Raw genomic sequence first — 72,089 nt, forward strand, 5'->3', positions numbered from 1 at the left:
AAACATTTCTCTTCTCTTCCCCTAATTCACTGGCTCGCTGTATCCATAGTGCAGTAGTCAGGCAGCTCATTCTCCTGCTCGTCCCCATTCCTGTCCACACAGGGAAAAATCCTCATAAAGAAGATTAGGCGCTCAGGTTCCCGCAACGTTACCCTGGATCCCTCTCCCTTCCTGATTCACAGCCACTCCCTCCATTTCGCTAAATTTTAGTTGGTTAGTCCAAGGAGTGTGACTGTCTCCTGTCACCAACATCAAGATCACTCTCCTTCCTGATGTGTTGCAATTTCAAAAGGTCAAACTCCAGCTCAACGACTCTGAGGCAGCAACCAACACTCGCCACAGAAATGTTAACTGGGAACCAGAATGGGGTCCACCAGCTCCCACATCATAAAAGAAGTAAAACATCACCTGACAGTCCATTCTTATTTTATTTAATTAGTTTTGTATTTGATTGTTTTTACATTTTCAACTGTTTTTGTATCACCACCTATGCAAGTTGTAATGAATAAATTAACAATATTCAGTGAACACTGAATCAAATTTAACAGACCTTCTATTAGCCACTCAAATCTCAGTACTACATTGTCAAACCTGCTCATTATTTTCTGAAAAGTTCTGACAGACTTGTCACGCAGGACCTCTACGTGACTAAGCCATGCAGATTCAGCCCTATTTTACCATGCACCTTCAAGGTATCTGAAATCTCAACGTTAATAATGGACTCAATACCCTAGTAATGACTGATGACAGGCTAACTGACCTGTAATTATTTGTTTCTTTTCCTTCCTTACCTACTCAGAGATTTTGCATTACCCATTTTCCAGTTCTTTGAGATTCTCCCAGGTGAGGTATTCCTGAAAATTCACGAAAACCTCTACAATCTCCTCCCATATATCCTTCAGAACTTTCTGTTGTCATCCTTCCAGTCTTTGTAATTTACCCATCTTTGAACATTCCAGCTTCCCCAGCACCTTCTTCTCAGTGCAGATCACCACACTCATCTCGAGCCTTGACTCTCTTGAGATTCTGAAATAAAACTGGTGTCTTCCATTCTGAAGACTGATGCAAAGTAGCTATTCAGTTCATCCACGAATTGTTCGCTCTACGTTTCTCCATAGACAGCCTCATGTTCTAGTAATCCAATATTCACTTTTGCCCCCTTCCTTTTATATAAGTTAACCAAAGTCCTGCAATCCCCGTTTCTGTCGTGAACTACCTTACATATTTCATATTCTCCATCTTATTGCTTTTTAATTGCCATCTGCTGCTTTGTAAAACGTTCCCAATCTTACGCAGACCGAACGAATGTGTTCCACTGAACTGACTGTCGAAAACAAGCATGAAACTAGACGAATCCTATTAACCATCTTGGGCTGACATGGTGACACAGCACTGCTGCCTCACAGCGCCATAGACCTGCTTGGATTTCCATTCCCAGGTGCCCGTCTGTGTGGAGTTCGTGCTTTCTTCCCGTGCCTGCATTCGAAGCATTAACTCATTTACTCTCTCCACAGTATGTCTTTGTATGTGTTTTAGGTTTCGGCCATTTGCAGTATTATTGCTTTTGGTCGATGGAGAAAGGCGGCAAATGCCACTCGTTTGTTGTAAAAGCGGTCCTGCTGCTCAGGCTGGCTTGGGCGTTTGGGAATCTTGCCCAGCCAATTACGTGAGTGCAGTGTCCATCGTCTCCCACTTCATCTCTCTCAGTCCCCCAGTAATTTCGTCACTGCATGCAGCTTTGTCTTGTGCCACTCTGAGGACTCCCCATAACCCATCACCTATCGCTGGATACTCCTTACTTTGGGCTGTGCACGAAAGTCACTGGTCACTTTCTGACCCGCTAGTGATGCTGGATAAAGATCCTGCCAGTGAAATGAACAGAATAGCTAAAATCTCATTGAACAGCAAAGCAGAGGAAACAGGCTGAATGGCATCCCTGCTCTGATATTTTCTGTTCTTCTGGATTAACTTCAGTTTTTTTTTGCCTCGTCCATCTGCAAATCAATATTAAATAGATATATCTTGTCAAACAGTTTTCGTGGACTTGATATAATCAGATCTTGTCCTCATTAAATGATTCAATGGAATCTTCTTTCATGGTTTTGAGGTCACATTTAATTTATATTATCAAATCTAACCATTGAAAAAAGGGGTCTTGGCAGAGTTATGCTTAATATATATATGGATTTGGGAGAGATTCGAATATGCCACATTGCAGTGAGGTTAAGAACAGGAGAGTGGTGCAGTTATATATATGGCAAAAGAGCTGGTAGACGAGGTAGTGCTTCCGATATGTGGATCAATGGGTCGGTAGCCCCAACACAAGAAGGACGAGATGCACCAGAACTGGCGCCAATCTCCTGGCAGGTAGGTTTGATATTGCCACTCAGGAAGGTTTAAACTTGTGTGATGGAGGAATGGGAACTAGATAAAAAAGCTAACAAGGGCAGTGGCTGAGGAAGTGTTGGAGACTAACACCAGTACAGATAAGACCAACAATAAACAGACAGAAGTTACTGATCGAAATGGTAGTGACAGTCTGAAGTGTACTTTTTTAAATGTAAGCTTCACGAGAATTGTCCCAGCAACGAAACGCCATACATATGAGGACTTTCAGGGTTTTGGGTTTGATGGATATTAGAAGAATGTGGGCGGATCTAATTGAAACTTGCAGAATCCCGAATGACCTGGACAGAGTAGATGTTGGCATGATGTTTACAAACAGACAGACAGACAGACAGACTAGGGTGAGAGGGCAAATCCTTTAAGAAAAGGGAGTCCTTTCCAAACGGAGATAATGAAAAATTATTCAGCAAGAGAGTGTCGAATCTGTGGAATTCGTTGTCACAGAAGGCTGTAGAGGCCATGTCATTGAGTGCATTTATGACTGAGAGAGATAAGGTTTTTGATTGCAAAGTGGATCAAGGGTTACGGGGAGAAAGCGGGAGAATGGGGTTCAGAAACTTAGAACATAGAACATAGAATAATACAGCATAGAAAAGGCCCTTCGGCCCTCGATGTTGCTCCGACCTGTGAACTATTCTCAGCTCGTCCCCCTACATTGTCTCAAAATCATCCATGTGCTCATCTAAGGATTGTTTTTATGCCCTCTCGTACAAGCTGACGTCATTATCCGAGGGAAAGGTCTTTCAATGTCTACCCTATCTCATCCTTTGATCATCTTGTATGTCTCTATCAAATGCCCCCTTAGCCTTCTACTTTCCAATGAGAACAGACCCAAGTCTCTCACCCTTTCCTCTTAAGATCTTCTCTCCAGACAAGGTAACATCCTAATAAATCTCCTCTACACCTTTTCCAATGCTTCCACATCCTTCCTGTAATGTGGCGACCAGAATTCTACACAGTATTCCAAGTGTGGCCTCACCAGCGTTTTGTATAGTTGCAGCATGATATAGCTGTTCCGCAACTCAATCACTGTACAAGTGAAACCTAACACACCGTATGCCTTCTTAACAGCACTATCCACCTGGGTGGCAGAGATCTATGCACATGCACTCCATGATCCCTCTGCACATCCACACTACTAAGAATCTTTCCATTGACCTAATACTCTGCTTTCCTGTTATTCCCCCCAAAGTGCATCACCTCACATTTAGCTGCATTGAACTCCGTTTGCCACCACTCAGCCCAATTCTGCAGTTTATTCAAGTCCCCCTGCAACCTGCAACATTCTTCAACATTGACCACTACACTGCCGACTTTAGTGTCGTCTGAAAATTTACTAATCTATCCACCCGTGCCTGCGCCTAAGTCATTTATAAAAATGACAAACAGCAATGATCCCAAAACAGGTCCTTGTGGCACACTACTAGTAACTGGACTCCGGACTGAATATTTTCCATTAACCACCACTCGCTGTGGTCCTTAGTGGCGTTTCAGGCTTGGATATCATTAGCATCGAGGATCCAAAATGCAGTTTGAAGTATTCAATGTGATTACTATCCCATCCTCGCTGCACTTGCTGCTCCTTGTGAGGCATTCTGCTTGCCGATTAAACCGGGTTGAACTGAATTTCTGGACATGCAATGTATATTTTGGAAAGTGAAATCTTCAGTGACATTCAAAAATTTCTTTCCTTTTAAATTATAACTATCAAGTTAATATTTCCAAATTACTAACTGATATGCGAGGAGGAACCAGACTGTTCTCAAACTCAAAAATCCTTTTTGGCCTGCACATATTTACATCTCCGTAACCTCCCCGCTCACCTATCCTGACCAGTACCACCATTATGATATCCCAGTCTCGTCCTCAGCCTCAGTGCAGCTCCTGAATAAATCATAATTTGTGCCTTTGTTAAATCGGGATTCAACTATTTCAAGTCGCGTTTACTCTGCACAGAATCTGAAAGATGAGAAGACTGTTTATGGTGCTCAAGTCATTGACTAATTATCTGGAGCCACAGAATAACAATCGGTTGATAGCTCATGAAAGAAATCGCTGGAATTTTAAAGCAACCATTATTATTTGTTATAAAAAAACCCTATTGGTTTCCTCATGTTCTTCAAAGAAGGAAATGGGTCATCCTTCCCTGGTCAGGTCTCCATGTGACTGCGAACCCAGCGCAACGTTTTTTATTCTTTACTGTCCTGAGGAACAGTTGAAACATCCACTTACTTCAAGATAGGCATAACATACTGGACTGACCAGGGCAGCACACGGCCTTGAAAGAAGAACAAAAGGAAAGATAGCTCCTTTCTTCTGCCTGTTTCTGTATTCTGACAACTCATCTCCATTCAGGTAGGTGATCATTCCCTCTTCTAGGCGTATTCTACCTCATTGAAATTCTTCCCGAGAGTGATGTTCATCTCCATAGGCAGCTCTGGTAATGGTATTATTGAAGCTGACATACAGATGGAAGGAACTTGCAAATTCCATGTCAGTAGTAGTGCATAGAGAAGGAATGGTTTTTCAAGCCATAAGAAAGAAACGGAGAGAGCTGGGGAGGGGAGGGGGCGGCGATAATCGTTATAATCAACCTTGAGAGTGTTGTTGATACAGTATTTGGGGTATTGTATACAAATTTTATCTCCTTTACAAGGAATGACCTCCTTTCCACAGAGAGACTGCAAAGGAGTATCAACAGACGAATCCCTGAGTTGATCGTACCATGAGGACGGACTGAAGATTAATTTGTAGCGTTGTGGGAGAATTAGATTTTATTGCATTGACCCTTGAGGGGGATCAACATTTGTTATATACAGGCAGCGAGAAGGTGATAAATTCCAAAGTTTTTTTAAAAAATCAGTTCACATGATTCTCGGTAGTTTAAGTGGCATCCACCCCAACTCCCCATGTCGATTGAGAGAGAGAGAGAGAGAGAGAGAGAGAGAGAGAGAGATCCAGTCTTTGATTAAACCGGTCCCACATTAATACAGTTCAGTTGGTGTATGATCCTGCACATGTTATTTACAACCAATAGCAGCCACATTACATTCATTCTAAAACAGTTAGATATCCCCCCCCCACCCCAGTTTCTTACCTCCATGCAGAACATGCGTCTGTCTTCTCGGAGATGGAAGATGTGTCCTTGAGACTTGACACAAAACATTTTGGCTTAACTCCTCACTGCCAGCAACCCATGTTAAATTATCATGTGTTGAATAAACAATGGAGCCACGATTAGCATCATGGATTCAGCTTTCAGTGCAGGCTCTGCTCCATTGGTTTGAACTGTTGGAGCATCAATGACATCCTCTTGTTCCTGTATCTGATCTTGAGTGTCTGAATACGCTCTTCCGGGTCCCCTTGGAACCGGTTGAGATGCCTGTTTGAGTTCTGCCTGTTCCTGATTCACAGTTCGATGCATTGACCACGTTCCTTCTCTTCCTGAGTAACAGTCAAGGGGTTTGAATGGGCAGTCACTGTTCCTGTTCAGTAGTTTCGATGGGTTAAATACTTTTCACATATCCGCGTGGAACCAACTTGAAATGCTGAATGAGCTCCAATTTTAACTGTGGAAATGTGCAGGGTCTGTCAGTGCTGTTACATGAATGTTACCAATATTTAAACAGCATAAGCCTGAATGTGTCCAGGTTTTGCTGCACATGGACAGATTGCTTCAGGAACTGAGGGTGTAAGATTGTTTGTTCAATTCTGAACATTGTGTGATCTTCAGTGACCATCTCCACTTCTGATTTCATGATGGGGCAAAAACATTGATGAAGCAGCCAAAGATGTTTCTGCTGAGGTAGCTACGCTAATGATCTCCCGAAGAGATGTCGTGGGACTGAAAAGGTTGATGTCCACCAACCACGAACATCATCCTTTGGGCGCTGGATGACCACAAACAGAGGAGAGATTGTGCCTGATTCCGATTAAATTTAATTTTGTCAGCGTTTCTTCATACCATCCTGAGTCAATTTTTGCCTTGATATCACGGTTTGTCACTCTTCCCTCAGACCCTGTATTCACCTCCTTTGAATATATCAATAGTTATGGTGTATGTTTGGTAGCGTTTTATTCCCACAGAGGGTAGTGATTGTCAGGAATTATCTGGTTGAGAGAGCTCGGAGAGTTCGACCAGAAAAAGTATTTAAAGAGGAGATCTATGGCTTTTTTTGCCCTGATATGTATTTACAGGGTGTGAAGAATTGAGAATTAAAGCAAAGTTGATCTCAACCGTAGATCATACATGATCTTATACGATTGCACGGCTTGCTTTACCGTCCGAATTACCTTATTCAGTTCCTTATGTTCTCATATTGTGTAATTAGAAAGTTAATGGTTGCAATATTTGTAAAAGTTCTATGACTGAAAGTTGCAGTCCGAGAGAGCAAAACATTTTGTGAATCATCTCTGGGTGATGTATGGGGGCTGTGTTCACAGTGAATCCGTGGGTGGCACGGTGGCACAGTGGCACAGTGGTTAGCACTGCTGCCTCACAGCGCCAGGGACCTGGGTTCAATTCCCGACTCAGGCGACTGACTGTGTGGAGTTTACGTGTTCTCCCTGTGTCTGCGTGGGTTTGCTCCGGTTTCCTCCCACAGTCCAAAGACATGCAGGTCAGGTGAATTGGCTATGCTAAATTGCCCGTATTGTTAGGTAAAGGAGTAAATGTAGGGGAATGTGTGCGTTGCGCTTCGGCGGGCCGGTGTGGACTTGTTGGGCCGAAGGGCCTGTTTCCACACTGTAAGTAATCTAATCTATGACATGATCAACGAATGAAGCACCAGTTGCAGAGAGGAGACACACTCTGCAAAGTGACGAGAAACATCTTTTGAACCGAGCCTGGATTTGAAATCACATTTTCCAACCCACAAAAGGCCATGTATTGCAGTCTTGCAGGATTGAATGATATCCTGTGTTACTGCATGCCAGGTATTTTGAGGAAGTGCCCTTCATCTGCTCCTGTAAAGACGCTTTGACAGGCTCAACAAAACAGAGTAACAATTGATGAGGAGCAGGAGTGGGTCATTTGCAACTTTCTCACAGTTCTACCAGGCACGACGATCGTGACTGATCTGGTTGTGGTCTCAGCAGGACGTTTCTGTAGGCATAAGGTTTCCTTCATTTAATTGCCTGCCAAATATTTAACAGACACAATATTGAATAAATGCAAACAACCAGGCACCTCAAAGTTAAGGAGAAGGGAATTCCCACCTGAACAGCCGTTTCAGAATTTTTCATTCGTGTTCTCACCAGTGTAGCTGGGTCCCTGGTGCCTTTTACAGCCCATGCCTCCACTGGTTACAACAAATTTCAAAGTTTAGTGAGAAGGCCAATGATATAAGTGCCAAGTTTGGTCACTTTCGCAGAGAATGTGAGATACACAAAAACACGCGCATCATAAGAGACAATAGAAAAAACAACAGCTTTAGAGAGTATTATATTCGTTGCACTCATAACATATGAAAAAAAGGAAAGAGTGTCACAAGTGTTATTCTGTAATGTGAAGTTATTCTGCTCAGACAAATTGCTGGCAATGTATTTTTTCTATACCAGAACAAATTGGAATTGGCCGAATTCCCTTTGCTTCATATAGAGCAAAGTTGTCAATTAATCTTTCATGTGGAATCTTCACGAGTGGTGAAGATAATTCAGGGTTTTTCTGTTGTCAGGCGGAACAAAGTACGAGACAAAGAGAGCAATAGGCTGCCCCTTCTCAGGGAGGTAACATTTTTCTCTCTGTGTATGTTGAAACATGCAATAATGTCCACTGAACAAAAAAATGAGCCATGTGCGCTCTTTGTGAACATTCTCTGGATTGGATGATAATGGACCGTACGCAGATGCATCATTGCTGTTGTATTACACAATACCTTTCATTGGCAAAAGGAATCCTGCTTTAAAATTTGATGACATGTTTTCACACATCTGTGTAATGCTTAAAAATCGTTTGATATCTTCCTAATATCTGAGTTAAATTCAATACAACTTCTTCTTAAACTTTATTCCATAATTTTAGTCTCGCTGACAAGAGAAAATATGTATCCATCTTATTATTCTCAAAATCGTGCATGCATCAAAAAGATTTCTTATCTGAGACCTAAACTGATAATGCTTCATTAGAAAAGGTCTTCTTTCCAGGAACGTGTAAACAGAATCTTCTGAAACAATTATATCTTTTCTTTAGTTTATGGGATCACAATTGCACATAATGTGTCAGATGTGCTCTGAGCAATGACTTTGTACAGATGCAAAGTCGAAAACATTGATGCCAGAAGTGCACAGCAGGTTAGGCAGCAAACGAGGAGCAGTAGAGTCGACGTTTCGTGCACGTTCCTGATGAAGGAGTTATGCCAGAAACGTCAACTCTCCTGCTCGTCGGATGCTACCTGACCTGCTGGGCTCTTGCAGTGGCACACTTTTCGATTCCAATCTCAAGCATATGCAGCCTCCCGACACAGATGGATTAAAAGATTCGCCTAATTAATCCTGATATCCATTGCCACAAACAACTTCATTCTCTTTATCTTCCAAATCACTTGTTGTATCTGCAGACTAACTACATATGATTCCTGAGCCAGGGTTATACAAAGCATCTGTATCACAGAATTATGCAATCTCTCTCCATTTAAATTGTTTACAAATATGTTATTCATCCTGCCACAATAGACAGCTCATGCTCTTCCTGTCGATGGTTTCCTCACTAACTGCATTTGTCTGGAATCCCAATGCAGACTCACGAACTGTATTGGACGACATATTGAGTAACCATTTTGGAGGAAGAGCTAATTGAGCTTCAATTCATTCCGTCGCTTCGTGTTGAACTTTGACACAGATTATTGATCATGGATGACACCATAGTGATCTGAGGCACTGCACAAGTTACAGCTTTGTAACCTGAAAATAAAGATTGATCTCTGCTCTCTATTTCCTGTTAGTGACAGCTTCCTGTGTAGCAGCTTGGGCTGGGTTGAATGTCCTCCTCCTTTCTTGTGTAATGTACTCAAAGAACCAAATTACTTCATTCGATATTTCTATGTAACTCCTTCAAGTGGCGGAATGTTCTCCTCTGGTCTCATGGTAACGATCCTGACTGGTTGAATGGGGTGGACCATGACCTCTGTAACAGTCTCAAGGGTGGATTGAGGGGAAAAACGCATGGAGGAGACGCAGCAGTTCGCCAATCCGTTGCACCATTCAGAATGTTCATGGAAGATCCGAGTGTGTCTGACCATTCGTCTCCTGTCTGTTCCCAATTAACGTTGACTCTCCTGCCCAGCAAATATCAGTCGAACTCATCCTTGGGTATTTTCACTCACCGAGTCTACACTGCTCCCTGAGGATGAGGACATCACAGACAGCATAACACTAAAGTGAAAGGGATATCCTTCATTCATTGTGGGACCCGTTACCTTAAGGCTGTGTTGACTGATCATCAAATCGTCACATCGTTTCAGATATAAGGACACAATAGTTAAGAATAAACATAAACCATTCAGCCCTCCAAACCTAGCCCATTTTACCACTGACTCTTTCCAATCAAATACGTGTCCAGTTAGCCCTACTCCTATCCCAGGAAGAGAATACCAGATATTTTGACAACACAGGGATTTAAAAAAAAGAGATTAATTCGACGATTCGGCCCATCAAGTCTGAAATGCCATTTCAAAATAGCTCAGAGGTTTCTCAACATAATTCTCCTGACTTCTCTATGTAATGCTTGAGAGCCTTATTTGTCAAAAGATTATCTACCTCCGTCTTAAAGACACGAGTGACTGTGCCTCTGTGTGTCTGTGCGCGTGCGTGTGTGCGTTTGTTCATGTGTTTGTGCGTCTGTGTACTTGTGTGTCTCCTTTTGTCCATCTGGTGTATAAACCTGTGTGTTTCGTGGTGTCGGGGTGGAGTGGGGGAAACGTACTCAGTGCCTCAGAATACAGTGACATTTATACTAATCAAGTGGGGAATGTTATTGTTGCTGTCCTGTATTGCTGGACATTTCTTCAGATCATCGAGGTGGCCCTCCCAGAATGTTTTGGGCAAGCCTGTCATTAACACTTACCAGACCATGGCCCTCAGATTCTACCAAGCCAGTTTGGGTGGAGCTCACAAATAGAAAAGAGAAGCAAACATTGGAAAGTTACTTATCGAAATCTAAAATGTCACACAAATGTTGTGCATATTATGCTCTGGAAACTAGTTGTGCAAGAACGAGGGGACTGCAATAATAATGGATGATCTCAAGTTGCAAGTAAACTGCGTTAATGAAGTGACTGCTAATGCTGTGAAAACTAATTTCAATCAGTGTTAATCATGCCAGAGAGCAGGTTCTTTCCCATTTCGTGTTAGGTGGTCAGAAGAGCTGATTAATAACCTTGTCATGAAACAGTTTTTGAGAAATAGTGACAAAAGACAGTATCTGCATACAATATAGAATTCATGAACAGTACGGTCAAACATCATGGTAGCCTAGAGGCTTAGGGGTCAAGTAAGTTGCAGTGAATAGGGAAAGTACAATACACAGTGTCGTGGTAGACAAGCAATAATTGTTACCTCTGTAATATTGCAACGTCTGACGGCTTCATATATTTCTCTTAGGTGCAAACAGCAACGTAAAGGGTGGTGACTGAACGATGGTTAACATCAAAACTTAAAGATTGGATTAAATCAAAGGAAGTAGCTTTAAAAAAATTCCAGTCCTGAATGAAACCTGCGAATTCTGAGAAATTTACAACACTGAAACGGAGGGTCTTAGAACTGACAATGACATGACGAAGAGGACGCAAAAGAATAGGAAACATAAAGACTGACAAATTTACCATCAATTTTTCAAAAAAAAGGCAAGGTCAATTGTGAAAGAAAAGCTGTGGGGGCAAGAAAAATTATTGTGGATAACGGAGAAATGGCAGAGAAACTAACCAGTAACCTTGCGTCTGTCTTCATTGACGAGGATCCAGAAAATCTCCCAGAAATACCAAATGATCATCTTAGACTTTTTGCAGTAAAGACATATCAGTAACAATACTTGAAAACTTAGCGAGAATACGCACTGCAAAGTCTGAAGGACAAGGTGTACTTCATATCAAAATGTCAGGAAAACATAACAATAGATGTATTAATTGTACTGTTTTATATTTCCTGAACGTTCTGCAGAGGCCGGAAGTACTTATGGATAACTGGAATTTAGTGTTATGAAGTTAACACTGAATCTGTGAAAGAGAGTGAAAGCTGAGAGTTTGCAGACACCTGTCATGTGACCGACTAGCAGTCTCAGATTGTACTGGAAAATCTAAATTATTTAACATTTGACTGTTAAACATTACCGGAGCGTTTTTGCTATGTTTTCACAACAGCTGGATTTTAACCAATCAGTTAAAATATGCCCCAGCATACTAAAACCCAAACGAATTTGAATTTTGTTTTTTCACAACCTTGAACCATTGAGACGATCCAATATTTGGGATATAAAGAAGTTAGCAATTGAGAGCCAGAGCGAGAGACGAACTGCCATCTTCATCGTGACTATCAGAAAATAATACCCTCTAACAAAGGTAACTTTCTGATTTGAAACAAATTTGCAGAAAAAAGATTGGAAGGTGACCCAGGGAAATCTCAGCCAGAGGAATGCAGACACAGGAGACGACAACTACTGTCCGGTTTTGAAAATTAAATGCGCATCATTTTAATAGGGGATTTTATTGATGCAATATTGTTATAGAGTGGAGGGTAGTTGACAAACCTGAGCCTTACATCTCATCCTAACATAAGTCTTCTTCTTCCTCTTGACCAGAGATTCCACTTCCTTTGTAAAACACGGCTCCCATGCTCTACAGCTTTCTCCCTGCCTGACAGGTACTTATGTCGGAACACACAGCAGCTTTTCCTCGAATATGCACCACATTTCTAATGTGCCTACCACCTGCAGTTTCCTTCCCCATCCTATGCTTCATAAATCTTGCCTAATCACATCATAATTGCCTTTCCCCCAGCTGTAACTCTGGCCCAGTGGTATGCAGCTATCCCTTTCTATTAATAAAGTAAATATAACAGAATTTGTGATCGCTTTCACCAAAGTGCTCACCTACATCAATGTCAAACAACTGGCCAGGCTCATTATCCAGTCTCAAATCTAATGTGGCTTCGCCCCTTGTTGGCCTGTCTACATACCGTTTCAGGAATTCGTCCTGCACACACAGGACAAAAACAGGCCCATTTATAGTTCTCATGCTATAGTATTCCCAGTCAATATTTGAAAAGTTGTAGTCCCCCATGACAAGTACCCTGTCTCTCTCACTTCTATCGAGAATCATCTTTGCTATCCTTTTCTCTACATCTCAGGAACGATTCAGAAGCCTACAGAAAACTCCCAGCAGGGTGACCTCTCCTTTCCTGTTTCGAACCTCAGCCCGTACTATCTGAGTTGACGAGTCCCCAAACATCCTTTCTGCAACTGTAATACTGTTCTTGACCAACAATGCCACACCTCCCACTCTTTTACCATCTTCTCTGTTCTTACTGAAATATCTATATCGTGGAACCTGCAGCAACCATTCCTGTCCCTGCTCTAACCATGTCTCTGAAATGGTCATAACATCGACGTCCCAGGTGCCAACCCGTGCTGCAAGTTCACAAACCTTATTCCGGACGCTCCTGCTATTGAAGTAGATATATTTCAAACGAACATTTTGCTTGCCGGTGCTATCTTACATCCCTGAAATTCGATTTTGGACCTCCATACTCTCAACCTTTTCTATACTCAAAATACAATTTTGGTTCCTATCCCGCTGCTCGACCAGTTTAAACCCACACCAATAGCCTTAGCAAATTTCTCCCCCAGGATATTGGTACCCCTCTGGTTCAGATGAAGACCATCCTGTTTGTTGAGGTTCACATACCCCAGAACGAGCCCTAATTATCCAAGAATCCAAAACCCTCCCTCCTGCAACATCCCTGTAGTCACGTGTTCAACTGCTCTCTCTCCCTATTCCTCGCCTCACTAGCACGTGGCCCGGGCAACAAACCCGAGACAACAATTCTGTTCGTCCTAGCTCTGAGCTTCCATCCCTGAATTTCTGCCTTAAATCCCCATCTCTCTTCCTACCCATGTCATTGGTGCCTATGTGGACCACGACTTGGGGCTGTTCCCCCTCCCTCTTAAGGATCCCAAAAGCACGATCAGAGACATGACGAACCCTGGCACCTGGGAGGCAACACACCAACCGTGAGTCTATCCCCTCCCCACAGAACCTCCTATCTTTGCCCCTAACTATGGAGTCCACAATGACTACTGCTCTTCTCCTCATCCCTTGCTCTTATGAGCAGCAGGAACAGACTCTGTGCCAGAGCCCTGTGCCCCACTGCGTTTCCCTGGTAAGTCGTTCCCCTCCTAAAACAGTATCCAAAATTCCATACATATTGTTGAGCAGAATGGCCATAAGGGATCTCTACACTGCCTGCCTGTTCCTTTTCTTTCCCCTGAATGTAACCCATTTGCCATTTTCTTGAACGTTAGGAGTGACTACCTCCTTGTAACTCCTCTCAATAACCCCCCTGCCTCCCGAATGATCCGACGTTCATCCAACTCCAGCTCCAGCTCCCGAACGCAGTTTTCCAGGAGCTGGAGTTGGGTGAAATTTCCGCACACGTACTCAGCAGACACACTTGTGGTGAACCTTACCTCCCACATGTAGCTGCTGAGCCACCATGAAACTGTTGCACAGTGTTGGTGAGACTGTGTTTGGTGTATTGCGTGCAGTGCTGGTATCCCGTTCTAAGGAAGAATATTGTGATCACAGAGTAAGTGCAATAAACATTCTCTGAGTAATCCCTCAAAATTATCTGATGAGGGGAGTATGATAAGTACATTTAAGTTTGCTCAAAGATTGTCCAGGTGGTTGGAAGTGAGGAGAAAGGTCTTCTGTTACAGGAAGATATAAATGGAACGGTCAAATGGGCAGATCAATGGCAGATGGAACGTAACCCTGATAAATATGGAGTGATTCACTTTGGAAGAAGGAACCTGAAGGGGAGAACGCCATGAATGGCAGCCACTAGGAATCACAGAGCATGCTTGTCCACAGATCCATGAATGCCACTGGGCACGATAATAGATGGCTAACGGAGGATTCTAGACATGCCTTTCATCATTGAGGTATCACTTGTAAGAGCTACGTAGCACTTCGATTAGGTCAAGCTGAAATCTCATGTGGATTTTGGTGTGCCACTTTACAGGAAAGATGTGATTGCACTGGAGCGCGTGCAGAGGCGATTCACCAGGATGATCCCAGCGATGGAGCATATCAGCTGTGAAGAGAGGTTGGATAAGATCGGCTGTTTGCTTTGAATCAGATACAGTTGAGTTCAGAAATGTAGGATTAACAGGATCATGGATAGGGTGGATGGACAGCAACTGTTCGTTTTCGTCAAAGGATCAAGGTAAAAGTGAAGGGTTTTTGGTTTAGAGAGGATTTGAGAATTGTTTTCCACCCAGCGGGTGTTGGGGTCCCGAGAGTGGAATTGTCATGTTAACCTCAACTGTTGAAACGTCCCTGGGCGAGCACCTGAAGTGTCATAACATTTATGGCTATGGGCCTGGCGAAAAAAGTGGGACTAATGGAGATCGTTGTTGTATTTATGATAATATAGAGCCTATGCTTCTGTGGAAAAATCTTGTGGCAATGAGGTATTTCTTAGAATGGGAGAGTTGACAGAAAACAGAGAGCAAAAATAAAATCACGTGTTTTTGGAGGGGAAGGTGCCCGGGAGGTTGCCGGAGTCAGTGCTTGGGCCACAGCAATTCATAATGCACATCAGATATTTGTCGAGGAAATGAAATGCAATATTTCCCAGCCTGCTGACAGCACTAAGTGACGACGGATTATGACGACGGAACTCTCCCATTGATTAGTCCGGACTTGTCCTACCTGCCTATCTTCTTTTCCACCTATCCACTCCACCCTCTTTTCCCTGACCTATCACCTTCATCACCTCCACTACTTTGCCCCAACCCCCCACCCTCCTCTAGCTTATTTCTCCACCCTTCAGGCTCACTGCCTTTATTCCTGATGAAGACATTTGCCCGAAACGTCGATGTCGCTGCTCCTTGGATGTGGCCTGAATTGCTGTGCTCTTCCAGCACAACTTATCCAGAATCTGGTTTCCAGCATCTGCAGTCATTGTTTTTACTACACAGAATAGTGTATTTACATACTGAGAAAGAGGATTGCAGATGCTGGAGAACAGAGTCCAAGAGTGTGGTGTTGAAAACGCACTTCTGAATATGCAGCATTGGAGGTGCACTAGAATTGAGGTTTAGAGTATCAGCCATTCGTCAGGAATGAGGCTCGCACTCCGCCAAGGATATGTAGGTCCTGGTCCTTCTCAATCCCTAATCACACGACATCTGGAGGAAGAATACCTCATCTTCCACCTTGGGACTCCAAAATGGGTCAGTGTGGATTTCATCAGTTTCCTCATTTGTCCGACCCGACCATATCGCAGTTCCAACCTTACAACTCGACACCACCCTCTTGACCTGACCTAGATGTCCATTTTCCTTTCCACCTATCTCTTCCACCCTCCTCTCCGAACTGTCAATTTCACCCCCACCTTTGCCTACCGATCACGTTACGAGCTAACCTTCCCCGGCCCCATCCCCCTCCCATCTTTTTCTCAGGTCCCTTGGCCCAAAAGCGTAAATTCTGATGGAGGGATTATGCCTGAACCGTCGATTATCCAACTCCTCAGATGCTACATGACCGTTTGTGCTTGGCCAGCACCACAGTATTCGACTGTGTACATAGATACACAAAGTGAGTAGGTAAAACATTGAAAAGGATTTTTGTATGCCAGTCATTAAAAACAATATTGCAGCAACAGAAAGCAATTGGGAAGATAAATGCTGCGTTGACCGAGATTTTGAGCGGATTGGAGTCCAGTAGTAATGGTGTCTTACTGCAGCTGGACAGGGCTTTAGTGAGATCTCATCTAAACATGGTGCGATATTGTATGCAGTTTTGACATCCTTACCGAATAAAGGACAACCCGAACATTGAGGTAGTGTGATGAAGGATGAACAGATTGATCGCTGATAAGACAGGATTGTTGTGGGAGCAGAGTTCGCGTCGATGTTGCCTGTACTCCATAGGGTTTTGGAGAATGAGTGGAGATTTATAGGACAAAGAACTTAGAAAAACTACAGCGTAGTGCCATCCCTTTGGCCCTCGATGTTGCGCCGATCCAAGCCAACCTAACCTGCACTATCCCACTATCCTCCATATGCCTATCCAATGCCCGTTTAAATGCCCATAAAGAGGGAGAATCCACCACTGCTACTGGCAGGGCATTCTATGAACTCACGACTCGCTGTGTAAAACATCTACCCCAAACATCTGTCCTATACCTACCACCCCTTAATTTAAAGCCATGCCCCCTCATAATAGCTGACTCCATACGTGTAAAAAGTTTCTCATGGTCAACCCTATCTAATCCCCTAATAATCTCGTACACCTCGATCAAGTCACCCCAAACCTTCTTTTCTCCAATGAAAACAGCCCCAAGTGGCGCAGCCTTTCCTCATACGATCTTCCTAGCATACAAGGCAACATCCTGGTAAACCTCTTATGCACCCGTTCCAGTGCCTCCACATCCTTCCGATAGTATGGCGAACAAAACTGCACACAATACTCCAGATACAGCCGCACCAGAGTCTTATATAACTGCAACATGACCTCAGAATTCCAGAACTCAATTCCTCTACCAATAAAAGCCAGAACACCATCTGCCTTCTTCACCGCACTATTTACCTGGGTGGCAACGTTCAGAGACCTGTGTACATGGACACCAAGTTCCCTCTGCTCATCCACGCTATCAAGTATCCGACCATTAGCCCAGTACCCCATCTTTTTGTTACTCTTAACAAAGTGAATCACATCACAATTACTCACATTGAACTGCACTTGCCACCTTTCTGCCCAGCTCTGCTGCTTATCTATATCCCGCTGTAACCTGACACATACTTCCTCACTGTCAACAACTCCACCGACTTTCGTATCATCCGCAAACTTGCTCACCCAACCTTCCAACCCCTTCTCCAGGTCATTTATAAAAATGACAAACAGCAATGGTCCCAAAACAGATCCTTGCGGAACACCGCTAGTAACTGCACTCCAAGATGAACCTTTTCCATCAACTACTATCCTCTGTCTTCTTCCAGCCAGCCAGTTCCTAATCCAATCCTCCAACTCACCCTCAATGCCACACCTCCGTATTTTTTGCAGTAGACGACCATGGGGAACCTTATCAAACGCCTTACTAAAATGTATGTACACCACATCTACCGCTTTACCCTCGTCCACCTCCTTGTCACCTCTCAAAGAATTCAATAAGGTTTGTGAGGCATGACTTGCCCTTCACAATACCATGCTGACTATCCTTGATCACATTATTCTTAACCAGATGATCATAAATACTATCCCTTTCAATTCTTTCAAAGACTTTGCCCACAACAGAAGTGAGGCTCACTGGCCTATAGTTACTAGGGTTATCTCTACTCCCCGTCTTGAACAAGGCAACCACCTTTGCTCTCCTCCAGTCTTCTGGCACTATTCCTGTAGACAACGAGGACAAAAAAATCAAGGCCAATGGCTCTGCAAGCTCCTCCCTTGCTTTCCAGAGATTCTTAGTATAAATGCCATCAAGCCGAGGGGACTTATCTATTTTCACCCTCTCCAGAATTTCCAACACCTCTTCGCTACATACCACAAATCCGTCCTTTCTGATTAATTGTGACTCAGTATTCAGATCGGCAACAATGTCCTGTTCCTGAGTGAATACTGATTAAACGTATTTATTCAGTGTCTCCCCAATCTCTTCAACCTCCACTCGCAACTTCCCACTACTATCCTTGACTTGACCTATTCCTACCCTAGTCATTCTTTTGTTCCTGGCATACTTATAGAATGCCTTTGGGATTTCCCTAATCCTACCAACTAAGGATTTTTCATGTCCCCTCCTTGCTGCTCTTAGCTCTCTCTTCAGATCCTTCCTGGCTACCTTATAACTCTCAATTGCCCCAATTGAACCTTCACACCTCATCTTTACATTGCCGCCCTCTTCCCTTTAAAAAGGGATTCCAATTCCTTATTAAACCACGCCTCCCTCACACGACCCTTTCCTCCCTGCCTGACAGGTACATACTTATCAAGGACACTCAATAGTTGTTCCTTGAACAAGCTCCACGTATCATTTGCGCCCTTGCCTTGAAGCCTACTTTTCCAAGCCACGCATCCTAAGTCGTGCCTCACCGCATCATAATTTCCATGCCCCCAGCTATAACTCTTGCCCTGCAATGCACACTTAACCCTCTCCATCACTAGAGTAAACGTCACCGAATTCTGCTCACTGTCCCCAAAGTGCTCACCTACCTCCAATTCTAACACCTGGCTTGGTTTGTTACCCAGAACCAAATCCAGTATGGCCTCACCTCTTATTGGCCTCCCTACATATTGTGTCAGGAAACCCTCCTGCACACATTGGACAAACACCGACCCATCGAAAGAACTCGAGCTATTGCTTTCCCAGTCAATATCAGGACAGTTACAGACCCCTTAACAACCACCCTATTACTTTCAAACTTCTCCTGAATCATCGTCACAATCCTTTCTTCTCCATCTCTAGGACTATTAGGTGGCCTGTAGAAAACTCCTAACATTGTGACCTCACCTTTCCTATTCCTAACCTCAGCCCAAACTACCTCAGATGGCGAGTCTTCATCCATCGTCCTTTCCACCGCTGTAATACTATCTTTGAGAAGCAATGACACACATCCCCCTCTTTTACCCCCACCTCTGACCCTACTGAAACATTTCAAACCTTGAACCTGCAACAGCCAATCCTGTCCCTGTTCTACCCATGTCTCTGTAATAGCCACAACATCGAAATCCCAAGTACCAATACACGCTGTAAGTTCACCTACCTTATTTCATATACTTCTTGCATTGAAGTATACACACTTCAAGCCACTTCATGTTTACAGGCACACTCCTTTGAGATTGGTGCCATGTTCCTAAACTCCCTGCACTCCAGGTCCTGCGCCCTAAAGCTACAGTCTAGGTTCCCAGGCCCCTGCAGATTTCGTTTAACCACCCCCCTCCCCAAGAGCACTAGCAAACCTCCCGCCAAGGATTCTGGTGCCCCTCAGGTTCAGGTGTAGACCATCCTGTTTATAGAGGTCCCACCTTCCCCAGTTATCCAGATACCGGAATCCCTCCCTCCTGCACCATCCCTGGAGCCACGCATTTAACTGTTCTCTCTCCCTATTCCTCGACTCTCTGTCATGTGGCACGGGTAAAAAACCAGAGACAACAACTCTGTTTGTTCTAACTCTGAGCTTCCAACCTAGCTCCCTGAAATCCGGCCTAACATCCACAGCCTTCCTTCCTTTGTCGTTGGTGCCAAGACAGATTAAAAGCAGGGATGATAATTCCCCTGGCTGGAATGTCTAAACCAAGGGGCCACAGTATTAGATACAAGAAGGTCACTCTACATTGAGATGAGGATAGATGTCTGCTCTCAGAGACGGGTGAACCTGGCGGAATCTCTATCACATAAGGCTGTGGAAACCAAAGCACAGAATATAAATAATGATTTCTAGAAACTGAAGGGATGGGGAGTTCAGGTGTATGGTGTCTCGATGGAAGGTCAGCCACATTTCAGGTTTTTCGCCAATAATAAGGTACCTGGTTTCCTGTGCAACACTACGTTGTAGAAAATCGAGCAATGTGGATTATGGAGCCTGTGGAAAAAAGCAGAGTAAAGGGCACTCCGCCAAAAACTTTAATAAAAAACAAAAATTAAAGTTAGTTTACCACACGCAATTGCAAGTCTAAGTACATTTTAAATCATATATATATATATATAGTAATGAAATAGTACAGTAAATATAACACTTTAAGACTACAGTCACTGACGACAGCACTGTGTCTTTCACGAATTTCTTCACGAGAACGCGCGTGACCTGACTGTCCACGTGACACCGACAAGGAATTTCACATCTCCACAAGATCCTCCCCCAGATTTGAAATACAGTTTCCTCTAAATCTAGATTACAAATCCCACTTTCAGCTGCGGTTCAAGGCTTGTGGAGATGATTACATTCCTGGTTTAGCTGAACACAATGCATGTGCATTTTACAGACGGAGGATCCTGAAGCTGGGTTTTGCAATTCAGCCGGTACCAGGATGGAATCGTGCAGCAGAGAACGTGAGCTCGTTTCATAAAAGTAAGATCCACAATTAGTAATCGTTTACAGCCACATCATGTTCAATAATCACGCTTTTTACGAGAATTATTTACATATTGAATGGTGGAGCAAAATAGATGGATCGAAAGAAGTTCTTGTCTTACAATTCGCGATGGTTAACCAAATAAAGATATACATACTATGCGTGTGGGGTGGGGTGGGGTAGTTCATTGAGGCATGAACGAGAATGGAGAAGGTTCAGTGTGTTGAATGGCCTACTCCTTTCCCAATGCTTTTGTGCAGTCAGGGGTTCTGTAAATGTTGCCACAAGCTCGTGTATTACTTTAGATTAGATTCCTTAGTTACATTGTGCATTGTGGAAACAGCCCCTTCAGCCCAACAAGTCCAGACCTATTCCCCTGCACCTAACATTACAGGCAATTTAGCATAGCGAATTCACCTAACCTACACATTTTTGGACTGTGGGAGGAAAGTGGAGCACCCGGAGGAAACCCACGCAGACACGGGGAGAATGTGCAAACTCCACACAGTCAGACACCTGAGGCGGGAGTTGAATCCAGGTCTCTAGCGCTATGAGGCAGCAGTGCTTACCACTGTGCCACCGTAAAACCCAGATATTAGGAGGGAGATCTGTATCAACAGGACTGTTGTTCCCATTCCTTTTCCAATACCGAGGATGGTACCGGGTGTTCTGTCTGGATTTGTCCTTTCAGACCTCGGCGAAGTTTGATACAATTGAGTGCCTTGCTTGGCAGTTTCAGAGAACATTGAAATGTATATCACATGTCTGTGTGTCTGGACTGACTCCTAAGCCGGACCAGGAAAACACAGGAGATTTGTTTCCTGAAAGTTGATAGCGGAAGGAAATTGGTGCTGACAATCGACATTCACTTTAGGGTCACTGCGACTGACACAAGATTTTAGATCTCGAAAACTTCCATCAGTTTCCAGAGCGTTCGGCCGGTGTGGATTAGCAATCTCGTGACATTTTCACTTTAGGACCAGATCAATGTGGGGGCCTACCTGAAGGCACATTGAGCATGCTATTTCCGTGCTGCGATGTCACGTGCAGCGAATCCAATTGTTTGAAGACTAGCATCTGTGATTCTGTGGGCAGCATGAATGAGGTGAGGTTGAATCATAAACTCAACACGACTGGCTGAGAATGTACTTGAGACTGCATCCTTTTCATTGATGTTCAGAGCTGTTCCAGTATTGAGGATGGGGTTATTTGTGGAGTCCTCTTATTTGTGGAATGAGCAGTTTAATCGTCCATCACCATTTTCAGGAACGATGTACCTGCACGCCTGGGTCTGACGGTTCAACCACATTCTCCAGAGCCCGACCATTAACTGTGTAAATTCTGCCATGGTTCATCTAATAAAATGATCTGTCATCCCTTAGCCCAGTGACCCAGTTGATCATGGTCTCATCGTCCTTTTAAATAATCTTCTTCACTGTCCACTATAAAACCAATTTTGACTCCGAAAACAGTCTTCACCTCTCTGCTTACTACATATTAATTCAAATATTTTGCAAATTAACGAACAACAGCAGACTGGTCCTTGCCGTAAATGGCAGGTCCCAGACCACCAGTTAGAACAATAAATCTCTCCCAGAAACCTCTGTCTCCTCCTGTCAAGGCAAATTTTGTCTCTAATTGGCTAGCTCTCCGTGATCTCCTGTGATCTAACCTTATTAACCAGACTACTATGTGGAACGTGTTTGGGCCTCACTAAGGTCTACCTAGAAAACACATGCTGTTTTAGCTTCATCAATCTTCTTGGTCACCTCTTGTAAAATTTTCATCAGGTTTGTGAGGCACGTTTTCACAGACACAAAGCCTTACTGACAGTCCAATATCAATCCTTGCCTTTGCGAATGCATGTAGATCCTACCTCTCAGAATTTGCTCCATAAACTATTTTTAAATTATTCGTACAGTGCGCAAGCAGACCATTCTGCCCAACAACTCCACACCGATACTCCAAACAGCATCCCATCCTTGCCCATTCCCCAATCCTATTACTCGACGCTTAACCCCTCACTAATGAACGTAACCTTCCCCTCCCTGAACACGATGGGTAATTCAGCATGACTAATGTAGTAAAGATGCACATCTTTGGAACATAGGACGAAACCGGCGCACCCGGAAGAAGTCCCCCGACAGACACGGGTAAAACAGATAAACTCCGTACAAGCTGTCGCCTGAGGTTGGGACCGAACCCAACACCCTGGTACAGTGAAGCTGCAGTGCTAACCACTGAGCCATCAAACAAAACACTCAGTGACTTATAGCTCCCTGGATTTTTCGTGCAGCCTTTTTCAAGATAATGCCATAATATTAACTGTCTTCCAACGTCCAGCACCCCACCCTTGGCTGTCAAAGATTTAATAAATATTGAACAAACTGTCGATTTCTGTAAAACAGAAACAATAACCTAAGGTGCTGGGAAAGCTCAGACGTCTGGCAGCATCAGGGAACAGAAATTAAAGTTAATGTTCCAGGTCTCCACCTTATTATTCGATGTTTATCCCCTGACAAATACAACTAACCTACACATCCCTGATTATTATGGGGCAATTTAGCATGGCCAATTCACCTAGCCTGCACATCTTTGGAAATTACATATCTGTCAGCTAGTGGCTCACAAATTCTTCCCCAGCTTCTTGCAATGCTCCAGGATACAGTGGAACATATCCTGGGTATGTATCAACGGTTATGCTCTTCGAGACCAGCAGGAATTCCGCTTCTGTAATGTGGGATCGTTACATATATTTAATTTCCTTGAGCTTCCATGTCTTTCACCACAGTAAATGTTGTCGTGATATATTTGTCGTGATATAGTACCTCACCCATCGAGCAGGAACTGGCTGTAAGGCAGCAGCGTGTGGAAGTTTGAGCCTGGTGAGAAGTGTGAACGCCACATGGCCCTATATTTAAGGACTGTGTCGTTGAATTCTTAACATTTATATTTTTTTTCCACTTTTACAGAAAGCGCTTTTTACAGGAAATTTGGTTTCGTTATTTTTTCCACATTTTACCAAGATTCTGTACCTATGGTGGTGGGTACATTTGTACTTAAGATTGTGTCACATGTGGCGACTTGTAAACGTTTCGCTGTCCTCGTGTAAATACACGTGACAATAAACCTAATAAACCTAATTCATACCCTGTGGTTCCACGCATAGAAGGCTCTTTTATTTTTAAGGGGCCCGAGTGTCACTCTATTTTTGTTTGCCCTTAATATATTTGCATAATGTTTTTCCATTCTTCATTACCTGATCAACCAAGGCTATCTCTCGCTCCCTCTTTGCCCTCCTCATTTCCCTGCTTAGTGTACTCCTACACTCTGTATGCTCGAGGGATTCACTTGATCCCAATTGCCAGAAGCTGGCATATACTTTCTTCTATTTTCTTGAGCAGTGTCTTAATATCTCCAGTCAAGTTCAGTTCCCTACTGATACTAGCACTGCCCTTCGCGCTAACAGAAATATGCTGTGCATGACTTGACGTTATGTCACTTTTGAAAGACTCCCATTTGCCAGATGTACCTCTACCTGCAAACAATTTTCCCCAAACATCTTTTAAATGTTCCTGCCTGATGCCATCAAAATTAGCCTTTCCCTAAAGTTTATTTTTATCTCTGGACCTGGCCCTTAATTTCCCAGAACAATTTTCAAACTAACAGAATTACGATCACTGGTCCCACTGGTCTAACTTCTCAGTCACTTCCCTTGCGTAATTTCCAAAGTGGAAATAAAGGTGAGGCATAGATCAGATCACCCATGGTCTTACGGAATGGCAAGGCAGGCTTGAGGAGACGAATGTCTGCAAGTGTTTGTGTGTCTAAGGTTGTGTATGTGTGTGTGTGTTCATGCGTTTGCATGTATCTGTGTTTCCCGATGTCTGTGTGTGTGCTTTAGTGGATTAATGTGTGTATTTCCGCATCTGCATCTCTGAGCATTTGCGTTTCTGTTGTCTTAGGAGTGAATCCATTGAAATGGGGATCAAAATGTCCCTCCTCATTCTCTCACACTCTGTCGCTGCATCGTGTGTTCAAAGTGATGTAATAACACCGTCTGCTGACGACCCCATGCCACAAGAGAAGCAGTAGCATCGTTTTGAAAAGGAATCAAAGATAGTGATCTCTCAGATTTGAATTGAATTGCTTTGATTTTTGCGAGCACTGTAATTAATGCAGGGAATTGCATGCAATACCCTTGCTTAATGTCCCATGTCAGGTACATAATTCAGTCAGCAGCATGGCTCGGTGGTTAGCGCTGCTGTCTCACAATGCCAAGGACGCAGTTTCACTTCCACGCTCGGGTGACTGTGTGGCGTTTGCTCACTACGCCCGTGTTTGCACTGGTTTCTTCCGGACGATCCATTTCGCTGAATATCCAAAGGTGTGTAAGTCAGAGTGAATTCGCCATGCTAAATTTCTGATAGCGTACAGGGATGTGTCGGTTCCGTACATTAGTCGGAGGTAAATATCGCGTAGAGAGTGTAGTGCTGGAAAAACACAGCAGATCATGCAACTTCCGAGGAGCAGGAGACATCCTGAAACGTCGATTCTCCTACACCTCGGACGTTACCTGACCTGCTGTATGTTTCCAGCATCATTCTATCGACTCTGATCTCCAACATCTACAGTCCAACATTTCTCCAAGTAAATGCAGATTGACAGGATAGAGAGAATAGGTCTGGGTAGTCATTATTCAAAGTGTTAGTGTGGACTTGGGCCACATAGTGTGGTTCTACACTGGAGGCATTCTCTACCTAGGTACACATGCGTAAACATTCGGTACATTTTTGAAAGAATAATAAAATAAATTCCAGAGCAACAAGAAAAAGGATAAAAAGAAACGACTCAATTTACAGTCCTTGCACTCCATTCACCAGACCACACCAGGCGCAGTGCCCAGGCCCCACCAGGTCCAGTCTACAGCCCACATCAGTCACAGACTCCACTCTGAGCAGGGCCCAGTCTCCAGACTGCACCAAGTCCAGTCTCCAGACCTCACCGAGACCAGTATCGAGACACCAGCAGCCTGAGAATATAGACCACCGTAGACCCAGTCTCCAGTCTGCAATGGGACCAGACTCCAGATCGCACTGGACCCAGTCACCAGACCACACTGGGCCAATCTCCAGATGGCAGCAGGCCTAGTCTCCCGACCACACTGTGCCCAGTGCCCAGATTGTGCTGGGCTCAGTCGACAGACTGCAGTGGGCTGAATCTCCAGACCCCACCATGCAGGGTCTTCAGAATGCAACAGGCCTAGATTCTAGGCACGCTGGTTCCAGTCTCAAGACCGCACGGGGTCCAGTCTCAATACCACGGCAGCTCCAGTTTTGAGACCGCACCAGCCACAGTATCAGGCCGCCACTGGGCCAAGTCTCCAGATCGCATTGGACCCAGTCTCCAGACAACACCAAACCCTGAATCCAGGCCTCACAGGGCTCAGTCTCCTGACCGCACTGGGTCCAGTCTGCAGATCATTCCACTTCGATTTCTTCAGACTGCATCAGGCACAGTCTCCAGACCACATAGGCACAGTCTCCAGACGACACCAGGCCAAGTTCCCAGACTGCACCAGGCCCATTCTTCAGACTACACCAGGCAGAGACAACAGACCACTCCGGTCTGAGTCATAAGACGAGACCATGCTGAGTCTCTAGAACTGCGCGAGGCTCGGTCTCCAAGCCGCACCCGACCCAGCCTCCAGATCGTACCACACCCAGTCTCCACACTGAATCAGGCCTAGTCTCGCAGCCGCATTGTACCTAGTTACCAGATCACACCTGGCACAGTCTCCTTCCCATACCGGTCCGAGTCTCCAGACAGTACAGGGCTCAGTCTCCCGACCACATCAGACCCAGTCGACAGACCACCCTGAAACTAGTCTCCAGACTGCACCAGGCTCAATCTCCAGACTGCACTTGGCCCAGTGTCAGGACTGCACCATGCATAATCTCTCGACCGTATTGCGCCCTGTCTCCAGACTGCATTGTGCGTCGACCACAATCTCGAAATCTTGCATCCCTGCATCAGCCTCCGATCTGGGACTCAACTCTTCCTTAACTTTCAGTGTAACATTATAACATTAAAATATTGGGAAGCCAACTCCTCCTCGGTTATATTCCCTACAGTGTGCAAACAGCCATTCGACGCAAACACGTCCACACCAATCCTCCGAGGAGTAACCCACCCAGACCTATTTCCATCTGACTAATGCACCTAACACTACGTGCAATGTCGCATGGCCAATTCACCTGACCTGCACATTTTTGGACAGTGAAAGGAAACCGGAGGGAAAACCACACAGGCACAGGGCGAACAAACAAACTCTATACAGACAATCATGTGAGATTGGGATCGAAACTGGGACCTTGGTGTTGTGAGGCAGCAGTGCTAACCCCTGAGCCACCGTGCCACCCTGAAAAACGAATAAAAATAAAAAATACCAAAGAGTGGGCGAAGCAGAGGAGTTGTGGCTGGAGCATTCCAAACCTGCCGCCATGTTAAGGACATTTCCCCGCTTTTCTCCGTCTTCAAAAAATAATTTTTGGAAACTCAGAGCATTCTTGTCCGATTCCTTGTGATGCTGTCCTTGACATAGATTGACGAAGGAGAACAATATACCCATTGCTGACACTTAGGTTGCTATTGGTTTGTTTCAGGACTCTACAGTAAATCCTCAATCTAATTTTGTAGAGTACATCAAAAAAGCATTGAAAGTTAGAGAAAGTGAATAATAAATCATCTCACCTCGTCCAAAATGCTTTAGTCAGTGGCCTTGATACAGATGTACTGCTGGAGTGAGCATATCTCACCGTCCTTGACAGCAATCGAATCCGGGTTTCAATGGATTGCTGTGGTCTGCACAGCTCCTCGTTTTGGGCAGGTATGTAGTCCGGGTCTATAGATCAATGTACTGCGATGGTCTGCATAGTTCCCGGATCTAGACAGATATCTACTCTAGGTTTGTAGATGAGTGCACTGCTGTAATCTGCATAGTTGCCAATGCTGAATTTTGGGAAAACAAATCTTAGCAGGACGATTATACTTAATGGTAAGATCCTAGGGAGTGTTATTGAACAAAGAGACCTTGGAGTGCAGCTTCATAGCTCCTGGAAACTGGAGTCGCAGGTAGATAGTATAGTGAAGAAGGCGTTTGGTATGGTTTCCTTTATTGGTCAGAGTATTGGGTATAGGCGTTCGGAGGTCATATTCCGGCTGTACAGGTCATTCGTTGGGCCACTGTTGGAATATTGCGTGCAATTCTGGTGTCCTTCCTATCGGAAAGATTTTGCGAAACTTGAAAGGGTTCAAAAAAGATTTACAAGGATGTTGCCAGATTTGGAGGATCTAAGGTACAGGGAGAGGCTGAACAGTCTGGGGCTGTTTTCCCTGGAGCCTCGGAGGCTGAGGGGTGCACTTATGGAGGTTTACAAAGTTATGAGGGGCATGGATAGGATAAATAAGCAAAGCATCGTTCCACACCATGCCTCACCACTCCGCACACCAACCAACCCCATCAAAATATCCCGAGTGGACTGAAAGCACAACAAACATCAGGGAGTAGATAATCAGAGAGATGGAGCAACGCTTCGGATTTTTGAACGTGTCAGAGTGAACTCTCCATACGATGTTGGTAAGTTCTGTAATCTCTCTCCATTTATGTAATATACAGCCTTTTTGTCTGTAAAATTTCACAGGTTCATAATTGCCCATGTTATATTGCAGCTGCCAAATTGCTGTTCATTACTATCCAGTTAGGGATGCTCTCCCTCCTCTGGATAACTGATGTTCCTGTCTATCTTAGTTGGAATACATTTTTGCACTTTCGAAAACGTTGACATAGGTTGCAAATAATGAAGGCCCCAGCACTGGTCACCGTGTCACTGTATTCAGTAAATTAATTTAGACTGATTGTTCCCTAATTTATCCCTCCTCATGGCGCAGACACGCATTTTCCCCATATTCGTATGTAGCAGCTTGGAACGGTTGAATGTTCCCTTCCATTTCTGGGGTAACAGATATCAGACATTAAACGATCTGCTGCAATTGGCTGAATACCCTGTTGCATTGTTAGTGCGGTTGTGAATGTTGCTGAACATTTTGGAATCACCAGTGAACAGCCTCCTTCTGACCTTATGGTGGAGGGAAGGTATTTGATGTTGCAGCTGCTGATTGGGCACAATGCCTCATGGATACCCAGTTTCCATTTGTTGGCCCTTTAGAAGTTTGTCCTATTTCACAGGTGGTAGTGCTGAAGACACCTCCAAAGGCATCATCTTGGTTCGAGATCGGTTAAAAGACTGAACAGAATTGCATCAAGATGCCTGACTTTAATAAACTAATGGCCCGGTCAGAAGAATCTCTCGGAGTATGGTCTGTTTAAAGCAAGGTTACCAGTTTAATAAATTTAGACAGCCTTGCGTAGATTTGTCCAGCAACACAGAGGTCAAAAGCTTCTGTTTTCCGTGGAGAAGTGGCGCAAGGCTGTTCCTACTGATAATGCTCTGGACAGATCCATCTGTGACATGGGGTTTGGTGAGAATGATTCCCTCTTGTTGGGTCCGCCATCAGTTTCCACAACCTGGCTGCTGTGCATTTGAGACCTCTATCTGCTCGGTCACTGGTGGGTCTGTGAAGACAATCTTGGTGATGGACATTGAGGTCCTACACCCAGGATATGTTCTGTGCCCTTGTCACCCTCAGTGCTTCCTCCGACTTGTTTTCAACGTCGAGGAGAACTGAGTTATCACCGAGGGGTGGTGTGAAAGCCAATAGATATCCAGCATCAAATTTCCTTGGGCGTCTCTGACGTATTATCATGTGATTTCAGGGGTTCTGTAATCAATGTTTAGGAATTCCAGGGTAACTCCTTTACAGCCTGTATCGCACTGGTGCCTCTGTCCTGCCGGTGGGACGGGTCATTCCCAGGACTGGCAATGGAGCTTCATGAAACGTGACCCATCAGGTCCGATTCTGTGAGTATGATGATAACAGACTGTTTATTGACCCTGTCAATATGAGGAATAAAGGAACAATAGAGCAGGGAGTTGTCAGTTAGAAAGCTGAATGAAAGTTCCTCCAACTAAATGTGTGTTGTATTCTCAAAACAGACTGAGTAATTCAAACCATATATTTAGGGAAATTGATATGATTTAATGGTATTAAAGAGACATGTCTACAGGGCAACCGAAATTGAGAACTGAATATCAAATACATTTTCAAGCTTGAAGTATGAGAGAAAATTGAAAAGGAAGTGGGGGAAATAGCTGAAGAAGGGATGACATCTGCATTTTTATTAAGGAGGATCTTGAAAAATTCTGATCCCAACATGCTCCAAAGTATTCTGTAACTGATGTTCCCTGGAACATTCTATACCTGACTTTATTTGTGAACTGCCGGACGTGAGTGAACTGAGCAAAAGGTAAGATCATGAGTGAAGAGGTCCCTCTCCAAGGAGAACGCGAAACTGTTCCGAAGTTCCCTCAGTCATAAAGAGGTGAATACTTTTTTCCCAGCGTTTACATTTCTTTATGACAGACGATCGACTATAATTTAAAATAAAAGACAGAAACTTACTACCTCTATTTATTTTCAACGAACCGGGAGGGAGTCCTCCAGGACAACAATGTTTTCACCCCACATATCAGGAACTGGAAAGAAGTGAGCTGTGCCTGCTTTCGAGAGATTGAGTGTGTGAGAATGTTATAGAAACCATCTGTCCTTATGTGTGTGTTTCTATGTGTTTGGGGAATGCAAGTTTCTTCAGTTTATGGCACATGTTTCTCAGTAATGTAGACCGTCTCATTTGTTATTTCAGCTCAATTATTTTAATAAATCTCCGAATGCAGTGACAGATTTGAAAATCCGACTGCATCCTCCATCATACTGATCACTTTGCCTCCAGGCTGATGGGTAATGTGTTTGTTTTCCTTCCTCACAGTTAACGTAGTGACCAACTACGTCCTGCTTTATAAAGATTGAGGATTGTCTCCGGGTGTCAGACGTTACCTGGGGGTCATGGCAGTGGCGGATCTACTGGTCATTATCCTCGACCTTATACTGAGACAAATTCCCATTGTTTATCAGGATCAGTTTTATTTCCTGAGGGACATCCCCATGTGTAATATCCACGCCATCCTGCTTTATGCAGCCACTGACTGCTCTGTCTGGTTCACCGTTACTTTCACCTTTGATCGGTTTGTGGCCATTTGTTGCCAGAAGCTGAAAAGTAAATATTGCAGTGAGAAAACTGCGGCTGTTGTTCTGGGAGCAGTGACAGCGCTGAGCTGTTTGAAGAACATTTTCTGGTATTTTATGTTCTCAGCTCATTATCGGCTGTGGACCACCCTCTGGTTTTGTAACACACCATTCACTGTTATGTTTTCCTGGGTCTGGGTCACTATCGAGTTCCTCCACCACATTCTAACCGCGTGTGTCCCATTTCTCCTGATTCTGCTGCTCAACGTTCTCATCGTCAGATACATTTTAGTGACCATGAGAGACCGCATGAGACTCCGAACCCACTCCAATGGGGACGCTCAGTCTGACACAGAAATGAGAAATCGAAAAAAAATCCGTCATTTTACTGTTTCTGATCTTGGTCAATTTCGTCCTGTTATAGTCAACGTTAATGGTGTTTTCTATTTGGCGCCGGATGCATGATTTTGGGTATCGGTCTGTGTATTTAGTTCCCTTTGCACGGAAATTAGGCTTCATGCTGCAGCTCCTCAGATGCTGGACAAACACCACAATTTATGCTCTGACCCAGACTAAGTTTAGACAGCAGCTGAAGAAGGTGCTGAAATACCCCTTCACCCAAATTCATCAATCAATCAAATTAACTCATTAATCAATGCACCCGGGATTTTCTCACTTCAGTTCAGTGTTTCAGACGTGAAGGACCGTGTGCTATGGCAACAGACTTACAATAGCGTTCATTTGTCCAACCGTTTCCCTCGGGATCGTGGTTGTGGTGATGGGGGGTGGTGGTGGGTGTCGAGGGAGACTTTTCAATGTTTCTATAAACTCTGAGGCCAGGCAAAAAAAGCGCCATCCCATTCACTGTAACTATCATTTTAACTTGTAAACAAAAATCATGTTAATTAAAAAGTGTTGAGCTGCAGAGTGAACAATATCATCGTTTGTCTTTGTGTTGAAGAAGCTGAGCTGGAGAAAAACAGAGTCAGGCCCACGTCATGGTCCTCAGGGAAGGGGAGGGACACTGGTCTTGAGCTCAGGAGTTGGGTTTCAGTCACTCTGGGTTGTTTTCACCTGTGGGTGCGCCACTCCGACATAGCCTTAGCAGAATTGATCTCTCAAGCCAGTTGGCCCCATCTCCACTCAATCGCCTACATCTCGCTCTCTTGTTTTCTATCCCTCGCTCTCCCTCCTACCTCCACACGCCCCTGTCTTGACAGCGGCTGGAAGAGAGAGAATGAAAGTGGGAGAGTGGAAGAGTAACAGGGAGAGCTCGATAAGGGTAGAGTGAGAGTGGGAAGGTGATCGTGAAAAGACAGAGAGAGAGTGGGAAGAGAGAGAAAGCAAGCGAGTTAGAGGGAGAGGGATAGGGTTGAGATTGAGAGAGTAGGATTGGGGTTGAAAGTGAATGTGGGCCAGAGGGAGACTGTTGGAGAGAGGGAGTGGAGTCGAGAGAGTGAGAGGGGGTAGAGAAGGAGAGTGGAACGGGAGTGGAGAGAGAGTTTAAGGGTGGTCTAGAAAGAGCGAGAGAGAGCGCGAGGTGGTACGTGGGTGCAAAGAGAGAGAGAGTGGGAGTGATTTAGAGAGAAAAAGAAGGAACTAAAATGGAGAGAGAATCGGAAGGGTGTGTAGAGAGAGAATGTGAGAGGCGTATAGCGAGAGATTTGGAGAAGGCAGAGAAAGACACATACACAAGGAGCGAGAGACAGGCAAAGTGGGTTTTAGAGGGAGCAACAGAGATTGGGAGGCGGTTAGAGCAAAAGGTTGGAATAGGGGAAGAGAGGGGTTGAGGGGGTGAGAGAGAGGGCGAGAGAGGGGAGGGAGAAGGGGATAGAATATGTGGGGAGACACAGTATGGGTGTACTTTGAGAGACAGTGTGGGAATAGGGTCGAGACAGAATGGGAGAGGAATTGAAAGAGAGATAGGGAGGGGGTGAAGAGAAATAGTTAGAGAGAGCGGGCAGAGAGAGGGAGCGTGGGAGTATGTAGATTGAGAGAATGGCACGGGAAAGAGAGAGACAGTCAGAAAGGGAGTGGGGGAGAGAATGAGAGCGTCTGATGAGGGTAGACAGAGAGTAGGAGGGTGGTAGGGAAAGACAGAAAGAGAGAATGGTGGAGTCCGGAGAGAGACCGCGGGAGGGGGATAGAGAGAATGTGTGGGATAGTGTAGAGAGAGAAGAGTGGGTCGAGGATGGAGAGGGAGAGACAAACACAGACAGAGGGAAGGATGTAGAGAGGTAGATGGATGAGTCTGGAGGCTGGAGAGAGGTGGAGTCAAGAGGGAGAGAGTGGAAGAAGCAGACAAAGGGACAGACAGAGTGAGGGAGTGAGAGGGTAGAGAGACAGTGAGAGGCAGATAGGTGGATTGACAGAGAGAGGGGCGCGGGAGAGAGAGTGAGAGAGACAGATACTGGGATGGGGTGGAGTGAGAGGCAGACAGAGAGAGAGAACAGAGAGAGACAGAGTGGGAGGAAGTGAGTTGGTGGAGAGAGTGTGGGTGGGGAGAAGGAGGGAGAGAGAGAGAGTGTGATATAGCAAGACAGAGAGATGGGAGCAGAGTAGAGAGAGAGTGGGGGAGGTGAGTGGAGAGAGAGAGAGAAAGTGGGAGTGGGGAGATAGAGGGGAGAGAGAAAGAGAGTGTGGGTGAGGAAGAGTGGGAGTTGGGGAGAGACAGAATGGGAGGAAGATAGCGAGGGAGGGAGATAGACAGAGAGTTTGTGACGGGGAAGAGGGATAGAAAGTGGGCGGGATGTTGAAAGAGACAGTGATCGGAGGTCGACAGAGAGAGTGGGGGAGTACAGACAGAGAGAGTAGAGATGTTGAGAGAGAGGGGAACAAAAATGTGATGGGCGTAGAGAGAGAGAGTGGGACCACGTGCAGTTAGAGTAGAAAGCAGTTTGAGACAGAGAATGAGGGAGTGGAGGGAAAGAGGGAGTCGGGGAGAGAGACAGAATGGGAGGGGACAGAGAGAGACCGACACAGGGAGGGAGGAGGATAGCGAGAGAGTGGGAGGGTGTTAGAGAGAAAGACCGTGGGAGGGGGGTTTGAGAGAGAGAGACAGTGGCCAGAGGGAAGAGAGAATAGAGAGTGGGAGGGGGTTGAGAGAGAAGTTTGAAGGACAGGGAGAGTGGAAGAGGGAGAGTGGTGGAAAGTAGAGAGAGATTTAGAGGGGGTCGAGATAGTGTTGAACGGGATAGTGAGAGAGACATGGAGGTGTCAGAGAGGGTGGAGAGAGTGCCTGGCGGGAGTACAGTGAGAGAGAAGGAGGGAGGGTGTGAGAGACAGAGTGAGAGAAAAAGTGGGGTGTAAACATAGAGAGATAGTGGGAGGAGAGGAGAGCAAGACAGAGTCGGAAGGTGGCAGAGAGAGCGATAGAGAGACAGAGAGGGGGTAGAGAGACAGAGGAAAGAGTTGGGTAAGAGGAGCTTGAGAGATTGGGAGATGTGTGTGTGTCAGTATTTACAGGGGAGGCCCGAGGGAGTGCATCGGCATTTCCGAGAGGCTCCCATGAAATGAATCGATAATTGCATGCATCTGCTGGAGTCTGTGTCGGAATTTATAGGGGGAGTCCTTGGGGAATGTGTCAGTATTGACTGTGGGTCCCAGGAAATGTGTACGTAGTTACGAAGGGTCCCAAGGCGTGTGCCGGTGTTTGCAGGTGGGTCCTGGGCAGTACATCAGTACTTACAGGGGGACCCAGCAAATGTTTTGGTATATACACGGGTGTGGCCAAGGACTGTCTCAGTATTTACATGGGGTTGGTGGGGTTCCCGTGGAGTATGCTGGTATTCACAGGTGTTTTCCAGGGTGGGTTTCAATATTCACAGGGGTTTCATAGGTAGTGTGTCGGTATTTCCACAGGAATCAAGGGAAGTGTGTCAGTATTTACAGGGGTGTGTTGAGTAGTGTCAATATTGGTAAGGATTATCCTCAGGATCATGTCGTTATTTACATGGGGGTGCTGGGGAGTGTATCAGTATTTATAGGGTGGTCCCAGGGAATGTGCCAGTGTTTGAAGAGGCTTCTTGGGGCGGGTGTCGACATTTACGGAGGGGATCCTTTGGAGGTTATTTACAGGAGGTCATGGGGTCTGCATCGGTATTTGCAAGCTTTCCTGGGAGGATGTGTCAGTATTTTCAGTAAGCGTCCCATGGACGGATGTTTGTATTTGGAGGGAAGTCCTCTGGGACCTGTCTGTATTTAAATGGTGGATGAGTGGATTGTGCCAGGATCCCTATCCTGGATTGTGGGTCGCTATTGACAGAAGGTGCTGAGGAATGTGTCAAGATTTACAGGGGGTTCCCTGGAAGCCTGTCATTATTTACAGGGCGGTCCCAGTTAGTGTGCCGGCATTTAGAAGGGTGTTCTGGGAAGTGTGTTGTCATTTACAGGTGTGTCCTGGTTTGTGTGTCAGTAGTTAAAAGGAAGGTCCAAAGGAGTGTGTTGATGTTTAATGGAGTAATCAGGGGTGTGTGTAGATATTTATTGGCGTTCACTGAGAGTGTGTCAGTTTTTACAGAGGGCGTGCCAGGAAGCGTGTCGGTATTTATAGCAGTTTCCTGGGGAGTAGTCGGTATTTACAGGTGGGTCCTGGGCCGAGTGTTAATATTTACAGGGGGACCTTGACTAGAGTGTTGTTATTTACATGGGCGTGCCCGGGGTGTGACTCAATACTTACACTGGTGAGCATGGAGTCCCACGGAGACTGTCAATATTCACAGGTGGATCCTGGCGCGTGTGTCAGTATTTCTGGGAGGAGGGCGTCGTAGATAGTGTATTGATATTTACACAGGGATCTCGGGGAGTATGTGGGTATCTATAGGGCAGTGCCGGAGAGTGTGTCAGTATTTATAAGGAGGTCCTTGGTAGTGTATCATTATTTACAGGGGATTCCCAGGGAGTGTATAATTGTTTACAGGGGGTCCTGGGGAGTGTGTCATGATTTACAAGGGCATCCTGGTGTGTGTTGGTATTGACAGGGGGTGTCCCAGGGAGGATGTCAGTATTTGCTGGGGAGTCCTGTGGAATGTGTCTGTATATACAGGGGTTTTCTGTTGAGTGTTTTATAATTTGGGGTCCAGGGTGTGTAACCTTATTCAAAGGAATGTCCCAGTGAGTGTGCCAGTATTTAAATGCTCGTCCTGGGGGGGGGGTGTCGTCATTGACAGGGGGTCCTGAGGAGTGTCTCCAGATTTACAAAGGATTCCCATGGAGTGTGTCATTATTTACAGGGGTGTTTTGGGAAATGTGTCGGCAGTTACAAGTCGGTCCTGGGACATGTGTCATTATTTAAAGGAAATGTACAGGGGAGTGTGTTGGTATTTACAGGGGTTTCCTAAGGAGTGTGTTGGTATTTACAGTGGAGTCGTCGGCACTGAGTCAGTACATACACAAGATGCCAAGGACGTGTGTCAGTATTTACAGGGAGAATCCAGGGAGTGATTCATTGTTTACAGGGGGTCCTGGGGAGTGTGTCAGTATTTATAAGGGGGTCCTGATGTGTGTCGGTATTGACAGAGGGTGTCCTATGGAGGATGTCAGTATGCTAGGGAGTCCAATGGAGCGTGTCTGGATATACAGGGGTTTTCTGGTGAGTGTTTTGTAATTTGGGGTCCAGGGTGTTTAGGGGGTGACCTGGGTGTGTATAAATATCTAAATAGGATCCCTGGGAGTTACAGGTAGCGTACCAGGTTGTGTGTCAGTATTGATACAGGGATCCCGGGGAGAGTATCAGTATTGCCAGGGTGGTCCAGTGAGTTGGTGAGAGTTTACAGAGGCGTCCAGGGCTGTCTGTTGAAATGAACAGTTGGTTGCCGAGGTGTATGTCGGCACTTAAAAGGGTCATGCCGCAGAGTGTGTTCTTATTTGTGAAGGTGTCCTGGGGAATGTGTCAGTATTTACAGGTGCTGTCCCGGGCAGTGCGTTGGCACTTGCAGGGGGATGCTGGAAAGAGTGTCAGTATTTACACGGGGGACTGGGGTATTGTGTTGTTGTTTACAGCCGTTTGCCAAGGAGTATTTTGATACTGAAATGTGTGTTCCCCAGGAGTGTGTTGGTAATTCCAGGGGATTCGCAAGGATAGGTTTGTATTTACAGAGGGCACTGGGGATTTTGTCAGTATTTGCTGTGGCTCACAGTGTGTGTGTCACAACTTACAGGGTGTCCCGGAGAGTGTGTCGATATTTACAGGAGGTTTCCGGACAGTGTGTCGGCATTTATGGGGTGGTCCCGATGATTGTGCCGGTATTTTTAGAGGGATTCGCAGGGAGTGTGTCCGTATTTACAGTGGGCTCTCGGGGTGTGTGTTGGTATTTACAGGGGTGTTCGCCAGGAGTGTGTTGGTTAACGGGGAGTGGGTATGTATTTACAGGGGTACCAGGGAGCGCACAATTTGTCAGTATTTGCCGTGGCTCCCAGTGAGTGTGCCAGAATTTACAGGGGTGTCCCGGGGCGTGAGCCCGTGTTTAAAGAAAGTTCTGGGAAGTGTGTCGCTATTTAAAGGGTGGTCCTAGGATGTGTGTTACTATTGACAGGGGCTCTGACGAGTGATCAGAGTTTACAGGATGAACCCGGGGAGTGTGTCAGTATTTAGAGGGAATGTGCTTATGGAGTGTGCCCGCAGTTACAGGGTCTGTCACGGGCGAGTGCATCAGTATTTACAGGGATGGTCCTGGGAAGGTTGTTGTTGTTTACAGGGGTGGTCCCAAGAGTGTGTTGGTATTTACATGTGCATCATTGTGAACCTGTTGGTATTTACAAGTAGGTCCCGGGAAGAGTATCGATGCTTACAGGGGTGGTTCCAGATTGTGTGCCAATATTTAGAAAGTGTGTCCTGCGGAATGTCTCAGTTTTTTTCAGTGGGGTCCCTAGGATTGTGTTGGTATGTAGATTGGCCTCCTGGGGAGTGTGTCAGTGTTTACAGTGGTTCCCGGGGAGAGTGTGCCAGTATTTACAGGAGGGTCCTCGGGAGGGTGCTGGTATTTACAGAGGGTGTTCCGGGCAGTGCGTCAGTATTTACAGAGGCAGTGCCTGTGAAGTGAGACTACATTTCTAAGGGTGTGATTGAGGAGTGTTTTGACACTTACAGTGGGGTCCTGGGCAGTGTATTGGAACTTACAGGAGTGTCCTGGGGAGACTGCTGGTACTTACACTGGGGAATCCGGGGACTATATCGGAAATTATCGTCCCGAGTAGTGTCTCTGTACTTTGAGAAGGATTCCCAGGAAGTGTGTTGGCATTTATTAGGGGTTGGTGGGGCGGGGGAGGATTTGTGGGGGGGTGGTAGTGTATTAGTGTTTACAGTGGAGTGGCAGGGATTGTGTTAGTATTTACAGGGGGGGGGGACACAGCGAATGTGTTGGAATTTATAAGGATCGTCCGAGGAGTAGAACATAGAACATAGAACATAGAACAATACAGCACAGAACAGGCCCTTCGGCCCACGATGTTGTGCCGAACTTCTATCCTAGATTAAGCACCCATCCATGTACCTATCCAAATGCCACTTAAAGGTCGCCAATGAATCTGACTCTACCACTCCCTCGGGCAGCGCATTCCATGCCCCCACCACTCTCTAGGTAAAGAACCCACCCCTGACATCTCCCCTATTCCTTCCACCCTTCACCTTAAATTTATGTCCCCTTGTAACACTCTGTTGTACCCGGGGAAAAAGTTTCTGACTGTCTACTCTATCTATTCCCCTGATCATCTTATAAACCTCTATCAAGTCACCACTCATCCTTCGCCGTTCCAACGAGAAAAGGCCGAGAACTCTCAACCTATCCTCGTACGACCTACTCTCCATTCCAGGCAACATCCTGGTAAATCTTCTCTGCACCCTCTCCAAAGCTTCCACATCTTTCCTAAAGTGAGGCGACCAGAACTGCACACAGTACTCCAAATGTGGCCTAACCAAAGTCCTGTACAGCTGCAACATCACCTCACGACTCTTGAATTCAATCCCTCTGCTAATGAACGATAATACTCCATAGGCCTTCTTACAAACTCTATCCACCTGAGTGGCAACCTTCAAAGATCTATGTACATAGACCCCAAGATCCCTCTGTTCCTCCACCTGACCAAGAACCCTACCATTAACCCTGTATTCCGCATTCTTATTTGTTCTTCCAAAATGGACAACCTCACACTTGGCAGGGTGGAACTCCATCTGCCACTCCTCAGCCCAGCTCTGCATCATATCTAAGTCCCTCTGCAGCCGACAACAGCCCTCCTCACTGTCCACAACTCCACCTATCTTTGTATCATCTGCAAATTTACTGACCCACCCTTCGACTCCCTCCTCTAAGTCATTAATAAAATTTACAAACAGCAGAGGACCCAGAACTGATCCCTGCGGAACTCCACTTGTAACTGGACTCCATGCTGAATATTTACCATCTACCACCACTCTCTGACTTCGACCGGTTAGCCAGTTTTCTATCCAATTGGCCAAATTTCCCTCTATCCCATGCCTCCTGACTTTCCGCATAAGCCTACCATGGGGAACCTTATCAAATGCCTTACTAAAATCCATGTACACTACATCCACTGCTCTACCCTCATCCACATGCTTGGTCACCTCCTCGAAGAATTCAATAAGACTTGTAAGGCAAGACCTACCCTTCACAAATCCGTGCTGGCTGTCCCTAATCAAGCAGTGTCTTTCCAGATACTCGTAAATCCTATCCCTCAGTACCCTTTCCATTACTTTGCCTACCACAGAAGTAAGACTAACTGGCCTGTAATTCCCGGGGTTATCCCTATTCCCTTTTTTGAACAGGGGCACAACATTCGCTACTCTCCAGTCCCCTGGTACCACCCCAGTTGCCAGTGAAGACGAGAAGATCATTGCCAACGGTACTGCAATTTCCTCTCTTGCTTCCCACATAATCCTAGGATATATCCCGTCAGGCCCGGGGGACTTGTCTATCCTCAAGTTGTTCAAAATGTCCAACACATCTTCCTTCCTAACAGGTATCTCTTCTAGCTTATCAGTCCGTTTCACACTCTCCTCTTCAACAATACGGTCCCTCTCGTTCGTAAATACTGAAGAGAAGTACTTGTTCAAGACCTCTCCTATCTCTTCCGACTCAATACACAGTCTCCCACCACTGTCCTTGATCGGACCTACCCTCGTTCTCGTCATTCTCAGGTTTCTCACATACGCATAGAATGCCTTGGGGTTATCCTTGATCCTATCCGCCAAGGATTTTTCATGCCCTCTCTTAGCTCTCCTAATCCCTTTCTTCAGGTCCCTTCTGGCTATCCTGTATCCCTCCACTGCTCTGTCTGAACCTTGTTTCCTCAACCTTATGTAAGCCTCCTTCTTCCTCTTTACTAGACATTCAACCTCCCTCGTCAACCAAGGCTCCCTCACACGACCATTTCTTTCCTGCCTGATCGGTACATACATATCAAGGACACGTCGTATCTGCTCCTTGAAAAAGTCCCACATTTCCACCACATCCTTCCCTGACAGCCTATGCTCCCAACGTATGCTCCTCAAATCCTGTCTTACAGCATCGTAATTTCCCTTCCCCCAATTGTAAAAACTTCCTTGTTGTGCGCACCTATCTCTCTCCATAACCAAGGTGAAAGTCACAGAATTGTGGTCGCCATCACCAAAATGTTCACCCACTAACAAGCCCACCACTTGTCCCGGTTCGTTACCGAGTACCAAATCCAATATGGCCTCCCCTCTGGTTGGACAATCTACATACTGCGTTAGAAAAGCTTCCAGGACACACTGCACAAACACCGCCCCATCCAATCTACTTGATCTAAAGAGCTTCCAATCAATATTTGGGAAGTTGAAGTCGCCCATGACTACGACCCTGTGGCTTCTGCACCTTTCCAAAATCTGTTTCCCAATCTGTTTCTCCACATCTCTGCTGCTATTGGGGGGCCTATAATAAACACCCAACAAGGTGACTGCACCTTTCCTATTTCTGACTTCAGCCCATACTACCTCCAGAGGCAGATCCCCCTCAAACTTCCTTTCTGCAGCCGTTATACCATTTCTAATTAGCAATGCCACCCCCCCTCCTTTTTTACCACCCTCCCTAATCTTACTGAAACATCTGTAACCAGGAACCTCCAACAGCCATTCCTGTCCCTCATCTATCCATGTTTCCGTGATGGCCACAACATCGTAGTCCCAGGTACCGATCCACGCCTTAAGTTCACCCATCTTATTTTTGATACTCTTTGCATTGAAGTATACGCACTTGAGCCCATCTCTGTGTCCGCAAGTAGTCCCTGTCAGTGCTACCTTCTCCACAGCCTCCCTACAGTCTTGGACATCCTGACACACAGCTAGCTTACTTGCTGGACTACAAGTCCGGATCCCATCCCCCTGCCAAATTAGTTTAAACCCCCCCGAAGAGTGCTAGCAAACCTACCCCCCAGGATATTGGTGCCCTTCTGGTTCAGGTGCAACCCGTCCTGTTTATACAGGTCCCACCTTCCCCAGAATGCAGTCCAATTGTCCAAATATCTGAAGCCCTCCCTCCTACACCATCCTTGCAGCCACGTGTTCAACTGCACTCTCTCCCTATTCTTTGCCTCTCTGAGTGTATCAGTATTTTCAGAAGGATTCCCAGGGAGATTGCCGTTATTTACAGGCATGTTTCCCAGGAATTTATCAGTAATTTCAGGGATTCTCGAAGAGTAGTTCTGTATTTACAGGAAAGCTGGGGACTTAGTCTATGTCTACAATGGGCGCAGGGGTAGTGTGTTGGTATTTACAGGCGTGTTCCCCTGGAGTGTGTTGGTGTTTAGACGAGTCTCCCAGGTAATGTGTCTGTGTACAGGGGTCTTCAGTTTTTACAAGGGAGTCCCGGACACTGAGTCAGCATTTAGAGGTTGGTCCTGGGACATGTGTCAGTATTTACAGCATTGGTACCCGGCAGTGTTAGCATTTACGGGACTGTTTGTCAATATTTGAAGTGTCTCCCCAGGACTGGGTCAATGTTTAAAGCAGAGCCTTAGGGTGCGTGTTACATGGGGGTCCCGGGGAATGAGTCAGCATTTACAGGGAGTGTCTGGTGAGTGTATAGTGATTTACAATTTCTCTCCCAGGAACTGTGTTGGTATTTACAGGGGTGTTCCTGCGAGTATGTCAGTATTTACTTTTTTTAAGGTTAGATTACTTACAGTGTGGAAGCAGGCCCTTCGGCCAATCATGGCCACGCCAACCCGCCGAAGTGCAACCCACCCATGCCCCTACACTTACCCCTTACCTAATACTATAGACAATTTAGCATGGCCAATTCACCTGACCAGCACATCTTTGGACTGTGGGAGGAAACCGGATCACCTGGAGGAAACCCACGTAGAATGTGCAAGCTCCACACAGCCAGTCGCCTGAGGCGGGAATTGAACCCGGGTCTCTGGGGCTGGTGAGGCAGCAGTGCTAACAACTGTGCTACCGTGCCTCCCACTTCATGACTCTCTTGGTGAACCAGAGGCAGTTCATCTTCTCAGTGATGCTTTTTGATCACTTTGGTTTGTCAGTCCATTGAAATATTTGCTTAAATGTCTTCTAATGTCTCTAAGTCGATAAGATACAGGAAGTGAATTTACCCATTCGACTCAGCGAGACAAGTCAGCCATTTGATTCGGGCTGATATGATTTTAAACACCATCCTCCTGCCTTCCATCTGTTTATCAAATGACCTTCTCATGAGTGTATTTTCACCACTCGCTTCCGACAAGATGCAAGTGAAGATCTGCAGTTTCAATTTTGTCTCCTTTTTTCCTTCAGTCTGGGACTCCTGTATTTGAACACATGACCAGCTGAGTGAGACTGAATGAGGGGGTACCCAGAGTGTGTGTTAGTATTTACAGTGGTGTCATGGCATGTTTCTTCGTATTTACAATGGGGTCATTGCAAGGGCGTCAATATTTACAGGGGAATCCTGAGGACAGTGTCAACACTGAGAGGGGAGGCTGATGAAATCCTTTTCTCCGAAACGTCAATTTTCATGCTCCTCGGATGCTGCCTTAACTGCTGTTCGTTTCCAGCACCACTCTATTGTGGACTCTGGTTTCTGGCATCTGCAGTCCTTGTTTTTATCTCCTCAGTATTGAGAGGGCTGTCCCAGGGAGTGTGTTGGTATTTACAGTGGGCATCGTGGGGAATGTCTCCATCTTTGCAGGGGAATTCTGGAGAGTATGTCATTGATTACAGGTCGTCGCGGGGTGTATGTCAGTATATAACAGGGAGTTTGCATGAGGGTTGTATCGGTTGTTACAAAAGGAATCTTGGGAAGTCAGTTGTTGATTACAGGGGAATCGCTATGAGTGTTGTTATTGACAGTGAGGTCCCGTGAAGTATTTGTCCATTTACATAGGTGTTCCCCAGGATTTTGTCAGTATTTACATAGGGATCCCGCGAATTGTGCCCATAATTGTAGGGGCTTCCTGGGGAGTGTGCCGGCATTTACCAAGGGGTCACAGGATTGTGTCGGTATTTACGCAAGTGTCCATATTGTGTACCATTATTAACAGGGGTGTTCTGGAGAGTTAGTCGGTATTTACACGGCTGTTAACCAGGAGTGTGTCAGTGTTTGCAGAGGGCTTGGGGGAGTGTGTAAGTGTTTACCGGCTCATCCCATCGAGTGTGACTGTATTTGAGGATTATGTCTGTATTTACTGGATGGTCCTGGGGATGTTAAAATAGTTATGTGTGGGTCCTGGGGAGTTTATCCAGATTTACTGGGGTCTCCACCGAGTGTGTTGATATTTACAGGTGGTTTTCGGGGAGTGTGTCACTATGTCCAGGGGTGTGCATCTGTATTCACAAACGGAATCCCAGGAAATGCGTCAGTACTTACTGGGTGTGGGTGGGGGCGGTTTCGCTGTGTTTGACCATATCTGCAGAGTTGTCACTGGTGTGTGTCGGTTCTAACTGTTAGTTGCCAGAGAATGTGGCAAGATTTTCAAGAGTGGTACCAGGGAGAGTGGCGGTATTAAAATGCATATCCTGGGGAGTGTGCCTGTATCTACAGCATGTCCTGAGGAGTGTGTTCGTACTTGCAGCGGTGTTCAGGGGCATCTGCCGGTATTTACAGAGGGGAGCCAGGGATTGTGTCAGTATTTGCAGTGTCATCCCAGGGAGTGTGCCAGTATTTACAGGGGGACATGCGGAGGGTGGCAGTATTTACAGGGGATGTCCCAGAAAGTATGTCAGTACTTAGAGGAAGCTTCCCAGGTATTGTGTTGGTATTCCCGGACAGTATGTTGGTATTTATAGGGTGTTCCCTGTTTGTGTTGATATTTGCAGTGGGGCCCAGAGAGTGTGTCAGTATTTACGGGTCTCGAGGTCAGTGTGTTGTCATTTATGAGGGCGTTCTGGTAGGTGTGCCGAAATTTACAGGGCAGTCCCAGCAAGTGGTTCAGTAGTTAAAGGGGGTTACCAGGGAATCTGTCAGTATTTACTGGGTGGTCAAGGGGAGTGTGCATTTAATTACAAGGAGTCGTGGGAAGTGTGTCAGATTTTACAGGGGGTCACGGGGGGTGTGCTTGTAGTTACAGTGGTGTATAGGGGAGTGTGTCAATATTCACAGTGGTATCCCAGTGAGCGATATTTGCAGGAGAGTCCCAGACAGTGTGTCAGCATTAACAGAGGTGGTCCAGCGAAGTGGGTCAGTATCTAAAAGGGATGTCCTTGGGGAGGGTGTTGACATTTACAGGGGCTCCCAGGGAATGTGTTTGTATTTACAGTGAGGTTCCAGGATTGGGGTCCCAGAGTGTGTTTGTATTTACAGTGAGGTCACAGGAAGAATGCGAGTATTTATGGGGTTGTCCAGCAGAGTGTGTTCATAGATTCACAAGAGTCCCGGGGAAAGTATGAACATTTGATGGGTTTTCCAGGGAATGTTTTGGTGTTTACAGAGGTGTCCCGGGGAGGGTTTTGGTAGTTTCAGGGGCGTCCCGGGGAGTTTATCAGTATTTTCAGTGGAGTCACAGTGAGTGTGGCAGCATTTTCGGGGAGGAGGTGGGGGGTGTCCAATGCAATGTGTCTTAATTTACAGATTGTCCTGCGGACTGTGCCAATATTATAAGGGTGCATTCTGAGCAGTGTGCCAGTAGTTACAGGAGATACTGGGGATGTATGTCACCTTTTACAGGGCGCCCGGGTGAGTGTGCCAGTACTTGCAGTGGAATCTGGGGAGTGTGTCAGTATTTATAGGGGTCCTAGGGATTATCTCAATATTTTCATGTGGTCCCATGGAGTGAGAAAATATTAAAATCCGATCCTGTTGAGTGTGTCGTTATGTACAGTGGGTTCCTGGCCAGTGTATCGCTATTTTCAGGTGAGTCCTGGAGAGCATGAAAATATTTGCAGGGGGTACCCCAGTGAGAGTGCCAGTATTTAATGAATTCCAATGGAATGTGTCAGTATTTGCATGTCTGTCGTGGAAAGTGTGCCAGTTTTTTTGTGGGGCGGCCCTGTAAAGTGTGCCGGTATTTATAGTGGGGTCCACGGCTGTGTGTTGATATTTATAGGGGGTCACGGGGTTTGTTTCTGTATTTACCCGGGATTTCCAGGGAGAGTGTCAGAATTTACAGGATCAGTCCTGGGTGTGTGTTGGTAGTTACACGGAAACCCAATGGAAGTGTCATCATTTAATGGGGTGGACCCAGGGATTGTGTCAGTGTTGACATGGGGACCCTGGGCATTGTGTCGGTGTTTACCATGGGGTTCCGGGCAGAGTGAAAATATTTGCAGTGGTGTCAAGGGAGGGTGATGGTATTTATGTGAGGTCCACAGGTGTATGTCGATACTAACAGTGGTGTTCCAAGATGTGTGTCAGTACTTATGGTGGGTCGTGTGCAGCGTCTGGTACTTGCATGGTTTGTCCAAGGGATTGAGTGCATATTTAAAAATGACTTCTGTGGAATGCTTCCAGGTTTAAAGCAGGGTTCCGGGAAGTGTCTTATTATTTACAGGTGTACCGGGAAGAGTGTTGGTTTTTAAGGGGTTGTTACAGGGAGTGTGTTAGTATTTACAAGGGGGTCTGTGAGCGTGTGCAGTTATTGACAGGACATCAGGGGAGAGTGCTTGTATTTGCAAAGGGATCCCAGGAAATGTGTTGGTATTTACTGGAGTCTCTTGGGGAGCGAGTCACCAAATGCAGGGTGTCCTGGAGAGAGTATCGGTATTTACAGGTGGAGGGATCCTGGGGAGAGTGTCGCTATTTTCAGTGGGGTTCCCAAGGAGTGCGTCGCTATTTACAGGGTTGCAGGGAGGTTTTGGTAATTGCAAGCGGGTTCACGAGAGCGTGTCAGTATTAGCAGGTGGCTCTCGGGCAGAGTGTCAGTATTTATTGGGGTGGGTTCCGAGCATTGTGTCAGTATGTGCGGAGGTTCCGGGGACTATTTTGATATTTACAGAGGCTTCACAGGTAGTGTATTGGTATTTACAGCGGTGTGATCTGGGAGAGAGTTGGTTTTACGGGATGGGTGTCCCTGACAGTGTGGTGGTACTTAAAGGGGGTGATCCGAACAGTGTTTCAGTAGTTATACTGGGTTGCGCATAGTGTGTAGGTATTTTCAAGGGGGCCCCAGGGAGTTGGACAGTATTGACAAGGGTACGATCCCGGGGGAGAGTCCGTATTTATAATGGTTGTCCTGGGGAGTAGGTCAGTATTTACAGGCGGGTTCCGAGGGAATGTGTCAGTATTTATGTTGGATACCGGGCATCATGTCAGTATTTGCAGTGTGACCCGGGGACAGTATTTAAAGGGAGGTGGTGACGTTGCCAGGGAGTGTGTTGGTATCTACTGGATGGTGACAGTGAGTGTGTCGGTATTTGCAGGGGGTCCAGGGAAGTGTGTTGGTGTATACAGAGGGGTTCCCGGGGAGTGTGTCAGTATTTGAAGTGAAGGAGTCACATGGAGTCTCTTGGCATTTACAGGTTTTCCCGGAGATTGTTTCAGAATTTACACGGGATGACAAAGCGTGTGTGCCAATATTTCCAGAGGGGGTCATGGGCAGTGTGTCGGTACTTACATGGGTCATCTTGAGGAAAGTGTCCATATTTACGGGTGTCCAAACGAATGGGGCCGTACTTACAGAGGTGTGAGTATTTATAGGGGTTTCATGGGTTGTGTGTCAGTATTTACAGGGGTATGCCTGTAAGAGTGCGGGCATTTATAGAGTCGGACTTGGGGATTGTCATTGTACTCACACGGGTCTCCTGGGGAGTATATCAGTTTTGACATGGGTCCATGGAGTGTGCAGTTATTTACAGGGTCATCCCGGAGAGTGTGTTAGAATTTACAGGGTGTTCCAAGGGTTTGTTTCAGTATTTACAAAGGGTAGCCTGGGGAATGCGTCAGCTTTTCCAACTTGGGGTGTGGTTCCTGGGGAGTGTGTCAGTGTTTACAAGGATTGGTCTCAAGGGGTGTGTCGATATTTTTAGGGGCATCCCAGCGAGTATGGTGGTACTTAAACAGGTGGCCCAGAGAGCGTGTTCGATTTTGCAGGGGTGTAACTGGGAGAGTATAGCTCTTTACATCCGTATACCTGGGACTGCTTAAGTGTTCACAGGGGGTTCCGCGGAGTGTGCCGGTATTATTGGGAAGGAGGTCCTGTGTATTATGTCAGTTTTTTACGGAGGGGGTCGCTGGGAGTGTGTGGTCTTTAGAGCAGGGTCATTGGAAGTGTGTCAGTATGTCTAGGGGGATGAGGGGAGATGTCCGTGGGAGTGTGTCACTAGTTACAGGGGTTTAGGGGGAGTGTGTTTGTATGTACAAGGGTGACCTGACTGTTGTTTCGATATTAATAGAGGTTATCAAAGAGTGTGGCGATCCCTGCAGAGGTGTCCCAGTGAGTGTGTCAGTATATCCGGGGGTTCCCGGAGTATTTGCAGTTATTTACATGGAGATCGCTGGGATTGTGTTAGTATTTTCAGGTGGCCGCAGGGAGATGTACATGGACGCCCTGGGGAGTGGGTGAGTATTTATGGGGAATTCCTGAAGAGTATGTCATTATTTACAGAGGGGTTCTGGGCAGCGATAGGAGAGAGGAGCTGAAAAATGTGCTGCTGGAAAAGTGCAACAGGTCAGGCGGCATCCAAGGAGCAGGGGAATCGATGTTTCGGGCATAAGCTCTTTGGATGCTGCCTGACCTGCTGCGCTCTTCCAGCCACACATTTTTCAGCTCTGATCTCCAGCATCGGCAGACCTCACTCTCTCCTCCGTGTTCATGGAGAGAGTCATGGTATTCACAGATGCACCCTGGGGAGTGTATTGTTATTAACTAAAGGGTTCCCGAGGAGTTTGTCAATATTTACAGTTGTATGTACTGGGAAAGTGTCGGTATTTACAAGGGGCATCCTTCGAGCGTTTTGGCTTTTATCCGGGCATACCGGGGAATATGGCAGAAATTCTGGGAGTGCCTGGGAATGTTTTGGTATTTCCAGGGTTTGTGCCCCTGGAGGCTGTTAGCACTAACAGGGGTCCTGTGAAGTATGTTGGTATTTATAAGGGGGTCCCGGGCACAGTGTGGATATTTGCAGGAGGGTCCTGGGAGACATTCTGTATTGACAATGGTGTCCCGTGGAGTGGGTCGCTTTTTACAGGGGCTGTTCACAGGGAGACTTTCGATATTTACGGGGGGGGGGGGGGGAGGAGGGTCTCTGTGGTGCATCGGTACTGTAAGCAGAATCTGGGGAGTGTGTCGCTATTTACACGAGTGGTCCCCGGGTATTTATGGCCGAGTAATGGATTGTGTGTCAGAGTTTACGGGGGACTGGTCCAGTTGACTGTGGTTGTACGTACGGTGGTTCCCAGGGAGTGTGTTACTATTTACAGTGAATGTGCACTGGGAGAGTGTCTGTTTTAACACTGGTGTTCTGGGGAGTGTGTCAGTGTTTGCAGGGAGTGTCCTGTGGTTTATGTTGGTATTTACCTAGGGTTCTGATTGAGTGTGCGGTATTTCCAGTGGAATCCGTGGAGGAGGTCAGTATTTACAGAGGGGCCCTGGATTGTGTGCCAAGATTAAAAGGAGTTTTCCGGTGAGTGTGTTGGTATTTTCAGCAAGGTCCTCAGCAGGATGTCCATATTTACAGGATGGTCACGTGGATTGTGTCAGTAATTACGGTATAGTCCCAAGGAGATTACCGGTATCTAAAGGGTTTTCCCTGGGGAGTGTGTTTGGTCTTTCAGGAGATAGAACGTAGAACATAGAACAGTACAGCACAGAACAGGCCCTTCAACCCACGATGTTGTGCTGGCCATTGATCATGATGTAAGGTAAACATAATGTACGAATCCTCAAATTTGTGTGATCATATGCATGTCCAGCAGTCTCTTAAATAGCCCCAATGACCTCGCTTCTACAACTGCTGCTGGCAATGCATTCCATGCTCTCACAACTCTGCATAAAGAAGCCGCCTCGGACATCCCCTCTATACTTTCCGCCAAACAGCTTAAAAATGTGGCCCTGCATGTTAACAATTTCTGCCCAGCGAATAAGTCTCTGGCTATCAAGATGTGCCCTGGGATTCCGGGGACTGTGTCGGTATTTCCATTGGGGCACCGGGGACTGTACTAACAGAGTGGTTTTGGAAAGTATGTCGCTATTGACATGAGGAGTCCCAGTGAGTGTGTTGGTATTTACTCGGGGTTCCAGGGGATTCTTTCGATATTTAACAGGGTCCCAGAAAGTATGGTTGTATTTACATTGGTGTTCCAGAGATATTGTCAGTACTTACAGAAGTGTAGCCGGGAGTGTGTCAGTAGTTATTGGGAGTGCTGTGGAGAGGGTTGGTGGTTACAGGGCGTTTCCCAGATTGTGTGGCAGGATTTACAAGAGGATTCCCTCCACGGTGTAGGTAATCACAGGGGTGTGTGTAGGGAGGGTGTCGCTATTTGCAGCTGGATGTCGGGAAGTGTGTATTATTTACATGGATAATTGTGCATGTGACAGGTTGTAAAAACATGATTGCCGATTCAAGACTTGAATGAGATACAGATGTGTTTTATCGTGGATATGCCACAGCTTGAATTCACATGTGGTTTCGCATGATTGCAAGTGTATATTTTATATAGTGTATATGTGTGTTTTAGAAGACTAAGTTTGTTTTTGAAGCTTTTTATTTTACAAATAAAGCACTGTTTTGGTATTGATGGTTCATTATATGCGGGGAGGTGTAACAAAGCTGGTCCCGTATTTCTAAAAAGATCTTCCTTTTCTCAAGGATACTGTGGCTTTGTTTTTCTTTCAGCGGAGTCGTAAAGGTCTTTTATTGCTAATTAGATGGGTTTTGTAAAGAGAGGATGTGTATTGCGCACCGTTTTTCATGATATGTAAACAAGTGAGACTTCAGGCCAAAGTGGTCACTTTTTAGAAGTCACCTGCATCATGAAAGAGGAGTGGTCAGCTCTCTCACTGAACAGTTCAGTCCAGAACTAGTTAGGATTCCAGCTGTGTGTAAAGAAGCTGTGAAGCTCTCTGTGTCTTTCTGCCCTTCTAACTTTCACTTGTGAACATATGTTCCAAATCTTATGTTTTTCAACGGCATTTGCTTATTGTGATTATGGTGTGTATTCGGAACAGCAAAATTAAATCTAGTCTGCATAACATGTAGGAGTTCTTTATTGTTATTTTTCTTTAATTGTGTAATTTTTTGCATATCTTTTTGTCTGCTTAAAACCTGGTAGTCAACCGAGCTGACTTTCTCTGTGTATGTTCACTGCATATTTAGCAATACAAATTGCAAAGTTATCGTCTGGGCTGCCCGCTTAACAATGTTTTGAGTGGTCTGGTCTAGTTCATAAGTGCGTGTGTCAAAGACGTTTTTTCCGGCGCCAGTTACAGTGGGAGGAGGGATGGCCAGGACCAGGTACCTGATGGGAAGGTCAATTTTAAATACAAAAACTTACTTAAAATTTACCTTCCCATCAAGTACCTGGTCCTCGCTATCCCTCCTCCCACTATAACTGCTGCCAGAAAAAAAAGACTGTGTAAAGGCGACATGCACGCTGTTTGCAGGAGCGGACACGGGGCTGCTAGGTAAGTGATGATATATAATTGGGAAAAGACTGTTGGGGTGATGATTTACCAGGAGTAAGCAATGGAGTACAGGTGTTTGGCGCAGTCTGTCCCTGTTGCTCAGAGGGAAGCGGAAGAGGGGCAGAGCATTAGTCTTTGGGAAATCCAAAGTTAGGTCGGCAGATAGGAGGTTCTGTGAGAATGAAAGAGACTCACAGTTGGTGTGTTGCCTCACAGGTGCCAGGGTTCGTGATGTCTCCGAAGCTGTTTTCGGGTTTCTTGAAGGGGAGAGGCAGCATACAAAACTCATGGTCAACATAGACAAGAATGACATGGGCAGAAAGAGAGATGGGATTTTATGGCAAAAATTCATGGAGTTAGAATGGAAGCTTAGAGCTGGATAAAACAGAGTTGTTATCTCTGGATTGTTGCCCATGCACGTGCTGGCGAGGTGAGCAATAGAGAGAGAGAGGAATTTAACACGTAGCTAAGGGGAGAATTTTGCATTCCGGTACAAGTGGGGCTATTTTGGGAGTAGGTGAGACGTCTCCAAACAGAATTGCATTTAACTGAACCAGAGGGGTACTGATATCCTCGGGGAAACTTTGCGAATGCTTTTCGGGAAGCAGTGGGGATGGAAACATAAATTGTAGTTCCACTATACAGGAGATTGAGTGTAATGAAGTCAGAAATAATATTTCAAGGTCGCAAGAGGGCACCCTCAAGCAAGACGTTCGTTTGTAGAGTGTCTACTTCAACGCTAGGAGCGTTTGGTAAAAAGTGTGTGAGCTTGCAGAGTGGGTTGGTACCTTGGATTTAGATATTGGGGCCATTTTGGAGACATGGATTGAGCAGGGGTCGGAGTGGGAGTTTCGGGTTCTGGAATTTATATATTTCAGTAAGAACAGAGAATATGGTAAAAGAGAGGATGAGTGGGATTGTTAATCAAGGACTGTATTATGGTGCCAGAAATGAATATTGAGGTCTCACGTACTGAGTCAATATGGGCTGAGGTTTGAAACAGGAAAGGAGAGGTCACCCTGTTGGAAGTTTTATATCGGCGTCCAAATAGTTCCAGAGATGTAGAGGAAAGGATAGCAAAGGTCATTCTCGATGGGACCGAGAGAGACATTGTGTAGTTCATATGAGGAAATCTAACTCTCAAAATGTTGACTGGGAATATGATAGTTCAAGTACCTCAGGCGCGTCACTTTTTTGTTTCATGTGTGCAGTAGACTTTTCTGACACAATATGTTATACGTCGACAGGCCAACACATGGCGAGCTCACCTTGGATTTGGTACTGAGTAATGAACCCGGAGAGGTGTTAGATTTGAAGGCAGGTGAGGACTTTGGTGATCGTGACTACAATTCGGTTATGTTTACTTTAGCGATGAAAAGGCATGTGTATATCACACAAGTGAAGAGTTTTTGTTGTGGGGAAATGCAATGATGATACAAGATTTAGGATGCATTGGATGGGGAAGGAAACTGCATAATTGAATTGTGAAGCGTATTCGATGTGCAGTTTCTCCATGTCCTTAACATTTATGCACCTGTCATCCAGGGACGAAGTTGTAAACCCAGGGAGCCGTGGTTTACTAAAGAAGTTAAAGCTCTTGTCAAGAGGAAGAAAAAGGATTATGTTAGGATGAACCGTGAACGCTCAGTTAGGGCACTTGAAAGTTAGAAGAGAGCCTAGAGACACCTAACGAGAGAGTTAAGAAGAGCCAGGAGGTGATGCGAGAAGTCATTGCCGAATATGGTGAAGGAAAACACTCAGGCTTCCAAACTGGAAAAAGTCAATGTTATTGAGCAGAATACTGCGATACAAGCGACTAGACTAGATGGGATTGCCATTCAAAAGGAGGAGGTCTTATCAATTCGGAAAAGTTTGAGAAAATATAAATCCTCTTGGCAAGATGTGATTTATCCGACGATTCTCTGGGAAGTCAGGGAGGAGACTGGAGAGCCATTAGTTTCATTTTTCTGTCGTCATTGTCAAATGGATTTGTGCCGGAAGACTGGAACATAGCAAATATTGTCCCTTATTCAAGGAGGGAAGTACAGATAATCCTGGAAATTATAAACCAGTGAGCCTGACTCTGGTTTTGGGTAAAGTGTTGGAATGAAAAGGTCAGAGATAGTATTCTTAATCATCTAGAAAGGAATAAGTTGAATCGGGATTGCCAGCATGATTTTCTGATCAGTAGGTTGTGCCTCACAAACCTTACTGAGTTATTTGAGAAGCTGACCAAACAGGTGCATTGCTAATTATGTTGTTGATGCATAAATGCACCAACACAACTGACTGTTCAACCTTCCCTTTTAGAATGTTCTGCAGCCGATCGGTGACATCCCTGACCTGAGCACCTAGGAGGCAACATACTGTCCGGGATTCCCGTGCCTTGAAATAGTTTTATCGAACAGAATTAAGAAGGTTCTGAAAGCATTTTATTCTTATTTTAGAAGCAAGCAGGTACCTCGAGAAAGGATTGGTCCACAATTTGATAATGAAGGAAGACTGTGTGTCGAACTTGAGAGAATTGGTGAGATTCTGAATGATTACTTTGGGCCAGTTCACGGAGTAGAGGAACATGGTTTATCTTGAAATTGGAAATAGAATTTGGATTAATCTGCTACACTTTGACAAGAATAGGGAAGATGTGTTGGGCAGGCTCGAGGTTATTACGATGGACAAATCCCCTGGACCAGATGGGATCTATCTCAGGTTACTGAGGGACTCAAGAGAGGAAATAGCTGTGGCCCTGACAGATATCTTTGTTGCATCCTTAAATACAGGTGAGGTACCATTGGACTGGAGGGTTGATCATGTTGTTCCCCCTGCGCAAGAAGGGTAGTCGGGATATTCCAGGTAATTACAGAGAAGTGAGTCTGACTTCGGTGGTGGGGAATTTACTGGAGAGGGTACTGAGGGAGGGGGGTCTATTCATATTCAGAAAAGAGTGGATTTGATAGTGATAGACAACATGGGTTTATGCGGGGGAATTCGTGCCTTACCAACTTACTGGAGATCTTTGAGTGCTGTTGACGTCATTTACATGGACTTCAATAAGGCTTTTGGCGAGGTTCCCCATGGTAGACTAATGGAGAAATTGAAGTCGCATGGCGTGCAGGATGTTCTAGCTAGGTGGATAAATAACTGGTTGAGCAACAGCAGACAGAAAGCAGTAGTTGAAGGGTGTTTCTCAAAATGGAGAAAGGTGACCAGTGGTGTTCCACAGGGGCAGTGTTGGGGCCACTGTTGTTTATGATAACATAAGTGATCTGCATGAGGGCACTGTTGGTATGATCAACAAATTTGCAGATGACACGAAGATTGGTGGAGTAGCAAAAATCATGAAGGACTGTCAAAGAATGCAGGAGCATATAGATAGACTGGAGAGTTGGGCGGAGTAGTGGCAGATGGATTTCAATCCAGGCAAATGTGAGGTGATGCATCTGGGAGTGCAGGTCCATTGTACACTGAAGGTTGCTGCACAGGTGGACAGAGTGACCAAGAAGGCATATAGTATGATTCCCTTCATTGGTTGGGATATTGAGTACAAAAGCTGGCAAGTCATTTTAAAATGTGCAAGACATTGGTTCGGCCACATTTAGAATACTGTGCACATTTCTGGTCGCCACATTATCAAAAGGATGTGGACGCTTTGGAGAGGGTGCAGAGAAGGTTTACGATAATGTAACCTGGTATGGACGGTGCAAGCTATGAATAGAGGTTGAGTAGGTTAGGTTTGGTTACATTAAAAAAAAAATGGGTAACCTGATTGAGGTTTACAAAATAATGAAGGGTATAGTCAGGTGGAGAGAGACTAGCTTTTTACCCAGGGGGAAGAACTCAATAACGAGTGTTCACGCTTTCAAGGTGAGAGGTAGAAAGTTTAAGGGGGATACACGCGGCAAGTGCTTCGCACAGAGAGTGGTGGGCATTTGGAAAGCGATGCCAACAGAGGTGGTAGAGGCAGGCACGATAGATTTATTTAAGATGCGTCTGGACAGTTGCATGAGAAGGTGAGGAGCAGAGGGATACAGATGTTAGGAATTAGGCGACGGGTTCAGACAGTAAATTTGGATCGGCTCAGGCTTGGCAGGTTGAACGGCCTGTTCCTGGTCTGGACATTTTCTTTGTTCTTTCTTCTTTGCTCTATCTTGCTTCTTCACGCTCTCTCCTTCTTCACCCCTCTCCACTCTCTCCCACTTGCCACGCTATCTCAACCCCTTTCCACTCTCTCCCTCTTCCCTCTCTTCCCGCTCCCTCTCCTTTCTCTCTTCCTCCATCTCTCTCTCTCACACCTCTCTTCACACACTCGCTCTTCACCATTCACTCCGCACGCCCTCCATCGCTCCTACATTCACACTCTCACTTCCCCTTCCCTCCCACTCTCTCACCCACTTTCCACTCTCTTTCCCCCTCACTTAATATAGTTTCTCTCCACCATTCCATGCAACTCCCTCACCCACTCCATTCCCACTGTCGCTATTCCGTCTTGCTTCTCACACTCACTCATCTCTCCCTTCCCATTCTCTCTCTATTATCCCTTCACAATCACTCTCTACCACTCCATTTCCATTCCATCTCTGACCACTCCCCGTGCACACTCTCTCTCCCCCTTACCACATTCTATCCCTCCCTCCCTTACATATCTCTCTCCCTCCCTTACGACTCTCTCTCCCCTCCCTTATCACTCCCTCTCCCTCCTTCACTTCTCACTCTCTCTCACTCCCTTGCCACTCTCACTCTACCCATCCCACTATCTGTATCTACCCCTTGGCTGTGTCTCTGCCCTTCCCACTCACTCTCTCTCCATCCATTCTGATTCTCTCTCTCCCTTCCTCACTCCCATTCCACCCTCTCTCTTCCTCTGTTCCTACTCTGTCTGCCCCTCCATTCCCACAGTCTCTCCTTCTATTCTCACTCATTACCTCCCTTCCAACTCCTTCTTTTGCCATTCCCTTCCCACTCCCTCCCTGTCACTGCCTGCCTTCCCACTCTCTCCCTTTCTTTATTCCCTGTCTCCATCATGCCGCTCACCACTCCCTCTCACTCTCCCTTCACACGTACTCTCCATTTCTCCCGCTCTCTCATCCCCTCTCTTCCAACTTTCTCGCCCTCTCTCCCTTGTCCTCTCTCTCACCCACTGTACCCACTCTCTCGATCCCTCGCTGCCTTCCCACTCATCTCCATTCACCACTTCCCTGTGTCTCTCCCCTCTCTCTCCCTCTCCCTTCCCAGACTCTCTTTTTCTCCCTCTCTTTACATTCTCTGTGTGCCCGTTCAATGCACACTGTCTCCCCACCAATCCTTCTCTGTCCTCCGTTCTTTCCCATTAACTCTCCACCCTCCGACTCTCTCTCACTTCAACCCTTCCCACACTCTCACTCCCTCGCTCACTTCGCACTCTCTCTCTCCTCTGACTCCCCTCCTTTACTCTCTCTCACCCTCCCTTGTTAACACTCTTCTTCCATGCTCCACCCCCTCACTCCACCAGGCTCTTTCACCCGCTGCCTTGCCATTGACATTCTACTTTCCCAATCTCTTTCTCTTTTCCTATTTGCACGTTCTGTCTGCCCCTTCCCACACTCACCCTCCCTTCCCACTGTGTCTCCCTCCCTACCTTCCCACACTCACTTACTCCTTCCTTTCCTACTCTTGCTCCCTCTCTTCCCACACTCTCCCTCTCCTCCTTCCCTTCCCACTTTCTTCCTCCCTTCCCACTCCCCTATTCCTCCCTCCCTTCCCACTGTATCTCTCTCCCCGTCACCACTCACTCTTTTCCCCTCCCTTTCCACTCTCCGTCTTTCAATTTCCCCCCTCTGTCTCCCCTTCCTCCTCTCTCTCCCCACTCGGTTTCAACTCTCCCTTTCCCCACTCCCTTCCCACACTCTCTCCTCCGTCCTTATCCCTTTCTCTCTCTTCCCCTTCCACTCTACCACATCCCTTCTGTTTCCACTGCATCTCTCCCACTTCATTTCCAACTGTCTATCTGGCTTCCTTCCCACTCTCTCTGTTGCTCTACCCCTATTTCTCTCTCCACACATACTCTGTCCCGCACTCAATCTTATGCCCACTCTCTCCACATTCCACACTCTCTCTCCCCCTTCTGACTCACTCACTCCCCTTCCCTTCTCACTCTCTCCCTCCTCTCTCCCCTCTCCTTTCCAATTCTCTCCAATCTTTCCTTCCTTCTTCTTTCCAAATCCCTCTCTGCTCTTAGTTTCCACTTCGTCTTCACCTCACTTTCCACTGTCGCTCTGCCCCCTCACTTCCCTCTCTCTCAATTCTCCCTTCCTTCCCTCTCTCATTTCCTCACCCCTTTCCCACTCACTCTTCTACCATCCCTTTCGATTCTATTTATAACACCTCCCTTCCCACACTCTTTGTACCCTCTCCTTTTCCAGCTCCGTTCCTACTCTCTCCACTTCCATTTCCACTCTCTCCCCTTCTTTCCCACATTCTGTCTTCCCTCTCCCTTTTCCACTATCTCATACCCCACTCCCTTTCCATTCCCTTTTGCTCCACACTTCCCATTCCCTCTCTCCCACTTTGCAGCCTCTCTTTCTCCCCACTCACTTCCCATTCTCTCTGAACACCGTCCTCCCTCGCTCTTACCCTCACTTATCACACGTTCTCCCATTCTCTCTTCCCACTGCCATTCCCCTCGCCCGTTCCCCTTACTCTCTCTCTTTGCTCACTTCCCACTCTCTCTATCTCCACTTCGAACTCACTCTCCCCTCCCATTCTCTCTTCTCATTGTGTCACATTCTTTCCCCTGTTCCCCACTATCACCCTTCCCAGTCCTTTGCTCCTCTCTACTTCAGCCCCCTCTTCCTACTCCGTGTCTCGCTCCCTTCATTCCCACTCTATCCCTCATCCTTCCCTTCCCATTCGCGCTATCCCCCTCCTCCCATCATCTCTCTTCCACTACCCTTCCCACTGTTTCACCTACCCTCCCTTACCACTCTCTCTGTTCAAAGTCTGTGAGAAGATTTGTAGCTTGGGTGCTCATTGTTGTGGTTCTGTTCGCCGAGCTGGGAATTTGTGTTGCAGACGTTTCGTCCCCTGTCTCGGTGACATCCTCAGTGCTTGGGAGCCTCCTGTGAAGCGCTTCTGTGTTGTTTCCTCCGGCATTTATAGTGATTTGTCTCTGCCGCTTCTAGTTGTCAATTCCAGCAGTCCGTTGAAGCATACCAGCCACTGCAGTGGACAGCTGGAACTGACAACTGGAAGCGGCAGATTCAAATCACTACAAATGCCGGAGGAAAAATCACAGAAGCGCTTCACAGGAGACTCCCAAGCACTGAGGATGTCACCTAGACAGGGGACGAAACGTCTGCATTACAAATTCCCAGCTCGGCGAACGGAACCATGACACTCTCTCTGTACCCGTCATTCCCACTGTCTTTTTACCCACTCCCTTCCTACGCTCTCTCTCCCCACCTCGATCCCACTCTCACTCTTTCTTACTCCTCCTTCACACTCCCTCTCTACGTCTTTTCCACTATCTCTTTCTCTCCCCTTAACTGCCACTCTCTCTTGAATCCCTCTCCCTGTCCATTCTCTCTCTTACCTCCTCTCTCACTCTTCTCCTCACCTGCAACTATTTTTCTCTCTCCCTCCCATCCCACCCTCTCCACAACTCACAACTCTCTCTCCCCCCTCCTTTCACCCTCCCTGTCCCTATTCTTCACTCTCTCTACCCCTTCCCCTTCCCCTTCCCACTCTACTGCAACCCTCTCTTTCCACTCTCTCCCTCTTCCCGCCCTTCGCACTCTCTGTTCCCCTCGCTTGCCACTCGAAATACTTCCGTCTCTCTTTCCTTATCAGTCCCAATCTCTTCCTTCATCCCTGTCTCCGTCTGTTTGCTCCTCCAACACAGAGACTCTGCAGTGTGGAAACCAGCCATTATGCCACACCGACCCTGAAAGAGTAACCTGTCCATACCCATTCCACTTCCCTATTTCTCTACACTTACCACTACCCTACACGTCACTGAACGCTATGTGCAATTTAGTATGGCTCAATCACCAAACCTGCACAACTTTGGACTGTGTGAAGAAATGGGTTTAATCGGTTGAATCCCATGCAGACACTGGGAGAATGTGGGTGGGACAGTGGTTAGCACTGCTGCCTCACAGCGCCAGAGACCCGGGTTCAGTTCCCGCCACAGGCAACTGTGTGGATATTGCACATTCTCCCCGTGTCTGTGTGGGCTTCCTCCAGGTGCTCCGGTTTCTTCCCACAGTCCAAGAAAATGTGCATGTTAGGTGAATTGGCCATGAATGGGGAAATGTAGGGGAATGGGTCTGGGTGGGTTGCTGTTCAGAGGGTCCGTGTGGGCTTGTTGTGACGAAGGGCTTGTTTGCACAATGTCAGTAATCTAATCGAACGTGCAATCTCCACACCTATGATGCCCGCCGCTGTAGTAAAACCCAGGTCCCTGGCGCTGTGAGGCTGCAGAGTTAACCACAGAGGCACCGTGTTCGACCTGTCTCCTTCTCTCCCGCCAACTCTCCCAAACTCTCGCCCTCACTACCTCTACCCCATTCTCTTTGCCACTCTTTCCACCTGTTTCTTCCCCTCTGTCTCACTCTTTCTCTTGTACTCCTTCATTCCCTCTCTTGCCCTCTGATTGCCTCTCTCTCCCTCCCATTATCCTTCTTCCTCTCTCTAAATGTCTGCCTTGGTCCATCACTCCCCTTCCTTTTGTCTGACATTCTGTCGTCTAACTCTCGTTTTCTAATTCTCGCTCAGTATTATTCTCTCTAAACCTTCCACTGTCTGTCTGTCTCTCTCTCCTTCCTTCTATCTCGGTCGTTTGTTTTCTCCCTCTCACTGCCGGTGTCTCTCTTTCGCTCCCTTCCTGATGCTCACTCGGTCTGTCTATCTCTCGATCCCTCTCATTCAATATCTCCAAATGTCGGTCATTCTCACTCTCTCTCGCTCCCTCTTCCGGGTTCTCTCGATCTCTCCTTCAGTCCTTCCCTCCCTATCCCTCTGTCTGACTCTATCTCCCCCCTCACCTCAGTCCATTCTTAGCTCTCCCTCTGTCTGACACTCTGTCTCGCTCCTTCCCTCGCCATTTCTGAATCTTACTCGAACTGTCTCCCTCCCTCATTCCTTCCCCTCACTGTCTGGTTCATCGCTGTCTCATACAAACTCCCTCCCTCCCTCACACTGACTCTCTCCCTATTTTTCTGTCCGAATCTCTCCCTACCTCATTCACTCCGTCCTCCTCCCTCTGCCTGACTCTCTGTCTTCTCCCCTCAACCCCTCCCTTTGTCTAATCCTCTCCTTGTCTATTTCCCTCTCTCCCTCTGCCTCTTTCTGAAACTCTCCCTCTCTTTTCCTCCGTTTGACTCTCTCGCTCTCTCCCCATCTGTCTGATTATCTCTCACCCTCTCCCTTTGTCTGGCTCACTCACTCTCTGTCCCCATCTCCTTCTCTCTCTCTCTCTCTCTCTCACTCTCTCTCTCTCTCTCTCTATCTATCTATCTATCTATCTACAGCTGTCTGACTTTCCCCCTCTCTCTCTACCACTCTCCTTCTCTCAATTTCCCTTAGACTGAATCTGTCTCCCTCCCGTTCAATCTGACACACTCTCTTGCTCGTTCTTGCTTCGTCTTCTGACACAGACACGGGAGATGGTTGGGATGCTGGAGGGTGTTGGCAGAGTTTAGAGAGATGTGGGGGTTGGGAGGAGTGAGAAAATGAGGAGAGATAGAAACACAGGTAGAAGGCAGAAACAGCAGGAGAGGAGAGAGAAAGGGATTCAGACAGAGTGAAGTGGAGATGGGTGGAAAGGCCCGAAGTGGGAGAGAGATGGAAGAGATCGATAAAAAGGGAAAGGGGGTCAGAAACAGAGAGTGTGCCGAGAGAGAGAGGGAGAGAAATGAGTAGGAAGAGGGGTGAGTCCAAGAGTGGGAGCGAGGGGTAAGAGGGAGAATGAATGTGCAAGAGAGAAAGTGAATGATGCGATTGAGTGATGATGTGTGGAACAGGGTAGATAGATGAAGTCTGTCGAAGACCAGGTCAGTGTGGAGCACCCAAAGGTATGAGCCAGGACAGATTAATTTTAACTTTCTCCCCACCCACACCCTCCTCTCATTTATCTCTCCACCCATCAGGCACTCTGCCTTTATTCCTGATTAAGGGCTTTTGGTTGAAACGTCGATTTTCCTGCTCCTCGGATGCTGCCTGAATTGCTGTGCTTTTCCAGCACCATCCTAATCCAGATTAAATTAACCCAACTCCTGAGGACACGCCTGATCCCCTTTCTTTCTTTCCCTGAATACCAGGTGTAGGGGCTGAGTGTGTCTCCCTCCAGGTCAGTTTCTTCAACACAAAGTCAAGCAACGATGTAATTAATTCTGTTACCCAGCACTTTTTAATGAAGGTATTTATTGTTGAAAAACTGAAGTGGAAGGTGCAGTCAGTGGGATGCGTCCTTTTCTCAGTGGTCCCTGAGTTGTGAGAAACATTGAAATGTGACCCTGTAACCCTAGGTGGATATGCTTGGACAAACCAGCACTAACGTCAGTCTGTTACGATGTTGAAACATTGAAATGAAATGAGAAAATCCCGGATGGATTGTTTAATGGTTGAATTTGATTGATTGGTGAATTTTGGTAAAGGGATATTTCATCACAATCTTCAGCTGCTGTCTGAATTTAGTCTGGGTCACGGCATAAATCGCAGTGTTAGTACAGCAACTGAGGAGCTGCATCGTGAAACCCAATTCCTGCACAAAACCATGCAGATACATAGAGGTATCTACAATCAACTGTAACCTGTACCATATAGTAAACACCATTAACGTTGACCATGAAAGAACGAAATTAGCCGAGATCACAAACAGTAAAATGCTGGATGTTTTTCGGTTTCTCATTTCTGTATCAATCTGAACGTCTGCATTCATGTGAGCCTCGAATCTCTTGCGGGCTCTGCTGGTCACTAAAATGTGTCGGATGGTGAAAACATTGAGCAGCAGGATCAGGAGAAAAGGGAGAACCGGGGTTAGAGTTTGGTGGATGAACTCGATTGTGATCCATACACGGGAGAATATAACCGCATCTGTTCCGTGACAAAACCAGGGGGTGTTCCACAGGTGATATCGAGGGGTGAGCATAAAATACCAGAAAATATTCTTTAAGCAGCTCAGCACAGTCACTGTTCCCAGAACCACAGCCGCCGTTTTCTCACTGCAATATTTACTTTTCAGCTTCTGGCAACAAATGGCCACAAACCGATCAAAGGTGAAAGCGACAGTGAACCAGACAGAGCAGTCAGTGGCTGCATAAAGCAACACGGCGTGGATATTACACACGGGGATGTAGTGAAGGAAATGGAATTGCTTCTGATAAACAATGGGAATATGCCGTAATAACAGGTCGAGAGTAATGACCAGTAGATCCACGATTGCCATGGCCACCAGATAACGTCTGACACATGGAGACAACCCACTATCTTTATAAAGCAGGACGTAGATCGTCACTACGTTAACTGTGAAGGGAAAAAAAACAAATGCATGGTACATTAGCCTGGAGGCAAAGTGACCACTTTGACTGGATTCCCAATGATATTTTGAAGTGCATTACTATAATCAGAGCATTGTCGCTGTAATTGGAGTTGACATTAAAAAAACATTAAGTTCTGAATTACTTATAACAAGGTGTAGCAAGACACAAGAAGCCCTCCTCCTCCCCAAACACACAGAGACACATCCATAAGAACAGATGACTTCCAGAACATTCTCACACACTCGATGACTTGAGAGCAGACACAGGTTACTTCATTCCAGTTGCTTATACGGAACGTGAAAATATTGCCATCCTGAAGGATACTCTCCCAGTTCCTTGAATACAAGTGAAGGTTGCAAATTTCTGTGTTTTAGTATACGTTGTGGTCGATCCTCTGTCGTGAAGTAAATATATGCAGGGAAAACATATTCATCTCTTTAATTGCTTGAGCAGACTTAAGAACAGTGTCTCCTTCTCTCCGGAAAGGGATCTCTTCCACGAGCTCTTATCTTTTGTTCAATTCACTGACGTTCAGTCATTAACAATAATTTCAGGGGGAGAATGTTCCAGGGAATGTAACATATGGAATATTACGTCGAACAGTCACTGTTCCCAGAACCACAGCCGCCGTGTTCTCACTGCAATATGAAACGTTCTGGGGAATGTCAAAAATGGAATATTTTGAGGAATGTAGGGAAGGGAAGTTTTTGGAAGATGTCATGTATGGAACATTCCATGGGAATGTCGGGTATTGAATTTTCCGGGGAATGTTCGGTCTGAACGTTACAGAGAATGAGGGATAGGGAACGCTTGGGGCAATGTCAGGTCGGGGATGTTGTAGAGATTTTCGTTTATAGAATATTCCTGAAATGTCGGGTTTGGAATGTTCCAAAGAATGCCGGGTATACAATGTTCTAGAGAATGTTGGGAACATAATATTCTGGGGAATGTCGAGTATTGAATGTTCAGGGAAATTTTGAGTACGGAATGTCCCGGAGAATGGCATGTAAAGAATGTTCTGATGAATGATGTACATTGATTTTACCTGAGAGTTTGGATACAAACTTTTCCTGGAAATATTGGTTACAAAATGTTCCACAGAATGCCGGGTATAGAAACTTCCAGGGAATGTCCAGTATGGAAAATGATGGAGAATGTTGGGAATGTAGCTTTACAGGAAAGATAAGATGTCGAATATTCTGGGGAATTTCAGGTGTAGACGGCTCTGGACAATAACTGGTATGCAACGTTCCAGAGAATGTCGGATATAGAAATTTCCAGAGAATTTTGGGTATCGAATGTTCCAGAGAATGTTGAGTGTAGAATTTTCCTGATAGTGCCGTGTATAGAATGTTCTGATCAATGTTGAGTGGAGAATTTTCCCTGGAATATCAGGTATAGAATGTTTTGGGGAATGTCGTGTGTTTATCTTTCCTAAGAATGTTAGGTATAGAATGTTCTGGAGAATGTAAGGTATAGAACATTCTGGGTAATGTCAGTTATGAAATGTCGGGTGTAGAATGCTTCAGGGAGTGTCATCAACAGAATATTCCGAGAAATATCGATTACAAAACGTCCTGCAGAATGACCGATATAGAATATATTAAAGTCGTAAAAAGCAACAGGCAAAGGCCCTTTTGTCCGTCAAGACTACCCAAGTCTGAATCACCGAACCAACCTGTTCCAAACAGCAACCAATGTCAGAATGCTGGCCCATAGGAGAAGCACTTTCTTACAAGTACAGGGATACATTAAGGTCCATAAAATGGCCTTCAGCTCTTCACACTACTCGACCATTCAGTATGATTCTGGGTGATCAGACAGTGTCCTGAGCTCAACGTCCGCACACACTCCCTGATAACCATTGACTTTGTTGTTATTCATGTAGGTATATTCCTGTATCTCTAAAAAAGTCAATGTCTCTGGTCTAGGGGCAAGGACATTCCAAATATTCGCAACTCCCCGAGAGCATAAAATAAATCTCCTCTTGTCTGCAATACATAAGAGATGTCATCTTCAAAACAACTTTGTAACCCAGAAATGTCGCCTCACCCATTTTTATGCTTCCTTTTGTGATTGGATACACTTTTTAGATTACTTACAGTGTGGAAACAGGCCCTTCCGCCCAACAAGTCCACACCGACCCGCAACACACCCATCCCCCGACATTTACTCCTTACCTAACAGTTCAAACAATTTAGCATGGCCAATTCACCTGACCTGCACGTCTTTGGACTGCAGGAGGAAACCCACACAGACACGGGGAGAATGTGCAAAGCCCACACAGCCAGTCGCCTGGGGCGGGTCTTGAACCCGTGTCACTGGCGCTTTGAGGTAGCAGTGCCAACCACTGTGCCACCTTGCCGCCCACTGCATGACCCGCTTTGTGAACCAGAGGCAGTTCATCTTCTCAGTGATGGTTTTTGATGACTTTGGTTTCTCAGTCCATTGAAATATTTGCTTAAAAGTCTTCTAATGTCTCCATGTCGATAAGATACATCGGTGAATTCACCCATTGGACTCAGCGAGACAATTCAGCCATTTGATTAGGGCTGATATGATTTTAAACATCATCCGCCTACCTTCCATCTGGTTATCAAATGAGTGCAATTTCACGACTCGTTTCCGACAAGATGAAAGTGAAGTGCTGCAGTTTCAATTTGCATCCTTCAGTCTGGGATTCCTTCTGTGTTTGATCACATGACCAGCTGAGTGAGACTGAATGCACCCAATCTCTCTGGATCCGTCATATCTGTTGAAATGCGGAAATCTGTTGAAATCCATTATGTGCTGAATTCCAGTGTGTGACCAGCAACATGACCTCCCTTATCTCACCTAAGAAACTGCCCCCTCCCGGCAACCAACTTCCCTTCGATCCCACTCCAAGCTCTGATGGGTATTCAGTCTTCAGCTGTAACTGACACATTTCTTGCACTTCTGCTCGCACCCCTTCCCCTACTTCCCGATTAATGCTGCATTCCACGCAATACTTGTCGATTTTTATGACATGATGGTAGAACATTCTGCTAATTAAATGGAACAAGCATAAAAGCTCATCTTGCCTCGTAATCTGTTCAAGTATAAGTGACAGAGTACTCAACAAATTTCGCTATGTGACAATAAATATCATTTTTATCCTTAAACTCTAAACTGAACATTAAAACACAGATATTTGCAACTCTAAGCTTATTTTCTCTGAAAGATTTGTTGTCTACCTAAAATTGTGTAAAAATATACTGATCCAATAAAGTCCCAAGTAAATTTACAGCAAATAAATGTTTAAAATCAGACAGTGGCTGTCATCGTTGGTGTCGATCTTTTCCTGTTTGTAGATTTCCCTGGATCATAATCGACCTTCTGCCACAAAGATGTTTCAGATGAAAATGTAACTTTAATACAGAGTGTTGTGAATAATCGACTTTCAATGGCAATTATTACTTTTTCAAGCTAACTACCCAAAATGCCTGTTTTTATCCTCCAAAACATAGAACCATCTCATTGGTTTGATGTTATCAATGCAGTAAAATTGGGATTCAGTTGGGTTTTAGGTTCTTGAAGTAAAATTTAAACTGACTAGCTAAATTCGAATTGCTGACAAACAGTGAGGTATCTCAGTTACAGCCAAATTTTGCATCCTTCAATTTTCCAGCTAACTCTGTCACATGATAGATGCCTTCCAGCTCTCATTCTCTCTTAAAGGAACAGTGCACGCCATCAACTTCACAACACCTCTTCCTTTAGAAAAGAAATGAACCATTATAATAAAAATATGGCTTCTATATGATCTAATTCTTAACGCTTATATCGTGAAATACATTAGACATTAATCCTAGTTCACATTCACGCAAGCACACACACAACGATCGATTCCAGTGATATCAATGCAATCTTATCCATACTTTATCAGTTGCATTGGCAATAACGCAATTGCTATCACTCTCTGACGACCCACATCATGTGCAATTTGTAAATTAAAAGACTGTAACGGAAGGCCTAACAAATTAGTTGCATATTCTTGTCTTTAAATCGTTCCAAGAATGTAAGAGGTTCTTGATCAGTCCACACAAATGCCTCAGACATACTGTTCCGAGCATAGATATTACAATGTTGTAAGGGCAGTACCAAACTCAATAATTTCTTTTCGGTCTTAGAGTATTTCCTCTGTTGAATGTTAAGTTTCTTTAAAAATAAACCAACTGACAGTTCAATTCCACCATCATCTTCCTGTTTCAGAACAGCTCCAACTCCTATGTCACGATAATCAACAACCTTCTTGAAGGGTCTCATAAAGTTTGGTGCAGCTAAATCTGGTGCGGTGGTTAATACTGCGTTAAAGTGTCAGATGCCTTCTGTCATTGATCAGTCCACTGCAACATTATCTTCTTCTTTTGCAAATCCATTAAAGATGCCCTTAAGCTGCTGAGGTTTGGTACAAACTTGCAGTAGAATCCGCATAGACACAAAAATCAAAGCACATCTTTCATCGAGGTTGATTGTGAAAGTTCCTCGTTACCTTTAGAACATAGAAAATAGAACATAGAACAATACAGCGCAGTACAGGCCCTTTGGCCCTCGATGCTGCGCCGATCCAAGCCCACCTAACCTAGACGAGACAACTATCCTCCATATGCCTATCTAATGCACGTTTAAATGCCCATAAAGGGGGAGAGTCCACCACAGATACTGACAGGGCATTCGATGAACTACCCCAAACATGTCTTATACCTACCACCCCTTAATTTAAAGCTATGCCCCCTCGTAATAGCTGACTCCACACGTGGAAAAACGTTCTCATGGTCAACCCGATCAAAACCCCTAATCATCTTGTACACCTCTATCAAGTAACCCCTAAACCTTCTTTTCTCCAATGAAAACAGCCCCAAGTGCCGCAGCCTTTCCTCATGCGATCTTCCTACTATACCAGGCAACATCCTGGTAAACCACCTCTGCATCCGTTTCAGTGCCTCCTCATCCTTCCTATAGTATGGCGACCAAAATAGCACACAATACTCCAGATGCGGCCGCACCAGAGTCTTATACAACTGCAACATGACCTCAGGACTCCGGGAGTCAATTCCTATACCAATAAAAGCCAGTACGCCATATGCCTTCTTCGCCGCACTATTTACCTTGGTGGCAACTTTCAGTGATCTGTGTATATGGACACCAAGATCCTCTGCTCATCCACGCTACCAAGTATCCGACCATTAGCCCAGTACCCCATCTTTTTGTTACTCATACCAAAGTGAATCACCTCACACTTATCCACATTGAACTCCATTTGCCCAGCTCTGCAGCTTATCTATATCCCGCTGTAACCTGCCACATACTTCCTCACTGTCAACAACTCCACCGACTTTTGTGTCATCCGCAAACTTGCTCATACAACCTTCTAGCCCCTCCTCCAGGTCATTTATAAAAATGACAAACAGCAATGGTCCCAAAACAGATCGTTGCGGAACACTGCTCGTAACTGTACTCCAAAATGAACCTTTACCATCAACTACTACCCTCTGTCTTCTTCCAGCCAGCCAATTCTACTCCAAACCTCCAACTCACCCTCAATGCCATACCTCCGTATTTTTGCAGTAGACTACCATGGGAAACGTTATCAAACGCCTTACTAAAATCCATATACACCACATCTACCGCTTTTCCCTCGTCCACCTCCTTAGTCACCTTCTCAAAGAAATCAATAAGGTTTGTGAGGCATGACCTGCCCTTCACAAAACCATGCTGACTATCCTTGATCGCATTATTCCTATCCAGATGTTCATAAATCCTATCCCTTACAATTCTCTCTCAGACTTTGCCCACAACAGAAGTGAGACCCACCGGCCTATTGTTACTAGGGTTATCCCTACTTCCCTTCTTGAACAAGGGAACCACATTTGCTGTCCTCCTGTCGTCTGGCACTGTTCTTTGTTTTTCTATCTTTCCTATTTAAATGTTCTGAGCAAATTTGGGAATCATCTTCAATCCGCAGAAACGCTTTAGTAATTTTAAGAGCCATTTGTCTCATCTTTACTTTAACAATTAAACAAATTGTCTCATCTATGTTTTTTTTAACGGATTGAGGAAATTCATTGGCATGTATTTAAATTTTCTTGGATCTTTTCCCCAAATCTGGCAAAATCTTACTGCATATCTCTCTAAACTTGTCCAAATCCTGAGGCCAAGGTCTACAAACAGAGGAAGATCGATAAACAGAGACGTCAGTCACTGTGTGTTTTTGAATATTAAAAGGCTGTAAATTTAATAGGGGCTTTATTGTATCAGTATATTGTCATAGAGTGGGTGATAGATATCAATTCGTTTAGAGAAAGGAGATCTGGAGTTGGAAATAATAGTTGTTTAATGTTCACGTCAGGGTTAAAGAATGAAATTGATAGTCCTTATGAAATAGTGGAATGTGGGTAATTCTTTCTCAGTCGTACTTTAACAGAGTGTGAGACAAGGTGAGCTTTTGTGTGTGTTTGGTTTAATTAGCAGGAGTGTTTACTGCTATGTCATAAAAGGGAGCAAAAACAAAACAAAGAGCTGCAGGTGCTGGAGATCTGAAACAAAAAGAAACAGTTCTGATGAATATTCTCCAGGTTTGAAATGTGATGGCTCATTTCGTACTCCAGACGCTGCAGACGTGTTGAGTTAAGTCAGCAATGTCTCTACTTGAATACCCAATTTCCCTTTTTGCCATGCACAAATTCTACCCTGCAGTTTTGATTTAGAGAGATAACTTCCACTAGTATTTGTTTCTACTGCTGTTTCGAAGCTTAAGGCAAGCTGATTCTCTGCAAACTGAACAACGTGGGCTGTCGTGAGATGTAAGGTGGATTCAGCGAGATGTTTCCTGAGGTCTTTCCTGATGTTAATATGATCTTGCTGCCTCTTTTCTTTCTTCTCAAGGTGTATGATGAGATTCTCCGACGGTTCCAGGCCTTGCGAGGGTCACCGCTGATGTGAGGTAGTGCAAAATGACAGTGATATCTTTGTAACTTGTATCTCTCAAGTGCCCTAACTGAGTCATCACCTCTCATCCGACCGTAAGCCACTTTGTTCCTCTTGAGAGGAGATTTTACTTCCTTAGTAAACCATGGCTCCCACATTCGACAACTTTCTCCCTGCCTGACACGTGCATACCTATCAATGATCCGCAGTCGCTGTGCCACAGATGAAATGTGTGAAATGTGTCCACTCCCCTGCAGTTTCCTTCCCAATCCTACACATCGAAAATTCTGCCTAATTTCATTGTAATCGTCTTGACCTCAGCAATAACTTTTGCTCAGCGGTATTTAACTATCACCAAAGAGCTCGGCCTCATCCAGTCTAACAACTGGCCGGGTTCATTATCCAGTTCCAAATCTAATATGGCCTCGCCCCTTTTTGAACTGTCTACATACGTGTTAGGATACCTTCATGCATACATTGGATAAAAACTGACCCTTCAAAAGCACTTGAACTATAGTATTGCCAGTGAACGTTTGGAAAGTTAATAACAACTACCCTGCCACTCTTGCTCCCATCGATGATTATCTTTGTTATCCTATCCTCTACATTTTTGTAACCATTCAGAGGCCGATAGAAAACTCCCACGTGGTGTCCTCTGCTTTCGTGTTTCCAGCCTCAGCGAAGACTACCTGAGTAGAAGAATCCTTAATTGTCCTCTACAACTGTAATACTGTGCTGGACTAACAATGCCAACCCCCCATACCTGCTTACCATTTTCTCTATTCTTACTTAAACATCTAAATCCCGGAACCTGAAATAACCATTTCTGTCCCTGAGCTAACCATTTCTGTCCCTGCTCTACCCATGTCTCCGAAATGTCCACAAAACAGAGAACATAGAGCATTACAGCGCAGTACAGGTCCTTCGGCCCTTGATGTGTGGTCGACCTGTCATACTAAGCTGAAGCCCATCTAACCTACACTATTCCATGTACATCCATATGCTTGTCCAATGACGACTTAAATGTACTTATTGTTGGCGAATCTACTACCGTTGCAGGCCAAGCATTCCATATTCTCACTACTCTCTGAGTAAAGAAACTCCCTCTGACATCTGGCCTATATCTATCACCCCTCAGTTTAAAGCGATGCCCCCTCGTGTTCGCCGTCACCATACTTGAAAGAAGGCTCTCCCTGTCCACCCTATCTTATCTGTCTCTCTTAAGTCACCTCTCAATCTTCTTCTCTCTAATGAAAACAGCCTCAAGTCCCTCAACCTTTCCGCGTAATATCTTCCCTCCATACCAGGAAACATCCGAGTAAATCTCCTCTGCACCCTTTCCAAAGCTTCCATATCCTTATTATAATGCGATGGCCAGAATTGTACACAATACTCCAAGTGCGGCCATACAAGAATTTTGTCCAGCTGTAGCATAACCTCATGGTTCTGGAACTAGATCCGTCTGTGAATAAAAGCTCAAACACTGAATGCCTTCCTACCAATCCTGTCAACCTGGGAGGCAACTTTCAAGGATCTCTGTACCTGGACGCCGAGATATCTCTGCGCATCTATACTACCAAGAATCTTACCAATAGCCCAATACTTTGCATTCCGGTTACTTCGATCAAAGTTGCACTTGCCCACATTAAACTCCATTCGCCACCTTTCAGCTCAGCTCTGCAGCTTAACTATGTCTCTCTGTAAGCTACAACATCATTCATCACTATCGACAACTCCACCGAACTTTGTGTCGTCTGCAAATTTACTAAACCACCATTCTACTCCCTCATTCAGATCGTTTATAAGAATGACGAACAACAATGGACCAAACACCGACACATGCGGTACACCACTGGTAACTGGACTCCAGGATGAACATTTCCCATCAACCACCACCCTCTGTCTTCTTTCAGCAAGCCAATTGCTGATCCAAATTGCTATATCTCCCACAATCCCATTCCTCCGCATTTTGTACTGTAGCCTAATGTGGGGAACCTTATAGAACGCCTTGCTGAAATCCATATACACCACATCAACGGGTTTATTCTGTTTGACCTGTTTGGTCACCTTCTGAAAGAACTCAATAAGAATTGTGAGGCACGACCTACCCTTCAGAAAACCCTGCTGATAATCCCTAATTAAATTGATCTTTTCTAGATGATTATAAATCCTATCTCTTATAGCCTTTTCCAACACTTTACCAGCAACTAATGTAAGGTTCACTGGTCTATAAATTTTTGGGTTGTCTCTATTCCCTTTCTTGGACAGCGGAACCACAATTGTTATCCTCCAGTCATCCGGCACTATTCCTGTAGACAATAATGAGTTAACGATCAGTGCCAAGGGCTCGGCAATCTCCTCCCTGGATTCCCAGAATCCTATCATAAATCCCATTCGGCCCAGGTAACCTATCTATTTTTACACGCTATAGAATTTCTAATACTTCTTCCTTCTGATCCTCAATCACAACTCGTCTTGCAGCCTGTGTCTCAGTATTCAGCTCGACAACATTGTCGATTTCTAGAGTGAATACTGTCGAAAAATATTAATTAAGTGTTTCCCCTATCTCCTTTGATCCACACACAACGTCCCACTAGTATCCTTGATTGGCCCTAATCTTACTCTAGTCATTCTTTTATTCTTTAAATACCTTTAGAAAGCATTTGGGTTTACCCTGATCCTATCCGCCAACAACTTCTCCTGTCTC

The sequence above is a fragment of the Chiloscyllium punctatum genome, chromosome 19 (genome assembly GCF_047496795.1).
Source record: "Chiloscyllium punctatum isolate Juve2018m chromosome 19, sChiPun1.3, whole genome shotgun sequence".
Lineage (NCBI taxonomy): Eukaryota > Metazoa > Chordata > Chondrichthyes > Orectolobiformes > Hemiscylliidae > Chiloscyllium > Chiloscyllium punctatum.